Here is a 72089-nt window from a genome sequence, read left to right as displayed (position 1 = left end):
TCAGAACTCAAACTGAGGAAATGATAATCTTTTCAAAAGAAAATAACTTGAGTTTTTGAAAAGGATTCTTTTAAGAAAATAGGAGTGCAATGCGTGTAATCTTTGGTATCATCAAGGAGGGGATTTTGGAGCTCATGGAGTCAGGACTTTTCGAGCCGAGATTGCTGTAGGTTAGGCTGGCGTGCGAACTCCCTCATTCCAGGATTTCAAGGCGTGTGGAGCACCTGAGTTCTTTAGGGTTAAGGACCCCATATCTAGCCATCGATGGGTCGCTGACATGAATGCTCAGCATACGAATTTTTTCCTTGAGTGGGAAAAGGTGGGATTTACGTCCTTCTTACTGAGGGACAGAGCGCGAGACTGGTGAGAGGAGGTTACCCGAGCAGTAGGGTCGGCGGTAGTGGCTATGATGAAATGGGAGGATTTTGTTCAAAGATTTCAGAGGGATTTTTCACCAACTATTAAGGTGTACCAGTTGGCGAGGGAGTTCCAGTACCTTCGCCCGACTACAGAGACTCTGACATAGATTACCGCTAATTCAGGGAGATAACATTGTTGATCCCGCAGTATGCTGCGGACGCGGAGATGAGGAAGACGATATATCATGATATGCTGAGGGATGATATTAGGGAGTTTGTGAGCTTCTCGGGGTGCAAGACCCTAAATGAAATGATCAATAAGACCCCCGAGCGGGAGATTAAGTTGGAGCTCCAGAAGAAGCGGAAGCTGAAGCAGGTTCAGACAACTGTTAGTCAGGCTAAGAGACCTAAGACATTTGATACCCATTCCAAAGGCCAATAGGGCCAGGATTGTTGCGCCAAGTGCGGCAAGCCGCACAGTGGAGCTTGTTGATCAACAGGTTCATGATGTTTCAGTTGTGGGTAATCGGATCACGTGAGCAGGGATTGCCCTAAGATGGCTCTAATTTTCTTTCATTGCAATCAGACCGGCCATAAAAAGGCCGATTTTCCGAGATTGTTTGGGGGAGCGGTGGCGACGCCTGCACCAGCCACCTTGAGGATTACCGATGGCTGTCAGAGCAAGGAGGATGCTTCTATGATGAAGATCAAGGCTTTTCAGCTAACCACCGATGAGGCCCGTGCAACGCCAGATGTAGTTATTAGTATGTGTTCTAGAGCTATCTTTTATTGCTTTCCTTGTTTATGCTAATGTTTATTATGATCTTGTATATGGACCTTTTTGGTCAACGGTTTGTCTGCTCATGTACTGTTTGATTCGGGGGCTACCCGGTTATTTGTATATCTTGCACTCATCAAGAAGGTTCTAGACATTCTGGGTACTTTGGATTCCCCTCTAGATGTAGAGATTGTGGATGAATGTACTGTGAGTGCTTTGAGGGTTTTCTGTGGGACTGTCCTGAACATGTTCAGTAAGCGGTTCCCTATTGATTTGGTGCCGATTCCTTGAGAGGATCGAAGGTTGTCATCGGGATGATTTGGTTGGGCCCCAATAGGGGTGTCATTGATTATGAGCGGTAGTTGGTTAGAGTTTGAACCCCAAGTAGGGGAGAACTGGTTATTTATGGCGAGAGAGCTTCACATGGGGCAACTCTTTGTTCAGCTGCGAGGGCCACGAGATATCTGCAGCGGGGTTGTTCTGGGTTTCTAGCTTATGTTTCTGACAAACGTGTTAAGGCCACGAAGGATTTAAGTAGGGTACCTAATGTGCGGTATTTTCATAATGTTTTTCCCGAGGAGTTGTCTGGAGTGCCTCCCAAGAGTTAGGTCGAGTTTTAGATTGATTCGGTACCTCGTGCGGCTCTGATAGCCAAGGCACCGTATCGCTTAGCATTGCCTGAGATGCAAGAGTGGCCTACATAGCTACAGGAGCTACTAGACAAGGGTTTTATTCGTCCGAGCAGTTCTCCATGGGGATCATCGTTCCTGTTTGTCAAGAAGAAGGATGGTTTGCACAGGATGAACATTGACTACAGGGAGTTGAATAAGCTAATGATGAAGAACCGTTACCCACTCCCGAGGATTGATGATTTTTTTGACCAACTTCAGGGTGCATCTTGGTTTTCCAAGATTGATTTGCGGTCAAGATACCACCAGATGAGAGTCAGGGATGAGAATGTGCAGAAGACAGCCTTTAGAACTCATTATGGTCATTATGAGTTTTTGGTGATGCCTTTCGGGCTCACCAAAGCACCTGCAGTGTTCATGGATCTCATAAACCGAGTCTGCAGGCTGATGCTGGATCGGTCTGTGATTGTTTTCATTGATCATATCCTGGTCTACTCCAAGACCAAGGAGCAGCACGGGCACTATTTTCGAGAGGTGTTGGAGACCCTGAGGATGGAGAGGCTTTATGCAAAATTATCCAAATGTGAGTTTTTGTTGTGCGAGGTGCAGTTTCTGAGACACATCACCAACCAGGAAGGAATCTTGGTCGGGTCGACCCGACCAAGATTAAGGCTGTGATGAGTTGGGAGGTCCTGAGGACCACATAAGAGATTTGGAATTTATTAGGTCTTGTGGGGTACTATCCGAGATTTATCTAGGACTTCTCCATGATTGCGGTGTCATTGACCCGTTTGACAAAGAAGAATGTGACCTTTCGGTGGGGGCCAGATCAGTAATTGTCTTTTAAGACTCTGATGTAGAGATTGTGTGAGCCCCCAATTCTTGCGCTCCATAAGGGTTTTGATGAGTTTGTGGTTTATTGCGATGCTTCTATCTTGGGTTTGGGAGTTGTTTATGCAGAGGGGGCATGTGATTGCATACGCTTCGAGGCAACTGATGCCTCATGAGGCGAACAACCCCACACATGATTTGGAGTTGGGGGCCATGGTTTTCACCCTCAAGATCTGGAGGCACTATTTGTATGGGTTTCAGTGTACTATTTACACCAACCACAAGAGTTTGAGATATTTGATGGACTAGCCGAATCTGAATATGAGGCAGCAGATATGGTTGGATGTGGTAAAGGATTACGATTGCGAGATCCTGTACCACCCTGGGAAGGCCAAATATGGTGAACGATGCATTGAGCCACAAGACGAAAAGTACTCCTATCAAGGATGTTTGCTTGAGGATGGTCGTCACCTCGCCTCTATTAGATTCGATCAAAGAAGTTCAAGTGGAGGCTTTGAAAAGGGAGAATTGGAAGGTCGAGAGGATAAGTGGCAAATTCCCTTGTTTTTCAGGGATAACCATGGATTGCTGACTCGGTGTGGTAGGGTTTGGGTCCCGACATCAGGTGGGGTGAGACAGACGGTACTGGAGGAGGCTTATAATTCAAAGTTTTCTATCCATCTAGGGGCCACGAAGATGTACATGGATTTGAGGTTGAAATATTGGTGTCCCTGTATGAAGAGGGAAATAACTTGGTTTGTTAAGCGATGCCTAACTTCCAGGAAAGTCAAGATCGAGCATCAGATACCCTACGACAAGGTATAACCGTTACCTATTCCCATGTGGAAGTGGGAAGAGATCACTATGGACTTCATCACAAAATTTCCTAAGACGGCGCGTGGTGTTGATTCTATCTGGGTCATTATGGACAGATTAACCAAGAGTGTTCATTTTATCCCGTTTGCCAAGAGCATATATGTATAAAAGCTTGCTGAGATTTATGTACGGGAGGTGGTAGTTCGGCACAGGGTGAAAGTTTCAGTGGTTTCGAATTGGGACGTTCGCTTCACCCCCAGGTTTTGGAGGAAGTTTCATGAGGAGTTGAGAACTCTGTTTCATTTCAGTACAACATACCACCCTTAAACCGATGGCCAGAGTGATCAGACGATCCAGACACTCGAGGATATGCTTCGGGCTTGTATGTTGGATTTTAGAGGGAGTTAGGATACTTACCTTCCACTAGCCGAGTTATCCTACAACAACAGTTACCATGCTAGTTTTAACCAACCGCCATTTGAGATGTTGTATGGGAGGAGATGCATGACCCCGATTTGTTGGGGTGAGGTTGGTCATTGGGTCATGGGAAGCACTGAAGTGATGCTTAAGACCATAGAGTTGATTCAACAGGTGCGTGACAGGTTGCGGGTCGTGTAGAGTCGACAAAAGAGTTACGTTGATCGACGTCGTTCATACCTTGAGTTTCATGTGGGGGGACTTGGTGTTGTTGAAGGTGTCACCTTGGAAAGGTGTCATCCGGTTTCGGAAGAGGGGCAAGCTAGCCCCCAATTTATTAGTCCCTTCAGGATTACTGTCTGAGTGGTCTGGGTTGCATACCAACAAGATCTTCCTGATGAGCTCAGTCATATCCATAACACTTTCCACTTGTCTCAGTTGCGAAAGTGTGTAGCCAATGATTCAATAGTGATTTCGTTGGATGACATTTAGGTGGATGAGATCCTGAATTACTTTGAGATGCCGATTGCGATTCTTGATAGGAAAACTAAGAATCTACGTAATAAGGTGGTGAATCTAGTGAAGGTGCAATGGCAACATTGAAATGGCTCTGAGTGGACGTAGGAGCCGGAGGGCGAGATGAAGGATCACTACCCAGATTTATTTGCATCAGCGGACTTCGAGGACGAAGTCTAATTCAAGTATGGGAGATTTGTAACATCCGATTCCAGGTATGTTCTTATTTTGTTCTTTAATTTTTAATTTTTTGCAAAAATCGTCCCCTATTACGTTGGGTATACGTTTGGTACGCTTAGCGTACATGCACGCATGGAATCAACGAAATTAACAACGTATGCTGGGCGTACGATAGCCAAGACCAAACCCTAATTTTTAGGGCATGATCCATATTTAAAAAAAATTATGGCCTTTGGACACTCACCGCCATCAACCTCCACTGTTCTTTATGTCCCATTTAACCCTAGTTCGTCCTTTCAAGTGTTCTTGAGCTTTGAAGTGACTTTTATGGCATTTTTATGTGTTTTCAAGAAGAAGGAACTTAGAGACCAAGCATTTGTTGAGGTTGAGCTTCTAGATCCATACTCTTCATCAACTTTAGGAGCTTTTGAAGGTAAAAAGTTCTTACCTTGATGATCCATTTGATAGTTAGAGTTTAGGGCTTGAAAATGAGCTTTCTTTGGTCCCATGGTTCTCTTGGTGAGTTTGGGAAACTCTAGGAGTTAGAGGTGTCATATCACTCTCCCTTTGTTATTATAGATGCATAAAAATGTCATCTTGATGGTTGATATAAGCCCATGCATGAATTTGAGTCCTTAATATGATCCTTGATGGATAAAAATGGATGTTGGGCTTCATTAAGGCATGCTAAGGGATAAAGTTTCCAACTTTATGTATTAGAACCCTAAAATGGACAAGATCTAGAAGTTGGATCTTATGGCTGAGTGGATTAAGCACTTTTTGGCTTATGGTGTCAACTAGCTCAGTATGTCGGGCGTACCAAGTTGTACGCTGCACGTACTGATGAGTGGTCGAGTATGCCAAGCGTACAACGCGTACGTCGAGCAGAGGCTTTCCTTAAGCTTTTGGCTTTTGGTTGGGCTTTGGACTTTTAGGCCTTAGATGGGTTTTGGGCCTTGGACTGTTTGATGCATGAGTGGGCCCTAGGATTTTGTTAGTGGGCCTTAAGTTGCTTTAGTTGTGCCTTTTTGGGCATTGGAGTCCATTAGTGTGTTATTGGGCCAAGTTTTGTTAGGCCCATTATGGGAAAGGTAAATGGGCTTTTACTATAGGGGTCTGGATTTGGGATTTATGCCCACGGTTATGGTTTATAACCTATTTCTGATTATGATGAGTTTTTGTGTTCAGTGTGGGATCTTCCGGTTAGGTAGCCGAGCATTTAGTTACGTATCAGCTGACTGAGGTGAGTTTTCTCACTGTATCAATGGGTCGAAGGCACCAAGGCCTACCCATTATTTGTGATATAGGGTGTTAGCTATATTTGAGATATGTATATGAAAGACCAGGATTTGGCCCCTAGAAACTGTATGAAAGACTAGGATATGGCCCCTGACATTTGTATGAAAGACCAGGATCTACCCTGGGCACCTGTATGGAAGATCGGGATTTGGCCCTAGGCAGGAATTTGCTTGTAAGACTATGGTTTGAACCATAATACTTACTTATTTATGTTTGGTGTGTAGTACTTTGGAGAAAGTCACTAAGCTTTTGCTTACAGTTTATATTTGTGGTTTCAAGTACTTCCGGTACTAAGGGGAAGGGCCCGACTTGATGGCACACTTTTGATATTGTACTCTGATGTTTGACATTATTAATCATGTGATGGTTTTGAAAAAATGTGATGGTTTTAACTTTTCTTTTTAAAATGAAAAATTGTATCTTGGTTTTTGGGACGTTACACCAGGCAGGGTCTAATGAATGTGATGAGGCGGGGCCCATCTCATGTTATTGACATATCTGTTCCGAGAAGGGCTCGATGTCGGGCGGGGCCTGACGGTTGTTGGGCATGGTCATTTGTATGTTGATATGTATGGTATGAAGTATTTTGGGGAACTCACTAAGATTTGTGCTTACGGTTTTCATCTTATGTTTCAGGTACTTCTGGAACAAAGGTGAAGGGCTCGGGATGATTGCATCGAACACACCACATTGTTCCACGTTTTGTTGATTTGATGTACTTTGATGATTATTGACATACTCTTATTTCCTTTTAAGGTTATATAAACACGTTTTAGATGATGGTTTTATTATTATTAAAATGAAATTTTTGGTCTTAAATTTTCGGGACGTTACAAAAGCCTTGATTAAATTAGGCATATCCCTAATACCTATAATCGTTAGTCTTGCGAGAGCTAGGAAGTTATGTATAGATCTATACAGGGCCATGACAACCCCACCTGTGATTGCTAGCTACAATCCCGCCAAAATACCTTCCATATAAGTTACTATTCGACGTCCGATGAAGCATCATGATTTGGAGTACATTTACGGTCAAAGCATCGATTATAGGGGCTCACAATAATACATTAAAAACTACATTAGAGTTTAGATCACCATTAGGGATGCTTGGAATGGTAATTAAAATACGTTAGGATCATTAGATATCCTAAAAAGATAGTAAATTAGGATTAATAAACAATATCCTAATTAAAATAAGTTATGATCGTTAGATATTTTAAAAGAGATAGTAAATTAGGATTAATAAAAGATATCCTAATTAAAATACGTTAGGATCATTAGATATCCTAAAAATATAGTAAATTAGGATTAATAAAAGATATCCTAATTAAAATATGTTAGGATCATTAGATACCCTAAAAAGATAGTAAATTAGGATTAATAAAAGATATCCTAATTAAAATATTGTTTGGGATTTCCAAACAGTATACTATGTATACCAAACGGACCCTACCTCCAATATAATCCTACCTAGTTATTCCTTGTTCAAATCTTGAAGTAGAATTTGGGGTTATTGAGGAATCTAAACCCTTATGATAATAGACTAATACTTGGTGTTATGTACATCTAGGTCTTTTGGAAAAGGTGTAAGGTGAAGCTTTGTCCGATTCACCAATCACCAATGATTTTGTCATGTGAGTGCATAGTTACTTTCAAACTTACACATAGATACAAGTGTTCTAATTGCTTAAATTCTATGCATGCTATTTTTGTTGTGTTTAATATATTTGTACAATATGATATGATTGATACTTGATCTAATCATATACTTAATAATATAATTTGGCAATAAAGGGTTGTGCGTAATAATAAATGAGAGGCTGCGTTAGGATCGTATAAATTAGTGGTTGTGATAGGTTAAGTGAGAGGTATGTGAATTAGTAAGTCGTGACATGTCATGCCTATCCAAGTACTTTTGTACTATCGTGCTTATCCAAGTACTATTGTATTGTCGTTTCTGTCGTGTCTATCCCAAGTACTTTTGTACTGTCATGCTAAACCAAAGTACTATTATATTGTTGTGTATGTCGTGACTATCCAAAGTGCTAATGTACTGCCGTGTTGTTGTGTTCACCCAAGGCATTATTATACTGTTGTGCCTAATTATCTATGAATTGTATTTTTCTGCCGATAAAGGTCCTTTAATAAAAACCTGTAACAGCCCAAAATTTGAGGCCAAAAATTTTGTTTTTAAATTAAGTAAATCATAATTTATGTTACCAAAACATTGTCACCAGTTCATCATTCATAAAATCATAAAATCATGTCTCGAAAACCATATCATCAGGAATAATGAAAATCAGAGTATAATCCCAGAAAATCCGATGCAAAAACCATGTGTGTGATGCGCTGCTACGCCGCTGGCTCTTTCCCCTTGGACAAAGAGGTACATGAAACCAAAAACTAAAACTGTAAGCACAAAGCTTAGTGAGTTCCCCCATCATACCACATACCACATAACACCGTCGGTATCTTTCAACCGGTAACTGCCATCGGTATCTTTCAACCGGTAACCGTCATCGGTATCTTTCAACCGGTACACACCATCGGTATCTTTCAACCGGTAACTGGGGATTATTTCACCCCCTAGCACTAGCATACAGTAACAAGACGTAATCATACAGTCAGGCATAACTTGGTAGGAACAACTAATCCCTTCTACACACATAGTATATCACACAGGCATATCTCATGACCATAACACATTATCATATCAAGATAATTATCACAAAGACAATCATCTCAAACATAACTACCTACTGGTGGGCCGGCATTGGTGCCTTACACCCACCCTTACTGGAAGGTAACTCACCTCGTAATAGTAGCTGCTGATCTGCGCGGGAACTCTCTGTCTGCTGTTGCTGCTCCGGAAATCCTCTGGCTATGATTCCCACAAAACACTCAATCAGAGTCTGATAACTACTCTTATGGTAGAATGAATATTTTACCCTTGACCTAGTCAAAGTCAAGCCAAAGTCAACTTCCAGTTGACCTGACTCGCTGAGTTGGGCCGCCAACTCGTCGAGTCCTTATTTATCTAATTGTCCTCATTCTCGTCCCTACTCATCGAGTTAGGCAATGACTCGACGAGTTCTCCTCCTATTTGAACATCGAATGATCCTTCATCCGACTCGTCGAGTTGTATGAACAGCTCGTCGAGTTCATCTTCATCTGAAGAACAAGTCCTGTCCTTGACTCGTCGAGTTGTATGAACAACTCGTCGAGTTCATCTTCAACTATTAGGAGATTGCCTTGGACTCGCCGAGTCTGTTCTAGCACTCGTTGAGTCCCATGAACTCCAGGTCTAAGGCTAAGTCCAATACGTTAGGTCACTCCTTTGGACCCTCAAACATCCTTCTAACACTCAACTGCGTTCATTCGAACCCAAACAGAAAAGGGGAGTCAAACCTTGGACTCGCCGAGTCGAGGTTGTCCAAGTCTCATTTCTCGATTTCTGATGCACAACACCTGTCCAGAAGATAGATCTAGGCTCCTACAATCAATCTAGCACATAAAGTTACAAACTTTACGTGCATGCATGGGACTTTGAGCTCCAAAAAGGTTCCAAAGAAGCTCTTAGGTTGCATGGAGCCTTCCATGGATGCAAAAGCAACCCCTTCCTGCCTTGTGACCCTTCAAAGGTCCTAGATCCGAAGTTTGACCCCCAATCATGGTTGGTTTCCACATGTGGCTTATAAAGCCCTAAATCTCCCTAAAAAGGATCTAACAAATGAACAAGCAAGGTATAGACTTTATACCTTATGGAAGCTGCAAAGGAAGCACCAACTCGAACTCCTCTGGTCCTCCTTCGATCCTCTAAGCTTTTCCCTTCTTCCTTGACAACACAAAACACCAAGATCACTCAAAAGCTCTTAAATCTCTCCACACACATTTAGGGTTCGCTATGAAGGGTTTCTGGAAGCAATAGGGACGAATGGGGACGGAATGAGATGATTAAATAGGGTGCAAGTCCTTAAATTAGGGTTTTGTCCAGTCAGACTCTACTCATCGAGTATAGACGCCGACTCGACGAGTCCAATACTTAAGTCACGCGTCCCATCCCGATCCTACTCGACGAGTTGGGCCTTCAACTCGCCGAGTATCAGGACAAAATGCAAAATACTTAAATCAAAAAAATACATACCAGGAACTAGGTGCTACAAGACCCCTCGAGATCATCATATTAGGATTAGTAAGTGAGAATAACAGGAATGAGAGTAATTGGTTTATTTGAATGTTGAAGAATATATCATTAAAGATTATAATATTGTGGATTGAAAACCCTATGTGCTTACTAGGTTTCCCAACCTGACCCACTCAGTTTATTTGAATCACAGGTTATTAAATAAAAATACTCGGATAATGATATATGAGAGATTCAAGAAGACGTAGACCGTTAGTATATTGAGACATTGTAAGTCTCCGTTTATGCTTATGTTGTCGTATTGACAGCAACATCCCGAGTTTTATAAATAAAACACATTTCTTCGAAAATGTTTTAATAATATTATTATCATGTTTTTGGAAAAAAAATACGCTCAATAAATCTTTTTAAAATAATACTCTGATTTAATAAGCATAAACAAATCAGTCTTTTTTTGCCGTAAAAATTGGGGATGTCACAATGTGTTTTATGGGGTTTGTTCTAAAATGGATACAATGGATTAAAGCCTACTTGGTGTCTTCCCGTAGTTCAACTCTAGTCAGTGGATGCCCTACAAAAGAGTTCTCGCCTCAATTAGGTCTTCAACAAGGTGACCCGCTATCTCCATTCCTTTTTATTTCGATTATTGAAGGGTTAAATGTGGCGTTAGAAGAAGCTGTTTCGCATGGTCTCTTTCGTGGTGCAATGGTTGATGATGGAGGTCTTGTGTTGTCCCATCTTTTTTATGCGGATAACGCTTTATTTCTGGGAGAGTGGGATGAACAAAATATAGAAACTTTGGTGGCCGCTCTTAACTACTTTTATTTGGTTTCGAGTCTTAAATTAAATCTTCACAAATCGAACTTGTATGGGATTGATCTTCCTTTTCAGCGTGTGGAGGAAATGGCTGGTATTACAGGGTGTGATCTTGCTTGTATCCCTTTCTCTTATCTTGGGTTACCGGTTGAGGCTAATATGAACCATATCGTCAATTGGAATCCGATAATTCAAAGGCTTCAAAAAAGATTGGCTAATCGGAAGATGAATTTGCTTTCGGTGGGAGGATGACTCATGCTTATAAAGTCGATCTTAAATAGCATTGGTATCTACTATATGTCTGTCTTTAAAATGTCAGAATATGTGAATAATATTCTTGAGTCTTTTCGGTCTAGATTTTTTTAGGGAGGTAGTGAGATCGAAAGAAAAATCCCTTAGGTGAAATGGCAGTTGGTTCTAAACTCTAAGGGAAAAGGCGGTTTGGGAATTGGAAGTTTAAAGGCTTTCAACTTAGCTTTCCTGATTAAATGGCGCTGACACTTTTATAACAAGGTGGATGCGTTGTGGGCCAAGGTGACAAAAAATGTACATGATATGCATGGCGGTATAGTGTCTTCTTCCCTTAAACCGAAAGGTGGGGGTGTGGTCAAGTCTTATGAAAGTCTTTGACAAATTGAACGTTCTCCAAGTTATTATCCTTTTTTTTTTGTTAGACGTATTAGAAATGGAAAAATACTCGATTCTGGAATGATGTTTGGATTTGAAATGAAAAACTCTCTTCTAAGTATCCTAGACTTTTTGCGTCGGAATAGGTAAAAGACTGTTGAGCAGCAGATAGGTGAACCGATATAGGTTGGGTCTGGAGCTGGAGTCGCCAACTTCGTGATGTTGGTGTCACTTCTTCACAACTTACAACCTTGACTGAGGATCTCTCTCATGTTTTGTGTGTCGATAGGTTAGATAGTTGGGAGTGGAGCATTGATCCAGGGAAGGATTTACTGTTAATAGTACTAGGAAATTTATTGATTCTAAAATCCTTGTGAAGGGGGTTCTTGAGACAAAATGATGCAAGTTGGTTCCAATCAAATTGAATATTCACCTTTGGAGATACATTTTGGATAGATTACCTACTCGAAATAATCTGGTGGTTAGGGGTATTGATCTCAACTTCGTGTTATGCCCTCTTTGCACTCTTACGGTTGAAGATTGTGGGCATGTGTCCACTGGGTGTTATGTGTAAAGATATTCGTAAAAAGGTGTGTAAGTGGTTTGACCTTTCTTTTCCTTTGTTCACAAATATAGCAAGTATTATGGAATGGATGAATGGTATGACTCGTTCAAGGGTGAAAAAAGTAAGCTTGAAGTAATTGTCATCACAACTTTTTGGGTTATTTGGTCGTACAGAAATACTAAAGTTTTCAAGACCTATAGCATAAGGAGGAGTCATATTTTTTAGAATATAGTTATTCTCTTTTAGTTGGTATTCAAGTAGGAATATTAGTTTTTTTCTAGCTTCCTGCTAGTGTTCTTAATAATATGATTGTTAAAAAAATGTCTAATTATTCTTTTTTAGAAAATGATTTGGTGAAAAAAAATTATATATTATATGTTTTCTCACTTCGAAATATTTATTTAGGATATGATGATTATTTTGATAAATAAATAAAAATTAAATTATTTATTATTGTGTCGTATTAATTTATCTGATAATTTGATATTTTTATAATTGCCCAACGATGAACAAGAAAATAACCCCACGCCTTTTGTCAGAAGCACTTGCGATGAACAGACGGTTTAGATTAAAGATTTTTAAAATTGCAAAATTGCATGAATCAAAATTCCAGAAACCTATAAAGAGAGAAATAATATTATGTACGTCTTCTTCTTATTATTAATAAAAACTCTTTATAAAATATTTTAACAACAAATAAAGGTACTTGTTTGGTTGTTTATCTGACTGAGTCACCGAGTTGTGTTATCTTTGAGACTGTATCAAATATTTTACAAAACTAATTGAAGACCTTCCGCCTTTGTATATTCAATGTAAAATTGGGGAACATTTTCATATTAAGGCTAGCTGTTAAATAAAAAGCTAGCTAATAGCTGAAAGGCTAGCTGATAAAAATAACGTTTGGTAAAAATAGTTGAAAAGCTAGCTGAAATATATAAAATTACATAAAAGGACATGTAAGAATATATGTTTCTATAATTAATTAAGGGGTGTATTTGAAAAAATTTTAAAAAGCTCCTAAAAAGCTAGTCTAAGTAGCTTTTCAAAAAGCTAGCTTATAAGCTACTTTTTGGCTTACCAAACACGACAACATAAAAAAACTCGAAAAATAAGATAGCTTATCAGCTAGCTGTGGCGCACCAGACACAGCCTAAGATTGTCAGATATATTAATTCATTATATGTCTAATCAATTTATAAGTCATACGAAAAAACAACTTAATACATATTTATGTAATGACATTTTATATTTTTATTAATTTATGTAAAAATAACAATAATTTACTATGATGATAACTAAAATAAATTTTCTATACGAGTTGTTAAGTTTTAATTTGTAACTACTAACTACACATCTACCTTTAACAATATAAAAATATTTATAAAATAACATTATAAGTAAAAACAATTTAAGAAGTCCTAGAATAAATATTTTAAGTAGTTTTTATCTTTTATTTTAAAACAATATCAACTTTTTTAAAAATTTATAATTCTTTAAAAAACAAAAAAACATTGTTGTTTTTTCTTTGTTCTTTTGTTCTTTTTTCTTTGTGTATCCACAAAACAATCACCATGTCCTTGAAAGACGTAAAAGTCTATGAACTATCATGACCTATAACTTCATATGCATCATTTCATATTATAAACATCCCATGTGCAACTAACCATTTCCCTTTTAAATTTACCAACTTAAATATCCGTGAATTTTCATATTTCCTATATGTTATGATTATAAAGCATATATGACCGAACAAATGTACATGAACACATCCACATACATGTGTCATGTGTGTTAACATACTCACACGATGCATGGAAGAAAACTGAATTTCCTCCTATATAACTTGGATTTGTTGCCTAAGGGTATTATCGGGATTTCAATAAACTTTTCTACTTTCTCAAAACCAAAACACTTTCTATTAAAAGGGATCAACATCCATATATTTGATACCATCTTATTTTCTTCCAAGAACGATCTTCTACTAGTTTATTGGATTTATCTTGCAATTGAAGTAGTACACATGTTTTCCTTTGTCATCTTATGTTTTTTCATGTCCTATAACGTTTTATAGGCTTATAGATTACTACAAACGGTGCTTTGTAGATCTGTATGAGACAATTTTCTAAAGGAGAAATTAATGGACCCACTGAAAAAAGAAAAGAACAATAAAGCAAAATGTTGAATTTTTTCTTGTCTACAATCATAATTCAACTTCCCTTTCTATTTACTTATCTCTACTTTTAGTTCCTTTTCTAAGACTCCAAACACAAGAAATTTTCACTGATTTTAACACAAAGGGGTTTCACTCAACCCAAAGTTTAAGTGGTGTAACAATAAAAATGTAAGAATATATCAAATTCAGGATCTATTATCGTTTTTCTTACTTTAAGAACATTTTGATCAAATTCTTTGTGTCTAAGAGTGGCATTTATCCCTTTTTCCCCTAAAATGTTCTAGGCTAAAATATTATATTTTCTTTCCATTCTATATCATGTGTAACATAAAGAAAGAATACCTTAGAAATGCAAAAGATCTTAAGTTGTGCACACATATCAGGAATGTCAATGACTATGCACTATAGTCACCTTTTTCTGTGCAATAGTGCACTCTTTGAGCATCATTTAAAACAAGTGAGAGATATGCTGCGTTAGAAAATAGGGTAAAATCATAATAGGATAATCAATGGATTCTTCAAGGATCATGCTAATTTATTTTCCGAATCAATATTTCTTTCCTATGTATGGAGTAGAAGAAATTCAACCTAGGAAAATCCTCAAAGAGACAATCGATTTTCTAGGCACAAAAGATCAATCAAGAACTAGAGAGAATATTGTGTGTAAATTTCTTATGTTTCAAAACGTAAGAGAGTCCCGATTTCTCCCATAATTCGCTCTTAATTGCCTTTAGATAAGACAATTTAGAGTTGAAAACCGTACAAAATTACATTTGAACCCCCAAAAAATCTATAATTTCTATTATGGTACCTCTAGTAATTTTGCATTTTTTCATACCCGCTGACTGGCCGCCAAGGGGAGCTGTCCCTTGGAACCATGTCAGGGGGCGCGACCCCCTTGACCCCCGTTTTTTGTCGTATTGGGATCAATCTAGAATAATACAAATATCCACTATATACCTCCAACCTTGTATTAAAACAAACATATAATCCCGGTTGAAACATGTATAAATCTCATTGCTTAAAATAAACAGGTGACACTAAAATCACCAACATGTGGCTTATATGCACACAATATATTTTAATGTTGTGTATATGGAAGCTATCATTCTAAAGAATGGTATCATGTCATACATGTTTGGAGTAGGGATTCAATCGAGAAGAATGTGTGGTCCTCCCATGGTCACATATGGGCATAGTGTAGTTAACACATGATTACAGAATAGTTTATGTTTAAGGAGACCATTAAGGAAGATGGAAATAGACATGAAAACATGCTTTAGCTTAAAGGGTTGTCCCTAAGAGTGGTCCTTTAAACACCACTTCTGAATTCTAGTTTTCTTCCAATATTTTATGTTTTGCAAGTTATAAACCAACCAAAGAGTAGGTAACCTAAATGTATTATAAATTTATAATTTATAATATTAATTTGAAAATACGAAATTATATTACAAAAAAAACACTCGATGTGGAAGAATCTAAGTTAGAAATACATTATCACTTTAAAAAGATGGTCCTATATATCTACCAAAATTTAATAAAGTGTGCATGTCACATATGGATAAATTACTAAGAGATGATTGATAGAATATTAAATTAATTATTATGTATTAACATAATGCGGAAGGGACTTCTCACATCGGTTGGCCTTTTAATTGTGCTACATAAATTGGTACGAGACTTGTTCGGTACAGAGCGTTTACGGGCGTTTAAGAACTTCTAACTTTAGTATTTGACAAAATGTTTCGTTTTGCATAGAAAATATTGTTTGGCACTACAAACTTCTAGCGTTTAGCTTAAACAAAACGTTTCAAATCTAAAAGTTACCTCACGTAACGTTTAACAAAACGCTACCAGCTAATCGCTAACCGTTACCAGGTAGTTTTGTAGAACACGCCAATAATTATCTTTATAGTACTAATATTTTTTATAAGTGGTTACTATCAACAAAACATTGTATATTTCATTAAGTATATTAAGTATTTGTAATTAATAATTAAATAAAACAACAAAAATAATTTATATGGTATGTTGTTTGTTTTAAAAAAATACAAAAAAGTTTTTAACTCGCAACACGTTTTTTTAATATTTGATGTAGATTAAGTCAATTTCAAACTTAAAATGAGTATTTTACCATTAAATTATTGTCATGTAAAAAAAGTAAAAATAAAAAACAAAAAAAAAGTTATTATTAAAACAATTTGGGCCCACATCCCCAAGCCAACCCAAACTCACATCTTTACCATCGCACCTCCCTAACATATCGTCTTAGGCTATCCGGAATAGTAGTGCAAGAGACGTGTGATTTCCGACGTGACAACCCAAAGAACGCGTGAACACCGCCCTATAGACCGATGACTTGGCTGTGGAGTGGATGCGAGGATGGATAAAGACGACGAATAAGAAAGCAGCAGCAGCAACGGTCACATATTTGACATTTTTTCTTTTTTTCTTTGAATCCATCGAAATAAAAAAAATGACCCGTTTTTACCGATGAAGAAGTAAATAGGGTGGAAAAATGACGATTCATATTTCTTTTAACTGAAGTTACAACTTTGGTCTTTGATGTCTTTTAATCTTATTATACCCCCTTATTATTCTTTGAACCAAACTCATACCCACAACTTCCGCCGCTTCCACAACTTCGACGGGACCACCACTGTTCGAGTCCCCTCAACCTCACGATAAATCCCCCGAGAAGATCCAGGCCGACTTGTCGCTGGAGCCGCCTAAAAATAAACTCTCTTTCGTTGGAGCACCACCAAATCGACGTCGCCACAGCCTCCTAAAATCAAACCCTCCATCTCTAAATCGATTGCAGGTATTTCAATTTCTTTTCTTGTCCTTGCTTCGATCATAACCCCTTCTTCTCCCTTCTTATTTTTTATTTCTTTTTTTGGATTCATAAGGATGAATTCATTGATGTTGTTGATTTGTGGTGGTATGTAGAGGTGTTTGATGGACAAGAATGAGGAAGATGGTGCTTGTTGATGGCATTACACATAACATTGAATGCAAATTGGAGAATCGACAATTGATATGGCCTGTTAGTGGTTTGATGGTAGCAGAACTATGGTTCGTGAGAAGATGATTTGCAAACTAACGATATAAGGAAGATAAAACATTGAGGCAATAAAGATCAAGTCTCTGATGTAAACCCTCTTTCGCCGGAACACCACCGAATCGACGTCGCCACAACCTACTAAAATCAAACCCTCCATCTGTCTAAATCGATTGCAGGTATTTCAATTTCTTTTCTTATCCTTGCTTTGATCATAACCCCTTCTTCTCCCTTCTTATTTTTTATTTCTTTTTTTTGGATTCATAAGGATGAATTCATTGATGTTGTTGATCTATGGTGGTATGTAGAGGTGTTTTATGGACAAGAATGAGGAAGATGGTGCTTGTTGATGGAATTACACATAACATTGAATGCAAAATGGAGACCCGACAATTGATATGGCCTGTTAGTGGTCTGATGGTAGCAGAGCTAGGGTTCGTGAGAAGATTCCGTGTTGGTGTAGTGACAAAGGCAGAAGTATCTCTCTCTCTTTAAAACCTTGCACATGATTCCACCCTACTTGACTTCTTATTTGTATCTGATCAAGGGTGGAGATGATTGATGGTTATGATGGGTGGTAATGGTAGGTTCTAGTTGTGTCAGTTACAGGTAAAATTTTTGATTCACTACCCAAATGATCAGTTTGACAAAGGCAAAAGTGTCTCTTTAATTTTGTTAATGATATTTGTTGCTTCTGCTTATTTTAGGGCTTGATTCACTACCCAACTGATCAGTTTGATTTTCCAATGGGGTTGTACAAGACTATAAGTTCCAATTCTATTAGAATCACAAATTCCAATTTTGTTGGAATCACAAATTTTTCCGCATGATCTGCTGGAATCACAAATTCCAAATAGTGATCAATTCGGTTGGAATGGAATCATGAATTCCAATTCTGTTGGAATCACAGAAGTTGATGCTTGAAGAACAGACCGCAAAATTGAAAGTGATTATAAGCAACATTATTCTTTTAGAAAGTTTTTTTAGTATTATTCTTTAACAATAAGTGTAATTCTTAATAATTGTTACCCGTATTGTATAAGAAATAATGTATATTTTGTTTTTATCCTTCAATTGATTGTTCAAGAATTTGTTACTCTACAAGAATTTTTAAAGTCACGATCAAGAAATAGGTTCAAGAATATTTTTTATTATTTATAGTTCAAGAATATTTTTATTTTTGAATATACCCATCAATATATTCTGTTAGAATGCCCGAATTAAAATAATTATAATTCGTAAAATCGGATTTTTAAAATTAATAGAATCTATGATTCCTTAAAAAATATAATTTTCCTTTATTAAATCTATATTAATTGACTAAAATACCTTTGCAATTAATTAAAATGATATTTTTCAATTATATTTAATTCAATAATACATATTAATCAGTTTCTTAAAATAAGTGAATTTGATTGGCATATATATATATATATATATATATATATATATATATATATATATATATATATATATATATATGAAAACCTTTTTAATGTCGTGCCTCCAAAACGAATTTCACCCTACTTATTTGATGCCACATCATCTGCCAGGAAACCGACGCCATGAGTATTAACACTGAATCATATCTAGTCTGCCCTATCGACAATCCGTTATGTTGTATCTGCTTTATCTTCCAGAATTCTTGATTCACACACACTTCTCCCTCCATTCATCCACCTTAATCGCTCCCATTACAACAACTTTGACTTCCTCTTCAAGAATACCTCCTACCACATCGTTCACAAAAAAAAACCATACTTCGTTTTCATCTTCGTCTCTTGGGGATCGATTAAAATTCTCGGACTCCTTTACAAAATAAAGTCGATGATGTAAACAGTTCTTGGTCGTCGTAAGTTCCAGCAATAAATTGATTTATTGTTTCAATATTATTTTGGGTTTTTGTTCTTAACCGTTTCAATGTATAAACCTTAAATCAATTGATTTCAAAAATTGTAGGGGTTGATTTGCTTTAAGAAATAGTGGTGATTTACTGATTTCAATCCATGCTAGACAGTATTTCACTCCTTTCTCCTTTAAAATATGGTTTCAATTGTATATGTTTTCCTTTATTTTTTTTATTGCATATTACGTCCCTTATATAAAACCCTATTTAGATTTAGGACCACAACGCCTAATTTTATATATAAAACTATAATTCTATTATTAACTGTTAGATTCAAGTTGTAACGTTTTTGTTGATCCAAGAAATTTACTTGGTTTTTGTGGTGAATGATATGATTCAAATGAATAAAAATCAAGAAAATCAAAATCCCCACTCTTATCAGTTTCTTAATTTTGTATATATGAAGAATGGATTCTGCGAACACAAGAATTTTCTTACCTTAATATTGAAACATTGCCATTTTTCATACATAAATTCAAATTGTGCATTTGGATTAGTTGCTAACTTTCTACATCATTCCACAAACCAGAATACCTCTGGATTAACGATGAGAACCACTTGAATTCATTAAACATACATGATTTGTGGTTCAACATTTTTGCTTTCTGCAGGTCCAACAAAATTGTATTAGTTGTGAGTTATGCATGGGGAATTACTTTTGTCAAAATGAAAATTATGCCACAATAATGTAAGCTTCAATATCATGTTCAATTATTCATAAACCATGAGTTATTTAGTATATTATTTTTCTAGTTTGTGGCTCTAAAATTTCATGAGAACAAAGTTTCCAATTTTTGTGGCATCCAAAAATGTGGGGCAGTGACTTAGCGGTTAATCTTTTGTTTATAGAAAAGACATGTGATATCCTGTCAAGCGTAAGAAAATATAAAGCTAACGATTGTTGTCGTTAACATATTTTGTTGTTTTTTTTATTTAGGTATAAGCATTGACGTCAAACAAGCTTGGATTTTGAGGTGTTTATGCATTTTGCCAAATCGAACCTAGAGTAGGTATCATCAAACTATGAGGAGGTCTTTGATTGTTAGTTCTGTTTTGGCTTATAAACTTAATTTTGGTTACATTGTTGTCTGATTGTGGTTCGGTTGTGGAGACCATTCGATAACATCCCCCTTTGGCACGTATGACAATATTGTCCGCTTTGGGCTCCCGACACGAAAACTTCCCAAGGGGTCACCCATCCCTGGATTACTCTCGCCCGAGCACGCTTAACTGCAGAGTTCTTATGGGATCTGCAACCCTCATGGCTTTAAAACATGTTATGTTAGGGAAGGTATCCACAAACGTTATAAGGAATGATTTGTTCTCCTTCCCAACCGATGTGGGAACAGGTGCAACCCACCTTCACCCCCCATTATAGGGCTCGATGTCCCTATCGAACACATCGACCTGTGCCCTAGCTCTGATACCAATGTGTCAATTTCAAAATAATATATTTGTCACCCTAGACTGGCCTAGTCTAGCTGTAGCGAATAGCTAAGGTGTGGGGTGTCAAACCCTTATAGATCTATACACAAACTCCCACTCTCCCTCCAGGAGACTCTCATTATAACTAACAAGACTTACCACGTATGCTAGGTAGGTACGACTAAAAGCGTCTCATAAGAGCCTTAACAGATTTACATGAGCTATGACTCCTTTTCTTGTAAAAACAGGATAGTTATACCCTTAAATAATTAGAAGTATCTTTGAAAACGTAGTTCGTGACTTCCAAACTATACCGATTATAGTTTATCTTATTGGTTTGAAATTATTTATATACTCTATTATATAAATATAAGGGTGTGTTCAGCATGAAAAATATGAAATCAAAACATAGTACTTAGGTATTAAACCCACTAGATTAGCAAATGACTATACTGTACCATAGCTTACTAGTAAAACTATCTTTTAGATAAAGGTTCCCAAAAACCATGTAGTTTACGGATCTTAGCTTTTCTTATGATTTTATAACATTGATCATGTTAGTTTTGCTGATAGATATATACATATCACCATATTTATCTCAAAACTAGAGAATACCATAACTTGTACAAATAATAATTTATCCTTAACATAACGATGAAAAATTTGTAGTTATTTGTGGAATAAACATAGTTTGACTTGTATCCCCCCCCCCCTAAAACATAGAAAAGCTTGAAAATGTGGGGGTATGAAGCTCACCTTGGTTTGGTGGATGATTTGAAGAGATGTTGAGAAGTTTTCAAGTCCTAACACTTGAAGAGTTTAGTAAACTCTTTGAACCTTAGAATATCCTAAGAATATTAACACATAATTTTATGTGTAAATATGATGAAATAAACAAAATAATATGGAGAATCAATAGCCATATATAAGATACTTACAAGAATCTATCGGATGCTTTGAAGAAATAAGACTTGGAGCTTGAATACGTTTGAGAGCAATTTAGGAGTTCACAGAAGGTGAATATGATAAATGAGGAGTAGTTTTCGTTCATAAAGGAAGAATATGAGTGATAAGGAAGGTTTTACGTTCATTATATAGGAAAAGAGGGTGATTTGATGTTTGCTTGAATTACTGGTGGGTAATACGTAGAGATCTGTGAATGCTTGGGAAAATGTCAAAGGACATCACATCTTAAAGTCAAATGCTTGCTTTTCTCTATTTCAATCTGTAAACGTGTGTGAACACATGTGTTTACGCCCCACATGCTTCCTAGGATGGTGTTTACGCCAAAGATTCCTTCCCAGAAAGGTGTTTATGCCAAAGATGCTCCCTAGGAAGGTGTTTACACCCAAGCATTTGTTTCCTAAGGAGTTTACCCCTCAAACGTTGGTTCTTTAAAGTGTTTACGCCCACTAGGTGGTCCACCATGGAGTTTACGCCCAAAGCTTGCCTCCTTAAGGAGTTTATGCCAGAGGTTGATTCCTTAAAGGTGTTCATGGTCAAGTAAGGTCCACTAAGGGTTGTTCACGCCCAAACTAAGGCCTCTTTGATGTGTCCACGACCATTTATGGCCCAATGGGAAGGGTTTACGACCAAGGGTGGCCCAAGTGAATGTGTTCACAGTTCTTGGGTTATTTCCTTAAGTGTTCTTACGTTTTTAGCTAGTATGCACTCAAGGTTGATGGCCTTAGTGGGATATTGTGCTAAAACTTCCAAAACAAAGTGTCTAATGCGTGCTTCCTATTAACTAGCCAGGAGTGCATTCAATTTGATGGGTTTTAGCCATATGTACATTCCTATGTGCACATGCGAACCCTAATACTTGGATCTAGGTTTCTCTAATTGAACATGAATTGAATCCAAGACTTCTAATGACTAATAGAGTATAATAACAATAAGAAATCAGAATTAGAAGTTTACCTTGAATCACTTGCTTGATCTTCTTGTCCTTGGAGCTTTAGAGTCACAATTGCCACTCCTCTAATGGCTTACAAACAACAACTAGCAAGAGGATGATTTGAGAGAGAGGAGAGGGGATCAAAATCGGCCAGGGTTTCTTATTAGAGCATAGGTGTCGATTCCCTTAACCCTTAGGGTCTATTTATACTTGTAAGGCTCCTAGGGTTTCACCCTTAAACCCTAATTGGATAACTTAGGCCCTAAGCAATCCAATACCCTAACTGATAAGCCTTTGGACAATTTCAAGGCCTATCCATAGTCCTTAAAACCATCCCCCTTTATCCATAAGGGATTTATAGCCCAAAGTACAACTATCATACAATTGACAGTTTATGCCCCTTTATTCAATTAATCTCTTTAAGTCACCAAATTAATTCCTAATTAATTTATGACTTATATTAATCAAATAACAATATTATTATTCCTTATATTACTCTCATAATATATTAATAATATTCCTTCTCTCATAATAAATCATCCTGTCAAGTTGCTATGGTGAAGGCAACCCAAAAGGACCATGCACAACCGGGTCAAATACTTGCCTAATATAGTTGCAGCCTTAGACACTATTCCAACAGTCTCCCACTTGGATAAGTCTAGTAACTATATACACAAGTATAATCCGATTAGCAATCATAACTCTCAAAGACGCTGTTAAACTCTGATCTAATCAATCTTGTCCTTCAGATAAGGGATCGTACAGCCCTCTGTTTAGATATCATGCAGACATTTCTTATGGAATCAATTGTCTAGCATTTGGTTTCTCGATCTCAGATTTATTTGACATAGAACTTAATCGAACACATCAATTTAGTTCTGACCGGGCCCGGCACATAAGTCAAATTCATCGAGCGGCCGAGATATCGCTTTTACCCTCCTAGGATAAAAGTAACATATAAACTTCGACTTATATGCATTTACTTATTCATTAATCAACTATACACAACCATACGTTTTATAACATCAGTTACTGATGCGGTTTCGCATTATCAATGTATAACCAATTAACAAATAACAAACCATATATATCTAGGTTTTAAGATCATATGATATTATCGTCTCGCGATCACCCTTTTATCACATTCCATAAGGTGATTCCAGCAAGCGCGGGTTTGTTCCAATGCTCAAAACCAGTTCATAAGCACTCATGAACGTTGCAGCAAACTTTTGCTATGTCTAATACCATTTAGACAATCTACACACCAATTCATGACAATCTTCATTCATACCTACTTCCAACATATGAACGATTGTGGACAATTTGAATAATTCGATTATTCTTAATAAACTCAATTATTTTGGAAGTCAAAACATGCAAAGTGAAACAATAGTTAAACAATTAACATAAGACAGTAACATTACTCATAAATAATACTCTTTTATTTAATCATCAAATGTTAATTACATTTATCTATTTTACGTTTCTAATACTATCTAATCTATAATAATATCATCCTTCAGCCCAATACTCCTAGCATGTTGCAAGTGCCTAACCCTACTCAGTCCCTTCGTAAGCGGATCTGTTGGGTTATCTTCTGATGATATCCTCTTCACCACAAGTTGTCCTTCTTCTACACGATGTCTAATAAAGTGATATTTTCTGTCGATATGTCAAGATCTACCATGATCCCTTGGTTCCTTGGTCAAGGCAACCGCTCCTTCATTATCACAGAAAATCTCCATAGGCTCCTTTATGGCAGGTACAACTCCAAGATCACCGATGAAGTTCTTCAACCATATTGCCTCCTTCGACGCTTTGCTCGCTGCAGTGTACTCTGATTCACACGTTGAATCAGCTACAGTTTCTTGCTTGGAATTTTTCCAAGTTATTTCTCCTCCATTCAGGGTAAAGACCCAACCCGACTGCGAACGGTAGTTGTCCCTGTCGGTCTGAAAGCTGGCGTCACTATACCCTCGCACCTTCAAGTCATCACTCCCTCCAAGGACTAAGAACCATTCCTTCGTCCTTCGAAGGTACTTAAGGATATTCTTGACCGCAATCCAATGGGCTCTACCAGGGTTCCCTTGATATCTACTAACCATGCTCAAAGCAAAGGCTACATCAGGGCGAGTACAAGTCATAGAATACATGATTGAGCCAACTGCGGAAACGTATGGAACTCAGCTCATTTATGCTATTTCAGCTTCGGTACTCGGACTTTGAGTCTTACTCAACTTGGCATTACTTTGTATCGGTAATTCTCCCTTCTTCGAGTTTTCCATACTAAAACGTTTTAGCACCTTTTCTAAGTAAGTGTTCTGACTAAGTCCTATTAGTCTCTTACTCCGTTCTCTCATTATCCTTATTCCCAAAATATAGGAAGCCTCTCCGAGGTCCTTCATAGCGAAGCACTTCCCGAGCCAGGACTTAACCTCCTGCAGAGTCGGGACGTCGTTTCCTATGAGTAGTATGTCGTCGACATACAGAACGAGGAAGCTTACTATACTCCCACTGGCTTTGACATATACACATGATTCATCTTCGCTTCGTACAAATCCAAACTCTTTGACTTTCTCATCGAAGCAAAGATTACATCTACGAGACGCTTGCTTAAGTCCATAAATGGACTTCTCAAGCTTACACACTCTATTTGGATGCTTCGGATTGACAAAACCCTCTGGCTGAGCCATGTAAACATCCTCAGTCAACTTCCCATTAAGGAAAGCGGTTTTGACATCCATTTGCCAAATCTCATAATCATGAAATGCGGCAATTGCTAGCATCACTCTAATAGATTTTATCTTCGCAACTGGTGAGAATGTCTCATCATAGTCAACTCCGGGAGTTTGAGTAAAGCCCTTCGCACCCAATCGTGCCTTATATGTATGTACGTTTCCATCCACGTCGGTCTTCTTCTTGAAGATCCATTTGCACCTAACGGTCTTACGTCCGGGCACATTATCAACCAAATTCCAAACTTGGTTGTCATACATGGACTGGATCTCGCTGTCCATTGCCTCTTTCTATTTTGCAGACTCCGGGCCTGCCATGGCTTCCTTATAGCTATTAGGTTAATCTAGATTTATTAGTGTACCATCACTAATATACGTATCCCCTTCGGTAGTAATATGAAAACCATAAAACTGGGGTTGAACTCTAACTCTTTCAGAACGTCTAAGAGGTAATGACTCGTCAATCGGTTCAACCGGAGTTTCCTCCTCAGGTTGAGTGCCAGCGGTTGAGGTTCCTTCATCTATCGACTCTTGAATCTATTCGAGCTCGATTTGCCTCCCACTGTCTCCTTGGCTTATGATTTCTCGCTCTCGGAAAACTCCTCTCCTCGCAACAAAGACAACATTGTCCTTCGGTCTATAGAAGAGATATCCAAAGGATTTCGGCGGGTAGCCGATGAAAATACATCGCTCACTACGAGGTTCGAGCTTGTCGTGAGTATCTCGTCTTAGGAAAGCCTCTCAACCCCAAACCTTGATATGTGCTAATGAGGGAGCTTTCCCTGTCCACATCTCGCGAGGTGTTTTGGCAACCTTCTTAGTAGGGACTCGGTTAAGGATATGGGCGGCAGTCTCTAAGGCATACCCCCAGAATGAGATAGGTAGTGAAGCACGACTCATCATAGAGCGAACCATGTCTAACAAGGTTCGATTATGCCTTTCTGCCACACCATTCAACTGTGGTGTCCTAGGTGGCGTCAATTGTGAAACTATTCCACACGCCTTGAGATAGTCGTGGAATTCAAGACTTAGATATTCTCCTCCTCGATCGGATCGAAGCATCTTGATTTTCCTGCCCAATTGATTCTCCACTTCATTCTTGAACTCTTTGAACTTTTCAAACGTTTCTGACTTTTGCTTGATTAAGTAGATATACCCATATCTACTATAGTCATCGGTAAAAGTCACATAGAAGCGGTTCCCATCCTTTGTGGTTGATCTAAACGGTCCACATACATCGATATGTATGAGGTCCAATAGACCATCACTCCTTTCACATGTACTAGTGAAGGGTGACTTGGTCATCTTTCCAAGTAAACAAGACTCACATGCGTCATCTTCCCTAAGGTCGAATGACTCCAACACTCCATCCTTTTGGAGTTGGGCTATGCACTTCTTGTTGACATGTCCAAGACGACAATGCCACAAGGATGCTCTATCCATACCATTGGAAGAATCCATGCATAAAACATCATTTCCTAAGTTATCTACAATCATAACAGTTTCATAAATTCCATTACATGGTATTGCTTCAAAATATAAGACACCATTTAGATAAGCACAAATAGAACCATTCTCATTATTAAAAGAAAATCTAAATCCTTGTCTAAACAAACCATGAAATGAAATGATGTTTCTTGCCATTTCTAGCGAATAGCAACAATTGTTCAAATCTAAACATAAACCATTCCTAAGCACTAACGAATACACTCCAATCTTGGTCACAGGCGACGATCTTCTGTTCCCCATGATTAGATTTATTCTTCCATGCTCCACATCCCTATTTCTTCTTAGTCCCTGCAATTCAGAACAAATGTGGTAACCACAACCGGTATCAAGGACCCAAGAAACAACATGAGATGAATCATTAGATTTAATTATGTATATACCTGCGAAAGACGGCTTGATCTTTCCTTCCCTGATGGCTTGCAGGTAGTCTGGGCAGCTTCTCTTCCAATGCCCTATTTTGTGGCAGTGGTGGCACTCTGCCTCCTTTGGGTTAGGGTTAGGCTTAGCGGGATCAACTTTGGTCCCACTAGAAGAGGAACCATCTCAGGACTTTCCCTTGCGGTGGCTCTTAGACGGAGCCTTCCTCTTCTTGCCTCTTCCTTGCCCAATGGCCAAAACAGGAGCAGCGGGTGGATTGGGAGTGAGTGCAACAGACTTGTCCTTGAGGTTGCTTTCAGCAACCCTAAGGAGACCTTGGATCTTACTTAGGATGACTTCTTCTTTTTTCATGTGGTAGGTCATCCTAAATTGATTGTAACACGGAGGCAAAGAGTGAAGCACCATGTCGATCGCCAAGTCTTCCCCAAAGTCAACATTCAACTTGCGAAGACGATCGACATACCTTTGCATATTTTGCAGGTGCACGGTTAGAGATTCTCTATGATCCATTTTGGCGGAGATCATGTTAGTGAAAATCTAGTAACGCTCCTGCCTCGCATTTTGGTGGTATCTCTCCAACAAGTCTTGGTGCATTTCGTACGGATACATGTCCTCATAGGACTTTTGGAATTCGGCGTTCATTGTGGCTATCATGATGCAATGGATCTTCATTGCATCACGCTCATGAGTTTCAAAAGCAGTCATTTCTGCCGGAGTAGCGATTTCTGGGTTGATCTTTTCGAGCTTCTCATCGAGGACATACTCCTTGTCCTTGTAGCGAGCAATTATGCGAATGTATCTTATCCATTCGCTAAAGTTCGTTCCATCGAAAGTCACCTTTTAGCAAAGGCTCATCAATGTGAACAAGCTAGCAGCAGCGTTGTTCGCGTTCGACATTTACAAATAGAAAGGACAAAGATAGATTAGAATTCGAATCCCTAATTATCACCCAATAAGAAAAATTAGGGCTAGGATCCAACAACAATATTTACATATTAGAAAAGGAATGCCGTAATCTAACATGCAAACAATTTGAAGGTAAGTGAATGACGATTCACTAATTCTCCACCATGAAAACATAACTTTAAGTTCTAAATGTATTGAGAATTCCTAGGTTTGGATGAGATTCATTGAAACTTTTCAATGGCATGTTTAAATCTCGATATGCCCCTCTCGTTTGTGACTGGGATACCGAGGATTACAAAGTGGGTGTGAATTACCATGCAAATTCACATGGTGCCTTCATTGTAACAATCACCTATTCGATGTGCCGATAAACCACACACGCTCCATCGAACTATGATAAACAATGAATCACCCTTTGCCACCTTTGCTTAGAACCAATTAGTGTGCCGGTAAACCACACACGCTCCACTAACTTCTTAGCAAGGGTGCAAAGTGTAATTTCATGGGATTGCATCAATTCACTTTTCCTAAAGTAACTAAGATTGGGATTTTTTTTGAAAAACATGTAGTTACTTTGTATTTCATATTATACTTTTAATGAGAAGATGAGGCTGCCCTATCCTACCTGTTCGGCTAACGACCCTCCACCGATCAAGCAAGCGGTGGGTGTGAGTGTACACCCACTAAGCGCCATTTTATAGGCAACAACCTTATACCCACCTTATAGACCGGCTTCGTGAATGAGGCCTACTAACGGTAAGACTAGCATTTTAATTATACATACATACATACATATATATATATATATATATATATATATATATATATATATATATATATATATTAATCTTGTAATATCATATTAGTATAGGGTTGAATTTTAAACTTGTAAAATTCTAGGGTTTGAAATTTAAATTGTCTAATTAAACTTTTAATCACAAAACATAAATTTCAAAGTACATTCCTAGGCTCTGATACCACTAGGCTCTGATACCACTGATGGGTTTTAGCCATATGTACATTCCTATGTGCACATGCGAACCCTAATACTTGGATCTAGGTTTCTCTAATTGAACATGCATTGAATCCAAGACTTCTAATGACTAATAGAGTATAATAACAATAAGAAATCAGAATTAGAAGTTTACCTTGAATCACTTGCTTGATCTTCTTGTCCTTGGAGCTTTAGAGTCACAATTGCCACTCCTCTAATGGCTTACAAACAACAACTAGCAAGAGGATGATTTGAGAGAGAGGAGAGGGGATCAAAATCGGCCAGGGTTTCTTATTAGAGCATAGGTGTCGATTCCCTTAACCCTTAGGGTCTATTTATACTTGTAAGGCTCCTAGGGTTTCACCCTTAAACCCTAATTGGATAACTTAGGCCCTAAGCAATCCAATACCCTAACTGATAAGCCTTTGGACAATTTCAAGGCCTATCCATAGTCCTTAAAACCGTCCCCCTTTATCCATAAGGGATTTATAGCCCAAAGTACAACTATCATACAATTGACAGTTTATGCCCCTTTATTCAATTAATCTCTTTAAGTCACCAAATTAATTCCTAATTAATTTATGACTTATATTAATCAAATAACAATATTATTATTCCTTATATTACTCTCATAATATATTAATAATATTCCTTCTCTCATAATAAATCATCCTGTCAAGTTGCTATGGTGAAGGCAACCCAAAAGGACCATGCACAACCGGGTCAAATACTTGCCTAATATAGTTGCAGCCTTAGACACTATTCCAACAGTCTCCCACTTGGATAAGTCTAGTAACTATATACACAAGTATAATCCGATTAGCAATCATAACTCTCAAAGACGCTGTCAAACTCTGATCTAATCAATCTTGTCCTTCAGATAAGGGATCGTACAGCCCTCTGTTTAGATATCATGCAGACATTTCTTATGGAATCAATTGTCTAGCATTTGGTTTCTCGATCTCAGATTTATTTGACATAGAACTTAATCGAACACATCAATTTAGTTCTGACCGGGCCCGGCACATAAGTCAAATTCATCGAGCGGCCGAGATATCGCTTTTACCCTCCTAGGATAAAAGTAACATATAAACTTCGACTTATATGCATTTACTTATTCATTAATCAACTATACACAACCATACGTTTTATAACATCAGTTACTGATGCGGTTTCGCATTATCAATGTATAACCAATTAACAAATAACAAACCATATATATCTAGGTTTTAAGATCATATGATATTATCGTCTCGCGATCACCCTTTTATCACATTCCATAAGGTGATTCCAGCAAGCGCGGGTTTGTTCCAATGCTCAAAACCAGTTCATAAGCACTCATGAACGTTGCAGCAAACTTTTGCTATGTCTAATACCATTTAGACAATCTACACACCAATTCATGACAATCTTCATTCATACCTACTTCCAACATATGAACGATTGTGGACAATTTGAATAATTCGATTATTCTTAATAAACTCAATTATTTTGGAAGTCAAAACATGCAAAGTGAAACAATAGTTAAACAATTAACATAAGACAGTAACATTACTCATAAATAATACTCTTTTATTTAATCATCAAATGTTAATTACATTTATCTATTTTACGTTTCTAATACTATCTAATCTATAATAATATCATCCTTCAGCCCAATACTCCTAGCATGTTGCAAGTGCCTAACCCTACTCAGTCCCTTCGTAAGCGGATCTGTTGGGTTATCTTCTGATGATATCCTCTTCACCACAAGTTGTCCTTCTTCTACACGATGTCTAATAAAGTGATATTTTCTGTCGATATGTCAAGATCTACCATGATCCCTTGGTTCCTTGGTCAAGGCAACCGCTCCTTCATTATCACAGAAAATCTCCATAGGCTCCTTTATGGCAGGTACAACTCCAAGATCACCGATGAAGTTCTTCAACCATATTGCCTCCTTCGACGCTTTGCTCGCTGCAGTGTACTCTGATTCACACGTTGAATCAGCTACAGTTTCTTGCTTGGAATTTTTCCAAGTTATTTCTCCTCCATTCAGGGTAAAGACCCAACCCGACTGCGAACGGTAGTTGTCCCTGTCGGTCTGAAAGCTGGCGTCACTATACCCTCGCACCTTCAAGTCATCACTCCCTCCAAGGACTAAGAACCATTCCTTCGTCCTTCGAAGGTACTTAAGGATATTCTTGACCGCAATCCAATGGGCTCTACCAGGGTTCCCTTGATATCTACTAACCATGCTCAAAGCAAAGGCTACATCAGGGCGAGTACAAGTCATAGAATACATGATTGAGCCAACTGCGGAAACGTATGGAACTCAGCTCATTTATGCTATTTCAGCTTCGGTACTCGGACTTTGAGTCTTACTCAACTTGGCATTACTTTGTATCGGTAATTCTCCCTTCTTCGAGTTTTCCATACTAAAACGTTTTAGCACCTTTTCTAAGTAAGTGTTCTGACTAAGTCCTATTAGTCTCTTACTCCGTTCTCTCATTATCCTTATTCCCAAAATATAGGAAGCCTCTCCGAGGTCCTTCATAGCGAAGCACTTCCCGAGCCAGGACTTAACCTCCTGCAGAGTCGGGACGTCGTTTCCTATGAGTAGTATGTCGTCGACATACAGAACGAGGAAGCTTACTATACTCCCACTGGCTTTGACATATACACATGATTCATCTTCTCTTCGTACAAATCCAAACTCTTTGACTTTCTCATCGAAGCAAAGATTACATCTACGAGACGCTTGCTTAAGTCCATAAATGGACTTCTCAAGCTTACACACTCTATTTGGATGCTTCGGATTGACAAAACCCTCTGGCTGAGCCATGTAAACATCCTCAGCCAACTTCCCATTAAGGAAAGCGGTTTTGACATCCATTTGCCAAATCTCATAATCATGAAATGCGGCAATTGCTAGCATCACTCTAATAGATTTTATCTTCGCAACTGGTGAGAATGTCTCATCATAGTCAACTCCGGGAGTTTGTGTAAAGCCCTTTGCACCCAATCGTGCCTTATATGTATGTACGTTTCCATCCACGTAAATCAAAAATAATGAAGTATAGGTTTCTCGTAAATCAAAAATCTTTTTGTTATTCCCTTTGTGAGTCATTATAACCATACTAATATGACTGATATGCCTGGTTTGTCGTTTTACAGACATCAGTTTAAAAATAAGATATATGTCACCCTAGACTGGCCTAGTCTAGCTGTAGCGAACAGCTAAGGTGTGGGGTGTGAACCCCGTATAAATATATACACAAACTTCCGCTCTCCCTCCAGGAGACTCTAATTATAACTAACAGGACTTACCATGTACGCTAGGAAGGTACGAATAAAAGCGTCTCACAAGAGCCTTAACAGATTTACTTGAAGCCTATACTTCATTAGTTTTATTAAAAGAAATGAAATTAAAAACTACTTTCTATATGATATTCACCTCCATTCTGGTCTTGGGATTTTAAGACCTGGTTTACGGAAAACTTATACTTCATTAGCTTTATTAAAAGAAATGAGGTTATAAACTATTTTCCGTATTATACATTCTTCCATCTCGGTCTTAGGGTTTAAGACCACAGTTCACCTTTAACAAAATATTGGATTTTTCTGAAACTATATATTTGTACTTTACAAGTGAAGGATATACACCCCATTAGTTTTCTAAAATACAAAACTATGTTTCGTATATTATGTAAACTAATTTTCACAACTTCAGTCTTAGGGTTTTAAGACCACAACCCTCTTTTTATACAGAGAATATAGGATTTTCTGGGAATACCTTATTTCTGATACAAACAAGGATTTTATAACGAGACTCACAAACTACTTTTTATAGAAAATATCGAATTTTATGGAGTTTTACAACGTATTATGAACAAAGATATTACAACGTTTTACCAAAAAATATGCTTATGAACTCACCAACTTTATAGTTGACGCTTTTCAAAACGACTTGTATTCTCAGGGATCTAGTAGACAGGTATTCACCACGTTCGAGGCCCGGTGTCGCTACATTATGTTTTCTACTTTTGTTATTCGTGTTGAACTTTTGAACAGAACAAGTGTTGTAAACAATGTAAACTAAATATTAATGTATGAATGTTTGTGTTGCTATGTTTCATTTATATCCAATTGTTATGATATTGCACATGAAATGATCCGCCCCCGAACATTTCCGCCCTTCCGGTTTGGGGGTGTGACACCCTCCGGTCCCATAACTCGGATTCAGACCCTCCGATCCTAATTAAATAAAGCTCAGAATAATATATCGCATAATCAGAAAGACATAATGCATAGTATCACAAAACTCAGTATAAGCATTCAAGACCCTCAGGTCACACAATGTCACAACTCAAGTAAGTATAGTGAGAAGACACACCTCGTAAGTAAATCGGGTATGTCTCGTACTCAAATCACCGGTCTAGCCTCCGCCTAACATATACTGTAAGTACTCTAATTAATAAACGACCCGCATAGATGTTAGGCTAAACCCACTACTAATTCTCAGAAGGATAAAAGACCATTTTACCCTTCTATGGCCTCTAAAGTCCACAGTTTGACCAAACCCTAAAATTCAACAAAGGTCAACATCAAGCGCGTACGTTGGGCGTACAACCCTTTACGTTGGGCGTACTAATTCTCCATGCATGCATAGGGAATCTTTGACACTACGCTGCACGTATCTGGTAGTACGCTCAACGTACATCCCAAACTTACTTTTCCCACTCTCCTAGTCTTAATCCGTTAAGACCATAGCCATAATCTCAAATATGGACTCACTAAGGGCTAATACTCCATAAAGTTCGTGACTTTAAACATGTGCATGGCTGAGAAAGTCTAAAACCCATAAACTTTCAGTCCTTACTCACAAAAGTGCTCATATATCATGCATGGGGAGATCTTGACGTCCAAGATTACATTTTTATGAGTCCACTCCGCTAGAGACACTTAAAGGGACAAGTATTAGGCTATGGAGTTCAACAAAGTCATAAAGCTTCAAGCTTTGGGACATAAACCCTAAAATGAACCGTAATATGCACAAATCAAAACAATGAGAAAACTTTGAGCTTTATACCTTCAATTGATGCACCAACCACAGGGAAACTCAGATCAAAAGCTTGAACTCCAACTCTATTCTTTTTCAAAGCTCCTTCTTCACTCAAAGAATCCCACAAGAACACTTAAAAACTTAAAATGGCCACTCAAGCTAAGACAATGGAAATTAGGGTTTTGAGGGGAATTGATGACTGGAAATGGTGGCCAGAAATGAGGCCATCATGTTCCTTAAATAGGGACACAGCCCACAATTAGGATTTTCACTATGAGCCTAGTACGCCCAGTGTATGTCACACCCCCAAACCGGAACGGCGGAAACGTTCAGAGGTGGTTGACGTCATGCGTAGTATCACAACAGTTGTATCATAGCAAGCATAGTAAACACAACCAAACATTGAATACATATATGAATAAGGTTTACATTGTCTTAGTACATAGTTTTGTTCATGACAAAAGTAAAATCGAAAGACATGACTCTAACGCGCTGACTTCTCCAAAAGGCTGGAAGTACCTGTTTACTAATTCCCTGAGAATACAAACTGTTTTGAAAGAATATCAGCATAAAGCTGGTGAGTTCATAAGCATTTATTTTTGATGGAAAATGTTTCCTTGAATCCTTTTGAAAAGTGTTCCTCAAGAAAATCCTATATTTTCTTATGAAAATCGTGTTTGAAAAACCCTTCCTTCTATGACATCCAGATTCATACAAGGTATGTACAATCCAAGGAGTCGTGGAATAAATATGAATATCCGTTAGTTACATGTAAAAAACAATTCGTTTATGAATAGCCGAGTTATCCTGGGAAAATCCTATATTTTCCCTAAAAGTTGATGGTTGGTTATCCGTGTACAAGTATCTACCATACTTATATCGGTAAACGTAGTTTTCTTTTAAAAAAAAAAACCCTGGTTACTCCCAGTGAGGTATATTAGCCCTATTTTATAAATAAAACTAATAAAAGAAAATGTGTTGAACTAAATCCTGAAGGTACTATTAATACCCTCCAGTAATCAATTCGGTTATTACTTTGAGGTTAGTTTACTTGATTCATTATTACAAAAGTAAATCTATGCTATCTAGATTGTGAGTGTCATGACCATAACTGACTGGATATGGCCCGCAACGACCGATATCCTTTATGACTTTGTCACTCGTAGACCTGCCGGTCCGACTGTAGCTAGCAGCAAGGTGGGGGATTGTCGGTCCCGTATAGATCTATACACAACAGTCACGCTCTCCCTACAAGAGATTCTGGTCACAAGTGCTAGTCCTACACTTTGTTTCTTGTGGTGAGTGTTACCAAGGACGTGTCTCCAACTTAGAGTAACAAATTTACAAGTAATAATATATAAAATACTTTAGTGATTAACATGAATCCTTTATAAAATGATACATTTTGCTACATGATTCATAAGTTCATTACTCTAGTTTAGAAAACTATTTCTACGAGTTGATTTGTTAATCGTTTGGTAAAACTGTTTTCCATGTTAAAAGAATATTGAAAATATAATTATCTTAAACAAAATAATTTCTTTTGAGCACAAGTTTCCTTGTACTTTTGCTTGTATTCCCCCTGAAAACATGAAAACTCGGAAAAACGTAGGGGTGTGAACTCACCTCGGGCGATTTGAATGAAAGATCGATATGGAATGCAGGATGTTCAAGTGAAGCCTTGAACACGATTTGATCCTAAATAACATGCAATGACACATAAAGGAGTCAAATGAAGGTATTTCTCTACTAAATGTGATGAAGAACCACTCTAAGAACTTAGGACTACCTACATTAAGTGCTAGAAGCTTCAAGGATTGCATGAGGGAGGTGTATGACCACCTTAAAGGTGTGTACGGCCATGGATGTGTGGCCCAATGGGTGTGCGTCCGTACACTCATAAAGGAAGGTACTTTTGTGGTGTTTTCAAGGTCCATAATTGCATCCATGAAGTGTTCTAGGTCCATACTGAGTTGTAGTACAAGTTTAGGGTCTTAGAAATGAGTTTGTGGTCCTAGGGTGTGTGTGTGGTCACACATGGGAGTGTGCTACCACACAAGGGTGTGTGCGGCCGTACACAGATGTGTACGGTCGTACACCCTACATGATGATGTCCAAAAATGCTAATTCTAAGGTGTAGCAAAGCTAGGTTCATGTCCAACTCGAATATGGAAATCCAACTCTCACTTTGGAGGGTCTTTTAGGAGTGTGAGGCCACCTTATGTGGGTGTGCGGCCACACTCCTTCAAAGAGATGATGAACATGACGGGACTCAATGATTCAAGGCTTAGATTAAGTGGTTCTTCAAGCACAACAAGCTAAGGGATGGATTACTCATGTTTTTTAAGCCTTAGGAGGGTTGGTGGTTGAAGAAGCTTGAGAGAAATGGTGTTGTGTGCTGCCAAGATGTTAAAGGAATGAAAGGAAAGGGGTCTACCCTTTATATAGGGGTGGGTGTGTGGCTGGGAGGGGTGTGTATGGTCGTACACCCATGTGTGTGGCCGCACACTCCTCCAAAAGGTGTGTATGGCCCGATTTCGTCACTATATGACTTGCTGACTCGTTCCTAATCTCAACTTTGGGCATGCTCAAGCTTAGAACACTTAAATAAACCCTTAAATAGCACAAGAAGTCAACAAAACAAGTTTAACATTGATTGAATTTGACTAAGTGTATAGGATAGAGGTTTCGGGTTGTCACAGCGTACCCTCGGGTACGCCCAGCGTAGTAGGTGGCTTTTGCGTCCAAAACACGCACATAAGTACGCTAAGCGTACACATGCGTACGCCCTGCGTACTCAGCTACCACCTTTTCTCAATTAAAGGGCCAAACTTGAAAACTACAAAAAAAAAAAAAAAACAAGGGCTAATGAGATATACCTAGTCTCAGGATGTTACAATTCTCCCCCACTAGAATCAGACTTTGCCCTCGAAGTCATCTTTTGGAAATAACTCTGGGTACTGCTCACAAATCTTGGACTCCGGCTCCCAAGTCCACTCGGATCCCTTCCGATGCTACCACTGAACCTGAAACAAGTGCACCTCTTTATTCCTTAAGACCTTCACTTTCCTATCCAAGATCGCTATCGTCCTCTCAATGTAGTTTAGGCTTCCATCAACCTGAATGTCCTCTAAAGGTACCACTGCCGTCTCATCGGCTACACACTTCCTCAGCTGGGACACATGGAAGGCGTTATGAATCTGGCTCAACTCTGTAGGCAGCTCCAATCTATAAGCTACCTTACTCACTCATGCGATCACCCTAAAAGGATGTATCTAGGGCCCAGCTTGCCCTATTTCCTAAATCGGATCACCCCTTTCCATGGGGATACCTTTAGGAGGACAAAATCTCTGACCTGAAACTTTAGCTCTGAACGCCGCTGGTCAGCATTGATGGGTTTTGAGCATTCTAACACTTCCTAAGTGTACATGCAACCCTAATAACCCTGGATCTATGTTTGTCTAATTATCATGCAAAATTGATTTCCAAGGCTATGATCCTATCTAGCATACATGGGGAACAATTTTAACTTAAATAATAGATAGAACTACATACCTTGTTGTTGTAAATGTTCCTTGAAACCTTGTAAGCCTAGCACTCCAAGTGTGATGCCTCAAATGCTTCACACAACACCAGATGCTATGGAGTAAACTTGGAGAGAAAGTATAACACACTAAAATTGGCCAAGCCCTCTTGTTTCACTAGTAGTCCCGATTTTGGGAGAACACATGAGCTTTATATAGTGTTGACACATCTAGGGTTACACCATGTAAACCCTAATGTGTCATGACTCTTCATTTCCATGACCCATGGGTTTGTAACTCCCATGGAGCCTCCATGGAGCATCCAATGGTTTTAACCCAACTTGATTATCCATGGAGCCTCTTAGCCCACTATATAAGTTATGGATGATTTACATAATCAACCCATATATTTAATTAGTTATCTTTTGATCACTTAGTTAATTCTAAAATTAATTCTTGATCAAACTAATTAAATAATATTATTAATATATTAGAACTTATAATATATTAATAACCACAAGTGTTATTTCTCTCATTTAGTCTATCCAATTGCATGGTGCCATGCAACCCAAATGCACCATGCCGGGTCGGGTCAAGTACATACCAGAAATAGTTATGGACTTAGACACCTTATCCAACAGTCTCCCACTTGGATAAGTCTAATAACTATAACTGCAAGTATGATTTCAGGAACCGATCGGAAATCGTAGCTCTTTTCAAGGTTTTTCGGAACTGAGAAGATGATGATACGCCATTTCAGATAAGGGATCATATAATCCTCTGTTCTAGATATCAGCCGGACAAATACATGGAACATAGTCTTGCTTATTGCCTAGCAGTTTGTTTCCTGATTTCTGATTTGTTTGACAAAGAACTTAATTGAACACATCAACTTAGTTATGACCGGGCCCGGTACGTGGGTCAAAACAAAATCATCGAGGGGCCCAGATATCAGCTTCTAATCCAAGAAGGAACAGATAAACTTTGACTCATGCTTGTTCTACTACTTGTTAAATTACACACAAACGCACGTTTTATAACATCGAGTTACCAATGCGGTTTCGCACGTTCAATGTATAACTAACTCATAGTTAACAAGTCATATCTCTAGGTTTGAAGACTTATATGATATTACCGTCTCGCGATCACTCGATATAAATTCCATGAAGTGATACCAGCGAGCGTGGGTTGAATCCAATACTCAGAACTTATGAGCACTCATGAGTGTTGAGGCCATGTCCAACATCTTAGACCTCTACAACCAACTCATGACAGTCTTACTTCATATCTACTTCCAACATATGACTGACTGTGGATAATTTGAATAATATGTAAAACAACATAAATATTCTGGAAGTAAAAACATGCAAAAGAAATAATAGTAAACGATTGACAAAAGATAGTAACACTTTACTCATAAATAAACACAACTTTTATTCATCATCAAATGTCAATTACATTTTACAAATTTCAAAGTTATCTAACCACTAAGACTAATATCATCCTTCAGCCCTATGCTCCTAGCATGCTGGAGATGCTTAACCCTACCCAGTCCCTTCATGAGGGGATCTGCCAGGTTCTCATCCGATGATACCCTCTTTGCCACGAGAAGTCCTTCTTCTATACGATGTCTGATGAAATGATATTTTCTGTCAATGTGTCTGGATCTCCCGTGATCCCTTGGTTCCTTTGCTAAGGCAACTGCACTTTCACTATCATAGAAAATCTCTATAGGCTTCGATATAGCTGGTACAACTCCAAGGTCTCCAATGAAGTTCTTTAGCCACATAGCCTCTTTTGTCGCTTCGCTTGCCGCTATATACTCTGATTCGCAAGTTGAATCAGCCACTGTCTCCTGCTTGGAACTTTTCCAAGAGATTGCTCCTCCATTTAAGGTAAAGACCCAGCCCGACTGAGAGCGGAAATTATCCCTATCAGTCTGGAAGCTAGCATCACTATACCCTACAACTCTCAAGTCATCACTCCCACCGAGGGTAAGGACCCAGTCCTTAGTCCTCCGCAGGTACTTGAGAATGTTCTTTACCGCTGTCCAGTGAGCCTTACTAGGATTCCCCTGATACCTGCTAACCATGCTTAAAGCAAAGGCTACATTAGGACGAGTACAGGTCACAACATACATGATCGAGCCTACTGCCGAAGCATAAGGTATCCGACTCATTTCTGCTATCTCATCCTCAGTACTTGGGCTTTGAGTCTTACTCAGTCTAGTGTTACTCTGGATGGGTAACTCTCCTTTCTTGGAATCTTGCATGCTGAATCTCTTCAACACCTTGTCCAAGTAGGTACTTTGACTAAGTCCAATTAGTCTTTTACTCCGGTTTCTCAAAATCCTTATCCCTAGAATATAGGCAGCTTCTCCTAGGTCCTTCATAGCAAAACACTTCCCAAGCCAGGAGTTAACTTCCATCAGAGTTAGGATGTCATTTCCTATGAGTAGTATGTCATCCACATACAGTACCAAAAAGCTAACTATACTCCCACTAGCCTTAACATATACACAAGATTCATCTTCACTCCTAGAAAAGCCAAATTCCTTGACTTTCTCATCAAACCAAAGATTCCATCTGTGAGGTGCTTGCTTTAATCCATAGATGGATTTCTCAAGCTTACACACTCTATTAGGGTACTCAGTGCTGACAAAACCCTCTGGCTGATTCATGTAAACATCCTCAGCCAACTTTTCGTTAAGGAAAGCGGTTTTGACATCCATTTGCCATATTTCATAGTCATGAAATGCAGCTATGGCTAGCAATACCCTAATAGACTTAATCTTGGCTACTGGTGAAAAGGTCTCATCATAATCAACTCCTGCAGTTTGAGAAAAGCCCTTTGCAACCAGTTGTGCCTTATAAGTGTGTACATTACCATCCATGTCGGTCTTCTTCTTGAAGATCCATTTGCACCCTACAGTCTTACGACCTGGTACATTCTCAACCAAGTCCCAAACCTGATTGTCATACATGGATTGTATCTCGCTATCCATTGCCTCTTTCCATTTAGCAGACTCAGGGCCTGCCATGGCTTCCGCATAGTTGTTAGGTTCATCCAGACCTACTAGTGTCTCATCACTAATAAGTGTCTCACCTTCCGCAGTAATATGGAAACACAAGTAATGATCAGGTACATTCATAACCCTTGTGGAACGCCTCAGAGGTACAACTGGAGGTATAATTGGATCAACAGGAGGTTCCTCCTCAAGTTGACTGCTAGGGTTTGAGGTTCCTTCACCACTTGACTCTTGAAGTTCTTCAAGGTCAATTAGCCTCCCACTGTCTCCTTGGCTTATGAACTCTCTCTCTCGAAAGACAACCCTCCTTACTACAAAGACCACATTCTCATTATGTCTGTAGAAGAGGTAACCAAAGGATTTTTGTGGGTAGCCGATGAAAATACACTTCTCGCTTCGAGGTTCAAGCTTGTCATGAGTCTCACGTCTCACGAAAGCGTCGCAACCCCAAACTTTGATGTGGGCTAGACTAGGAACTTTTCCAGTCCACATCTCATGAGGTGTTTTGGCAACCTTCTTTGTAGGGACCAGATTAAGGATATGAGTGGCAGTCTCTAAGGCATATCCCCAAAATGAGATTGCTAGCGTAGCTCGACTCATCATGGAACGAACCATGTCCAACAAGGTTCGATTACGCCTCTCAGCTACACCATTCAACTGTGGTGTCCTGGGAGGTGTCAATTGTGAGACAATCCCACATTCCCTAAGATAGTCGAGGAACTCTGAACTAAGATACACACCACCTCGATCAGATCGGAGCATCTTAATGTTCCTGCCCAATTGATACTCGACTTCCTGTTTAAATTCCTTAAACTTTTTGAAAGTCTTTGACTTATGCTTGATTAAGTAGACATATCCATATCTACTATAATCATCCGTAAAAGTCACGTAATAACGATTAGCATCCCTTGTGGCATGTTTGAAGGGTCCACACACATCCGTGTGTACAAGATCCAACAAACCTTCACCCCTCTCACACGAACCAGTGAAGGGTGACTTTGTTATTTTTCCAAGCAAGCATGATTCGCAACTATCATTTGACTTTAGGTCAAATGACTCCAAGACTCCATCCTTTTGGAGTTGGCCTATGCGTTTCTTGCTTAGATGCCCAAGACGACAATGCCATAATGATGCTTTATCCAAGTTATTAGAAGAATCAATACACAATACATTATTTCCTAAGTTATCTACAACAGACACAGCTTCATACACACCATCACAAGGTAATTCTTTAAAATAAAACACATTATTAAAGAAAGCATTTATTCCACCAGTTTCATTATCAAAAGAAAAGGTAAAACCTTGTTTATACAAAGCATTAAGGGATATAACATTTCTTTCCATTTCTAGCGAGTAACAACATTTATTCAAATCTAAAGTAAATTCACTACTAAGCAACAAAGTATAAACTCCAATCTTGGTGACAAGTGAAACTTTCCTATTCCCCATGATTAAGTTTATCTTTCCATGCTCCACATTCTCACTTCTTCTTAGTCCCTGCATTTCAGAACAAATATGAATACCGCAACCGGTATCAAGGACCCAAGAGTTAGAATAGAGTGAACTATTAGATGAGATAGTGTAAATACCTGCATGGTTGGGTTTAACTTTCTCATCCTTCAAATCTTGATGGTACTTTGGGCAGTTACGCTTCCAGTGCGCCTTTTCATGGCAGTAGAAGCATTCAGCTTCTTTGGGATCAGAAGAAGGTGTAACGAAACCTTTCTTGGTTCCGCTAGAAGAGGAGCCATCAAGGGTCTTACCCTTGGTACCCTTCGAAGGGTTCTTTCTCTTCTTCCCTCTACCTTTCCCGATTGCCAGGACAGGTTCTGAGTTTGGAGTAGTAGCAGGAGTGGTCACAACCGAATTACCTTTAAGACCTGATTATGCGGTCTTTAGGAGTCCCTGAAGTTTGCTAAGTGTAACTTCCTCCTTATTCATGTGGTATGTCATGCGGAATTGATCATAACACGAAGGTATGGAGTGCAAAATAATATCTATTACTAACTCCTCAGGGAAGTTCACATTCAACTTCATCAATCGATCCACATACCTTTGCATTTCTGCATGTGGCTTGTGATGGGTTCGCCATCTTTCATTCGGGTTGTGATCATAGAGGAGATGATTTTATATCGCTCTTGACGAGCACTTTGATGGTAGCGATCCATCAAATCCTGGTGCATCTCAAAAGGATAGTAGTCCTCATAGGACTTTTGGAGTTCGGCTGTCATGGTGGCCATCATGATACATGCCACTTTGGTAGCATCTCTTTCATGTGCCTCATATTCAGCAAACTCCTCAGGAGTAGTAGTTGGCTCAGGCACCTTGAGCTCCTTGTCAAGAACATATTCCTTGTTCTCGTAACGAGTCACCATCCTGATGTTTCTAATCCAATCAGTAAAGTTAGATCCATCAAAGATGACTCTCCCACAAAGGTTCATGAGAGAGAAGGAGCCTGCAGGGTTTGAGCCAGGAGTAGCATTGTTGGAAGACATCTGAAAATAAGGAAAAGGTTTAGTTTAGATATTGAAATAGTCCTTAATAAAACACCCAAATGTAGAATTAAGGCTAAGATCCAATCACAATATATTATAACCTAGAAGAGGGATGCCGTAATCCAAGTTATAACATATTGGAAAGGTAGGTGAATGACGATTCACCAATTTTCACCATGAAAATGAAATATAAATTATTAGGTTTTTATTTGGCTTTTTAGAAATTCCTAGATTCTTTGAGATTCATTGAACTTTTCAATGGCAAGTTTCAATCTCGAGTGTGTCCTTCATGTTTTGTGACTGGGATACCGAGGATCACAAAACAAGGTGTGAAGTAACCATGCAAATTACTTGGTACCATTAATGTTTTTCACTTAATCGTAGTGCCGGTAAACCACACGCGCTCCTTCCGACCTCATGAAAAACTTAAGTCACCCTTTGCCTTTGTGACCCATTTACATGATTTTGGGCCCAAGGAATAGTAATAAATGTTATTGGGCCTCCTATGACCCAATTTCATATTTAAGGGACCCTCAATGGCTTTTAAGTGCTATTGGTCCTTAGTAGCCCATTAGTACTGCTAGTAAGGTCCAAGTAAACAAATACAGGTTAATAATCAATAGTAATCAAGTCAATTGGGATTTAGTGAGTAATAACGGGTGACACCAACGTGTGTCGGTCGTAGTCTGTAGTTATAATCAAAGTCTCCTGGAGGGAGAGCGAGAGTTTGTGTATAGATCTATACGGGGGTGACTCCCCCACACCTCAGCTGTTCGCTATAGTTAGACTCGGCCAGTCTAGGGTAACAAAATCTTAAGATCAATTCTGGCGTTCACCAGAGTGCCAAGACAGACGAACTAGTCATTATCATGCATGGTTATAACGACTCACATAAATAAATCCAATATAAATCAAGTAATCAAGGTAATTCAAAATCATTCATGAGATGGATAACCATTCAAACCGTTATATGATATTTTTATTTTGGAAAACATCGGGTTTTCCGGGGAAGTTCAACATTTTCACTTTTACGTATAATACAAAGTTTTTCAATTATACATGTTTTGAAATCATCATGCATATATTTACGGATCTTCGCACCTTTTTATAAACAATGGTCTTTTCAGAAAATATTGGATTTTCTGGGTTGTTTTCATTCAAACTACACAAAACATTTTCATATCAAACCTGCTTATGAACTCACCAACATTCCATATGTTGACCATTTTTCAAAATAACTTGTATTCTCAGGTAACAGGTAAGCTGAGGGATAAGTACCAAGTATGTTAGTGTGTTTTGCTTTTGAAAACTATCAAACAATTTATGTATGGATTGTAATGTTAAAACAATGTACTTGATGTAAACAATGTAAGTTGTAGTATATTGATGCATGGTGATGTTTATGTTATAATTCATGTATATTCATTGTGATGATGTTCAATTTAAGTCACACGAGCCCTCGGACGTTTCCGCCGTCTGGTTCGGGGGTGTGACACCTGATATAGATGCATCACAGTAAACTACGAAGTCCTCCACTCCCCCGGGGAGGGCCAACACTGGAGCTTCGCACAGTCTTTGGCGAAGAGTCTCGAATGAGGCCTGCTGCTCGGGCCCCCAAGCAAAAGTAACACCCTTCCTGGTCAATCTGGTAAGAGGAACGACAATCTTGGAGAAATCCCTGATAAATCTCTGGTAGTAGCCTGCCAGGCCAAGAAAACTCCTGATCTCGGATGGGGACCTCGTCACCTCCCATCACATAAATGCCTCATTCTTGGTCGGGTCGAAGAAAATCTCATTCTGATTAACGAGGTGTCCTAAGAACTAGATCTCACGTAACCAGAAATCACACTTGGAGAATTTGGCATAAAGCCTCTCCGTCCTCAATACTCCAAGAATCTCCCGAAGATGCTCCTCGTGCTGCTCTCTGGACCTCGAGTATAACAAAATGTTATAGATGAACACGATCACTGACCGGTCCAACATGGGCCTGCACACCCGGTTCATGAGATCCATGAACGTTGTCGGTGCATTGGTGAGTCCGAAAGGCATCACCAAAAACTCGTAGTGCCCATAACGGGTCGTAAAGGCCGTCTTCTGGATATCCTCCTCGCAGACTCTCATCTGATGATACCCATATCTCAAATCAATCTTGGAAAACCAAGACGCCCCCTACAATTGATCGGATAAATCGTCAATCATCGGTAGTGGATAACGGGTCTTGACCGTCAGCTTGTTCAACTCCTGGTAGTCGATACAGATCCTGTGTGAACCATCCTTCTTGTTGACAAAAAGGATTGGTGCTCCCCACGGTGAGCTACTCGGTCTTATAAAGCCCTTCTCCAGCAGCTCCTGGAGCTTCGAGGATAACTCCTGCATCTCGGGCTGCGTAAGGCGATAAGGTGCCTTGGCAATAGGCACCGCGCCCGAAACCAAATCTATCCGAAACTCCACCTGCCTATCGGGAGGCACACCCGGTAACTCTTCAGGGAAAACATCCTAGAACTCACACACAACCGGAACATCGGAGATAGAACTCGACATCTGAGTGGCAAACCTCATATCCATCACATATGCTAAAAAGCCCATACATCCCTGATGTAAACTTTGCCTCGCCCTGGCAGCAAAACAAAAAGTTGATCCAGATCTGGTCCCCTCGCCATACACAGTAAGCACTCCTCCACTAGGGTCTTGTATGGTCACCATCTGACGCTCACATTCAATCAAAGCTCCAAACCAGCTCAACCAGTCCATGCCCACTATGATACATACATCACCCATCGCTATCGGCACCAGATCTATCGGAAACTCAACATTGAAAATCTCCAATACACATCCACGGAATACATCGGTGGAAAAAATTGCATGCTCATCGGCAATAGAAACCCTCAGTGGTCGACTCAATCCCTCGCGTCTGACACTAATGTGACGACTAAAGGATAGAGACACAAAAGATCGACTCGCACCCGAGTCAAATAGCACTAAAGCAGGCATAGAACTCACAAGAAAAGTACCTATACACAATATAAACACAAACAAATCTCAAAATAACGTAAATAAGGAGATACGTACCAGCAACAACATCAAGCGCTGCACGGACCTCCTCCGCAGTAAACTGGAAAGCTCTCCCATGAGCCCTCAGTACCTCGCCCTTCACCGGCCGACTATCAGTAGCGCGTAAGGCAGTAGGAGTTGAAGTCTGAGCTGATCCTTGAATGAGCTGAGGGCACTCAGCCTTCCGATGGCCGGTCTAATTGCACTGAAAGCAAAACGCAAATCCATTAGTGCAGTCATTCGCCATGTGCCCCTCCTTGCCACATTTGTAGCAAATCCCTGATCGGCAAGATCCCTCACGAATCTTGCCGCACTTGCCACAAGTGTGGCCCTTCTGGCCCCTTGCTCTCATATCAGCGGGCTTTGCCCGCTTCATCGTCGGTTGCAACTGTACAGGTCTCTTGTCTCTACCCCAAGACTCCTCCTCCTCCTCTCTGGTCTGCAACTCTAGCTCAATATCCCTCCTCCTGGCATTGGTTTGAAGCTCAGCCAATGTACGGTATGACGAGTTCGCTAAAAACTCCCAAATATCCCTCCTCAAGATGCTCAAATACCGACTCACACATGCTTGCTCGGTAGACACGTGCTTAGGGAAAAACAGCGTCCTCTCATGAAACATCCTCGTAATCTCGGTCACGTTTTCTGTCTTCTGCTTGAGAGACAGAAACTCCCGGGCTAACCTTTCCCTTTCCACTTGGGGAACATACTAATCTAGAAAAAATTTGTAAACCTATCCCATGTCACTGCAGCATCATAGCATGGTCTGCAGGAGTAAAACTAGTAGTCACGAACTTCCACCAGTCCTTCGCTCCCATGCGAAGTTGGTTCAGTGCAAACTGAACTCTCAGGTGATCTGGGCATGAACACGTATATAAACATTCCTCAATGTCGGAGATCCATCTCATGGCAGTAATCAGATCTTGTGTCTCGTCAAACTCTAGTGGCTTCGTGTTGTTGAACTCCCAGAGCAACAACGAGTCACCTCCCTGTGGACTAGCAACAGCTACAGTTGTGGTAGCTACAGCAGCAATAGCCTTGTGACAGCAACATATCGCTCATCAAAGGTGTTAATCAAAGTGGTCTTAATAGACTCAAACATCTCTGGGATGGCCTCTCTGATAGCTGCAGCCACCTCCTCTGCAATGATCTTGCGGATCTCCTCATCACTGGTACCACTGCCCCCGGGGTTGTTTCGGGTAATCGCCATAGTGTCTCTGAAACGCAAACACAAAATCATCAGAGACTAGCTCAATACACACACACGATTACCCACCCTTACACGCTCCTTAGCATCCTAAGATTCTTACTTGGGTCGCATACAGATCAGGTGCTTTTAGTAGTACGGGCCCAATACTACCTTCCACACCAAACTGTAGTCGTCTCAAGTCCTCCTCCTAGGATTCTAATTCACAATACTCTATCCCTAATAGATCTCAACTACTCTCTCGGTAGATTCCTCAATGCTCCTCTAGGTATCTCTCCTAGCTTACTCAAAACTCTTTCTAAAGATTCATGCTATGTTTCTCCCTACTCAGTACACATACAGTGCAAATAGCAGATAAGATCAATCAATAACATACCCTAGGCTAAGGCATCATGAATCAAGCAACTCTAGCCCTAATTTTTGAAGTACATAGCATATCCTCTAGCATGCATCTCTAATATCTCATAAATATCTCATCATATAAACAAATAAGGGTATTTTGGGAAATCACCGTTCGGGCTCTGACTGATTGTACACACTGCTTCGTCTCGTTTTCTATTTAGAACTCTTACTCGTTTTAGAAAAATCATTTCTTTTTAGAAATTTTTTCTCAAATCCTCAATTTGAGTCTAGACATACCCGAGGGTACATCCGAATCCCTCAAACCAAGGCTCTGATAACAACTTGTAACACCGTAAATTTTCAACTAAATTTTTCATTTTCAAAATTACATAATTCCAATTATCATATTTCAAAAGAACACAATTGTTTAAAATTATCAAAACACAATTCAATAATTTTTAATAATCCAGGATCATCTAACAATATAAAATCCATATCGTGTGTACAATCAAGTTGGCGCCTTCCCGTGATCCTGAGAGGTACCTGAAACACATATCACATAACACGGTAAGCACAAAGCTTAGTGAGTTCCCCAAAATACCGCACACATATGGTTAGCCTCTCATGGGTATATCTCGGATAAGACCCTCCGGTCAATGTGTCTCAGTGGAGACCCTCCGGTCCCACAACTAGGATTCGGACCCTCCGGTCCTAATTCAATAAAGCTCAGAATAATATACCACATAATCACAAAGACATAATGCATAGTATCACAAAACTCAGTATAAGCATACAAGATCCTCCGGTCACACACTGTCACAACTCAAGTAAGTATAGTGAGAAGACTCACCTCGTAACTAAAGCGGGTATGTCTCGTACTCGAATCACCGGTCTAGCCTCCGCCTAACATATACCATAATTACTGTAATTAATAAACGACCCCCAAAGATGTTAGGCTAAACCCACTACTAATTCTCATAAGGATAAAATACCATTTTACCCTTCTATGGCCTCTAAACTCCACAGTTTGACCAAACCCTAAAAGTCAACAAAAGTCAACATCAAGCGTGTACGTTGGGCGTACTACTTCGCCATGCATGCATCGAGAATCTTTGACACTACGTTGCGCGTATCTGGGAGTATGCTCAGCGTACGTCCCAAACTTACTTGTCCCACTCTCATAGTCTTAATCAAGGTTTTAAAAGGCGTGAGGCGTGGCATGGCGGCAAGGCCAAGCCTCAAGCTTAATGAGTTATGGCGAACCATGGCGTTTTTCAAGGCATGATGTAAGGCGGAGATTTTGTATTAATTTATAATTATATTACCGCATAAATATAAATTTATATCAAATATACCTAGTTTTTAGAAGTGTTATATCAACAACTAATAACAGAAAGTTAATAAAAAAAACACAATACTTGTATGTCCGATTAGAAAAGGTATAAAAAAGAACAAAAAAACGTGTCTCAAACGAAAAAACACGCGTCATAACACGCCATAACGCGCCATGGCACGCCATATCACGCCTTGCCACGTGCCACGCCTAACAGCAACGTTATGAAGCTTTTCGTAACGGCGACGCCGCGCCTCACACCATGGCGCGCCTTGGCGCCCGCCATGGCGCGCCTTTTAGAACACTGGTCTTAATCCATTAAGATCATAGCCATAATCTCATATCTAGACTCACTAAGGGCTAATATTCCATAAAGTTCGTGACTTTAAACCTTTGCATGGCTGAGAAAGTCTAAAACCCATAAATTCTCACTCCTTACTCACAAAAGTGCTCATATATCATGCATGGGGAGATCTTGACGTCCAAGATCACATTTTTATGAGTCCACTCCACTAGAGACACTTAAAGGGATAGGTATTAGGCTTTGGAGTTCAACAAACCCGTAAAGCTTCAAGCTTTAGAACATAAACCCTAAAATGAACCATAATATGCACAAATCAAAACACTGAGAAAGCTTTGAGCTTTATACCTTCAAATGATGCACCAACCACAGGGAAAATCAGATCCAAAGCTTGAACTCCAACTCTATTCTCTTCAAAGCTCCTTCTTCACTCAAAGAATCCCACAAGAACACTTAGAAGCTTAAAATGGCCACTCAAGCTAAGAGAACGGAAATTAGGGTTTTGATGGGAGTTGATGACTAGAAATGGTGGCCAGAAATGAGGCCATCATGTTCCTTAAATAAGGACACACCCCACAATTACGGTTTTCACTCTAAGCCTAGTACGCCCAATGTACCCTCTGGTACGCCCAACATACTAGGTGGCTTCCGCGTCCAAAACACGCACATGAGTACGCTGAGTGTACACATGCGTACGACCTGCGTACTCAACTACCACATTTTCTCAATTAAAGGGCCAAACTTGACAACTACAATAAAACAAGGGTTAATGAGATATACCTGGTCTCGGGATGTTACAATTTAGATGGTTGTAAATATTTTAACATTGTGATGTTATTCTTTTTTATTTTAGGGGAAAGTGAACCCTACACAGTGTGAGGCTAGGACTATGATTTCTGTATCTTTCTTGAGTTGTAGTTTATTTATTTAGTAAAAAGTATCAATATTATAAAATAGGGACATTAAGAGATCCCATTCCCATGTGATGCATGCAGGCATATGGAAACCATGTTGCTCTTACGGTTGGTGGTTTAAATGGTCATTTTGAGCTCAATGTTTTCAATCCAATAATTGTCAGTAATCTTTTACATATAAGTATGTTGGACTTTGTGTTTTTAAGCCAACAAAAGGTTATCCGGTACTAAAGCTAAAATTGCTTACTTAAGATGTAAATTGAATGACTCGGACATGTTTAAATTTAGAGTTTCATAAAATAGATTATGTACAGTCTACTAATCAAGATGTAAACCGAATGATTTAGATATGTTTAAATTTTGAGTTTCATAAAATAGATTATGTATAATCCAATGATTACTCGATTTTTCTTTGTTTTGTATGAGTTTAAAATTATTCAAATGATGTTTTATTGTCGGTGAATCAATAAAAATTACTTTTATGAAAGTGTTGACTAAGGTATTAAATGATGTGAGGTGTGACGACAATGTCAAACCACGACGTTTCACAAGGCATGACATTTTTATATGCATTAAAAAAATATGTCGTGCTTTCCGTGGTTTTCCCATGTTACAACTTATGTACCAATTCGGTCGATCTGGAATGGATTGGTTAAACATTCATTGTGTGTTAATCAATTGGTATTCTTTTTATTTTATTGTCATTCATGTGTTGTTTATTTGGATAAATGTGTGATTGTACAATGTATGGTAACAACTTACAAACTGATGAAATAGATGAAAGTAAAATCAATATTTTTTTATTACACCGGTCTACCGTCCACCGGACGGGTATAACACTAGTTGTAATAGTCATGGTTCGATATGAGGAACAAACCAAATCAAATCATCTCATAGACACCCCTATTTCGAACGACTTATATAAAGTTTCGAGAGAGTAAGGGATGGTTTTGAAACCCCAAAACAGGATGTTGAATCCAGATCTATAGGGTTTGTAGTCTATACTATATTTTTTTTACAGTTTCACAAACACTAAAGTCGACATAAAAATATTAATTGTCTTATCCGACAATTGATCACTTTAAATCACGGGCAAGCATACATTTAGGTTAGGTTGAAATTTAGATGGTCAAAGGTACCACAACACTATTCCATAAAACTGGTGCATTATGGACTTACGGTTGGAAATTAGTTAAATATTTTCATTCGAAACAAGTACAAAAAATAAATTAAAAAGAAAAAATAAATAACCCCATTAGTCATGTGCAGCTGAACAAATATTTGGGCAAATCGAGTGAAATCGATTCAGAATGCTGTTGTTTCGGTATTTTCGGTTTTGAGGTGCCACCAAATGAGTACGATTTTTTGTTTGGTTCCTGGATCTGGCCGAAACATAAGCCCACGATACTGGGCCAGCACATTAAATAGCCTAGCGTGCATTTAGCCCATTAATACCTAACTCGGCAGGTTGGTTTGACCTAATCTAATACGGCCAACATCCATCAATTTAGTCACTGCACCTGCAGTTTTATAAGTTCAACTTTTTAATTGTATTATATATTTTAAAATTTTACAATTTATGGATTTGTCCCCATTTAAGAAATTTTATGTTAACCATATTTTATAAGTATTTGATTTATGAAATTATTCATAACCCCAAAAATTTATGTCCATTATTTACCAAATATTTTATGATATTAGCATGTTTTAAGATCATGTTTAATGTTTTGTTTGATACATGTCTCTTATAATAGAGATCATAAAATTAATTAAAAATAATGTTTGAATGAGATATAAAATCCAAAAGTAGGAAAGATAATGAAACACTTATTGAAAGGTTTTTTCATCTACATGTTTTGCTTTTAAACATCAAAATAAGCACTTTGATTGTGGCAGTGACATAAAACACCATATACAATCAATTTATGCATTATTATCTGGTTAACATAAACTAAATCTCTCAAAGACTTTGACCTGATCCTTTAATCTTTGATGAAGTCTTTTTGAAACCCCGATATCCCGGAAAATATCTTTCAATTCTGGCAAGCTCTCCCCTTATATTAGGCGATCTTCTCCTTCTCTGATGTCATTTCCCGTTTCGCTTTCTATTATGATATGAAGCTTATTTTCTTCCTCTCTCATTTAGAAAACCCTAACCGTGACACTAGCTCTTTTATATACCAGCCTGATGACCAACATCACCGCACATCATCGTCTCCATCACTAACATTGAATTTATTGATTTCATCTCTTTCTAATTTATAATTTTACTTGATTTTCAAGACTCCGGGGATGTCGACGCTACCATCCCCACCCTCTGTTCCAATCATCACTCTCTAAGTAAGATTTTACATAAGCTTCCAATCACTTTCTTTCTCTCCATCTGTTCATATTCTCCGGTCACCATCGTGCACCACTTGAAGCTTGATGTGGTTGTGTTGCACTTTTTTGCACCATGCTTTCTTTGTTCTTATCCAGGAGTTATTGTTTTGGCCTGGCTCATCTCCCCAACCAACAACCTACCGAATATGCCGCCTTATCCTCAGCTCTATATTGACTATACCATCTGTTAATCTTTTTCGCCCATTTATATAAACCTTCCGGTACCTCCCATTTTCTCCATTTCAAAATTTGAACTCTCCTATGTCACCTATACCCTGTTTCCTCTCTACCAAACAGTCGACGCCCACAGTAATCGCGCCACCATCTCTGCCATGCTACATGTAGCTATTGCAGCCACCACCACCAGTCGCTACTTGCTTCTGCTAGGATCTAAGGATAATTTCTTTTTGTAGGATCGTCATTCATTATGTAACATTGTAAGTTCTTCAGATTAATTCATGTATTGTTTGTTTAATTTTACACTGGTATCAAAATAGATCCAAAACAGGGGAAACCTAAGGATATCAACATCGGTCTCCTCTTCCTGCTCCCCCCTCTCTCTTTCTCTCTCTCATTCTGATTATAAATCACGGATCCGTAGTTTGGGTTTTTTGCTCTAAACTTTGTTTTCATTCTCTTATGCAGGCCATATGAATAAAAAAGATGGGGTTGAATTGTGCTCACTGGACTGAACCAATCTCTTTCATTTTCTTCATCTCTCTCCCACACACAAAGGTTTCATTTTAGTTTTCTGGAGGATCACTCACCCACCACCACTCTAGGAGACCAAAGGCTTACCTCTTCCAATACTGCTATAAACAGCCACTGAGGTATCTCTCTTCAATTCCTCTATCTAACTATATGTGTGTGTATGTTGATTTCATGGACATGGAATGAAATCTAGACATCAATCGCTACCATTAAAGATATCAACAGCACTTAGCATCATCCTTTAAGGTTTTAGGTTTAATTTTCTGTTATCATATTTGCTCTGGTTGTTTTGAACAAGAACAATCAATGGTTTGTTCTTTCCAGTTCTTATATTTGGGAAGACATTTAATCTTTAATGTGGCTTTGTATGGACTGAATGGGTTTTTTGTATCTTTTTGTGTGCAAAAAGAGATTTTTGTAGATTACAATGTAGTCATATATTTGGAGGTTACTATTTTTGCTTGAGGAGGATTATAAATCAGTAATCTCATTCAGGTCGATTGGATATGACTGAGCAAATCAAGGTCACTCATGTTAATCGATAAGCTTTAAGTTTTTCTTGTGGTTGTTGTAACCGGAGGGTAAGCTTTTATGGATTCTCATTTTGTCTGTTCATATTCATCGTGATTTCTGTGCTTTTTGCACTCACATTTGTATTGGTTCTTTATTTTTTTTATGGATCAGTCTTTCCTTGAATATAACTGAGCATATCACAACAAGATTTTTCGTTCTTTGTTTTTTCCTTTGCAACTTTTGATCAAAGGGAATGTATGTCCTTGATCTTTTAGCTTGCAACCATGGTTAAACCTGTTAAAAACATAGGAGATCAAGGAAAGGCAGCTTTAGGGTACCCTTTTGGAGAAGAGATGAACATGTATAAGTCAAAAAGAAAAGGTCCTCGTGCAATTTTGGAAAAGATAAATACAAGGCCAGATTTGTCTTTTCCTTTTCATTTTGGATCTCGAAGTATTAGGCAAAAAAAAAACGAGTTGATTGTTATTGGACTAACTTTGTGAGAGCTAATCATACTTTTATTATTTATATATGCTGATGTAAACACCCTTCATAAGAATGCCTCCAATTTTTGTAATTCTAGCATTTTGCTATAGATTTTATTGAAAAATATACTTCTGCCAAAAAATAAACATTGGTTTATAAGCTTCGTTGTAATAACAGATATGAAGTTCAAGCTTGGGTTTTTTTGTGATGTATGAACTAAGGCTTGAAATTTCTTATTTGTAGGATGTAAGATGCTAACCTTTACATTATATTGTAGGAAAAAGGGTAGCCCGGAAGTTGAGATCTGTGGTTGGATTGCAGGATAACCATGAGGTCAACTTCTCTTTTTATCCAATAACAATGTACTTAAAAAAATTTTGTTTCTCATAGCATCATACTTTTATTTCTTTTATTACAACATATGATATTTTACCCTTATATACATCTGATATTTTCTTTTGCACTAATTAAATTTTTTCTACAATTAGAAAAAATAACTCATCTTGATGACATGGTAAGTTGTTGAGAGAATAACAGTGTTGCATGGTGAACAACATTTTCAAAACTGAAGTTTGAAATGGTCTGATGATGCTGGTGGCACTTATTGGGTTGATTTTTCATGTATGCCAATTATTGACGATTTTACCCCTGTTCTAAAAAAAGTGGATCCTGAGTGATCATCATTATCATTTGTGATTCATAGTAACCATGGAAGTACATTGTTATTCTTGTGATAAAGATGCAGCAAGTTTGAATGTGTTGTGTTCTCAATGGTATGGTACTGTGTAATTTTGGTGTGTTGTCCTTGGGTTGGTGGTTTTTGGAATCTCAAAATCTAAGTTGCTATTATTGTTGGCAATATTTTTTCTTAGTTGGCTAAATGACCTCCTTAGTTTAGGTTGTTTGTATTTTGTTTTTGTTACATTTGTACTGTCTTTTTTTGCATTGGTTTTTATTTAATATGCATGTCGCGGTTTTAAAAAAAAAGCTGTTGAATAATTAAATTAAGTAAAGTTTAAATGTTCAAAGTTATTATGAATTTAAAATATAACTGGTGTATTACTTTTTTTGGAAAGAGGATTCTACCCAAACGAGAGTGTTCGAGTCAGCTTTCGCATACCTCGACTAATCCCCCGTGCGAACATGAAGCAATGTCTCATGCCCTGGAGTCACTGCAGACAAACCTCTATCGCCACAAGGATGTAGGTGTCGGTGTTTGAATCTGGGTCCATGGATTACCTTTTATAACACTACAACAAGATATATAAGTAATAAACATAAAGAATAAAAAAATTCACGAAGAAAAAAGAGGTTGAAATTTCTTTTTTATATTTTGTTTAAGTGTCAACCAAAATAAGATCTCAAGAAGTAATCAAAGATAACAATAAAGTAAAGGCAAAATGCTTTAAAACTAAACTTTTAAACATTTTTTATTTGAGCTGAATGTTATGAATATGAGTTTTTATCTGCAACTTTGCAAGAGAAACTTTGTTGGTTTGAAGATAAACGACAATAAATTATTTTTAATTCGTAACTGAAATTTTGTTGATTTGACTCGAAGTAGAATCATTCATTTATTTTCAACTAAATACAACGTTTTTCTTTAATCCAAACATGTGCTTTTTTTTTAATGTTATATGTTTCCAAAAGAAAATTAATCCTCGTAAGTAAACCATTCATCGATATAAGTTTATTTACCGTCTGTCCAAAAAACAACCGTTCGAGATATAATCTATGTAGTTGGTATATATTTTCATCCATATTCGAATAAAGTCAATGATCCAAGTTGTTAGTGTAATGTTGTTTAAGTTCAAACATTAAATAAGAGAAAGGCTAACAGTCTTTTTAAATGACAGCACAATCTTATATTTAAATAAAAAGGAAAACATAAATTTATTTGTAACCTAAAACAACATAAATGTTATGAATTATTATTTAGTGAATGACTATTGGATTCTCCATTACTCTCCATAATTAGTGAACATTATAGCAAACATTATTATGTGTTTTATAAGTGTAGTTATGCACCACTATAATGAGCATTCATATCATACATCACCTTTCATCTTCTTTGTCTAGTATAAATAGTGAATATTATGTATTGTAAAGTTTGATGATTTCGTCGCAAGTATTGGAATAAAAGTTCTCTCTACTCTCATGTCTTTCTTTACTTTATAATTTATCTTGTTATTTGATCATAGTTTATAACACGTTATCAGCACGACTCTACCATAGAGCTCTAACTCTTTATCGCTCTTATTATTTTCAGGTATGTATTTTCTATAAGTTTACATGTACAATGCTTACAAATTATTTTATGAAATTTATTAACTAACAATTCTTGAACATACAAGTCTTTATTTTGATTAGTATTTTCACTATGAAAAACTATGTTATGCTAGAGAAAATTTTCTCTACTTTCCATGCCACCAACATGCTCCTGCAGCAGCAATATCGTGAGAAAGATTTAAAAAGAATGTATTCTTCTTGTGGCTGAATAAAATCTTGATGAAAAATCACCAATCAATCCCGACTGGTTCTAGTGCATTCCCTGAAGTGAATGCAATATCATATAATCATAATAGTCATGGGTATAATCGAGGCCGTGGAGGTTATTATCATAAAATGATAACAAGATTACAAGCAACCACCAGAAGTTGGAAAATAGCAAAAATCCACATCCTAATGATAAAATTGGTCAAGGAAAAAAGAAAGTTAAAAATGTTTGTCACGGATGTGGAATGACCGTTCATTGGTCTTGTACATGCCGCTTACCAAAGCATTTTGTTGATCTTTATCAAACTTATCATAAATCTACAGAAAAATAATATATCAAAACAAATTTTATTCAAAGTGATATTCATGAAGATCAATCAGAAATGACAAATTTAGATGTTGCCGATTTTCTTGTCTACCCAGAAGGGACAAGTGGTGATATGGATGGTGATTGATCAGAATAATGTATAGTTTTGTTTCATGACATTTATTATGTTTTTATGTCATATTCGTTTCATGAGAAATGATGTCGTCACAATCTTCCCAAATTAATAAAATATGAATTTATTTCTCTAAGTCGAATGTTACTTATGTTTTATTTATTTATTGAAAAGAAACATGGATATTCGCAAAAAAAATAATGAAGATATATTTATTGCAGACAATGCAATAACACATAGCATTTTTCATAATGAAAAGTATTTTGCTTACTTATCAATTAGAGAAGCAAATGTTAATATAATAACAGGTAATGCAAAAATGATTGAAGGCTCCAGAAGAGCGAATAAAATATTACAACAAGGGACACTAATTACAAATTAGTGATGCATTATTTTCATCTAAATCACCAAGATTGAATGCTCCGGAAGAGCGAATATAGTATTACCACAAGTGACAATAATTATAATTGGTGATGCATTATTTTCATTAAAATCATCAATAAATTTATTAAGTTTTAAGGATATTCGGTCTAACGGATATCCTATTGAAACAACTAATGATGGTAATAAAAATTATCTCAACATTACAAAAATGATATCGGATAAGAAAAGTTTTTTGGAAAAATTACCTGTATTGTCCTCCGGATTGTACTAGACAAATATTATAATGATTCATGCTATTGAAAATATTACAATGATTCATGTTATTGAAAATAAAAAAAGGTATGATATTACCTTCATAGTTTGGCATGACCGGTTGGGTCATCCCGGATCAATTATGGTATGTAGAATAAATGAAACTTCAAGTGGTCATTCCTTGAAAAACCAGAAGATTTTTCAAGATAATGAATTGTGTTGCATGCTCTCAAGAAAAATTAATTTCCAATCCATCATTGAACAAATTTGGGTATGAAAGTCTTAGTTTCTTACAAAGAATTCAAGAGGATATATATGGACTAATTAATCCAACACCATGTGCTTGTTGTCTAGTCATAATTTGGTTTTGCAAGATTACTTGCATAAATAATTTGCCTAAGGGCACATTATCCCGATTACCCAATTATGAAAATTTGACTTGACAATGTTGGAGAATTTACATCATAAGCTTTTAATGATTATTCCATGTCGATCAGGACAACTATTGAACATCATGTTGCATATGTTCATACACAAAATGGTTTAGCTGAGTCGTTAATCAAACACCTTTAATTAATTGCAAGACCATTACTAATGCATTATAAACTTCCTAATCAACATAAGGGCATGAAATTTTACATGCAACATCACTTATATGCATAATGCCAACTAGTTATCATGAGTTCTCCCCTATTCAACTGATTTGCGGTCAAGAACCAAATATTTACCATCCAAGGATGTTTTGATGTACAATTTATGTACCCATTACTCCACCTCACTTCACAAAAATGGGTCCTCAAGAAGAATGAGAATTTATGTTAGATATGAATCTCCATCTATAGTAAAATATTTAAAATCATCAACTGGAGATTTATTTACAACTATATTTGATGATTATTATTTTGATGAATCATATTTTCCAACAATAGGGGGAGAAATAAAGAAGCTGGAAAATAAAATCTCTTGAAATGAATTATCACTTTCATTTTTAGATACTTGTTCAAGTCAATGTGAACTTGAAATAAAAAAGATAATTCCTTTACAAAATGTAACAAATCAATTGCCAGAAGCATTTATTGACCCTAAGTGAGTAACAAAGTCTCATGTACCAGCTATACATACTCCAGTTAGAATTGATATCCCAGAAGAAAAAAAAATACAACTGCAAATGAATCTTAGGCACACCTGAAGCGTGGAAGATCAGCCGGTTCCAAAGATAAAAATCCTCGAAAATGAAATGAAGCAAATACAATTGATGGTCCAAAAGAGAAAACATAATCTCTTAAAAAGATTAATGAAGCTCTAGAAGAGCCCAATGACATAACAAAAGAAAATAAGGTACCTGGAAAAATGAAAATGATGAGATCTCAATAAATTATGTCATGACAGGAATAAGATGGAACCGAAATAAGATAGACGTCGACGATAATTTTTCTTATCATGTTCCACGTGTGATTATAAAGAAAATGAGGATCTTGAACCTAAATCTATTGAGAAATGTATGAATATAAAATATTGGCCAAAATGGAAAGATGAAATAAATAAAGAGCTTAATTGTCTTACCCAATGAAAAGTTTTTTGACCTGTAGTCTATACACCAAATAGAGTAAGAACAGTGGGACACGAATGGGTATTTGTACGCAAAAGAAACGAGAAAAAAAATGAAGTTGTGAGATATAAAGCAATACTTGTTGCACAATGTTTTACCCAAAGGCCCAAAATTGATTATGAAGAAACGTATTCTCCGGTAGTTGATGCAATTACATTCAATTATTTTATAAGTTTAACAACATATGTAAAACTAGAGATGTGTCTAATGGGTGTATTTACCACCTATTTATATGGTTCACTTGAAAATGATATTTATATGAAAATCCCAGAAGGGTTTAAGGTGCCAAAAGCACAAACTTCTAATTCTCGTGAAGTATATTTGGTAAAATTAAATAAATCTTTGTATAGATTGAAACAATTTGGTCGTATGTGCTTCAATTGTTTTATTACATTTCTGTTGAAAGAGTGCTATAAAAATGATCCATTAAGCCCATGTGTATTCATAAAAAGATCCATATAAGAATTTATTATAATTGATGTTATTGTAGATGATTTGACATAATTGGAACTCCTAGAGAATTGGAAAAGGTCACTTCTTGTTTGAAAGAAACTTTTGAAATGAATGATCTTGGTAAGATGAAATTATATTTGGGTCTTCAAATTAAGCACACAAACATGGAGTTTTTGTACATTAATATCTAGAAAATGTGCTAAAAGGTTTTATATGAATAACTCACATCCATGAGTAACCCGAAGGTGGTAAGGCACTTAGATGCCAAAAAGGACCAATTTCAGCATCATAAAAAACATGAAAACCTTCCTGTTCTTGAAGAACTATATCTTAGTGCTATTGGTGCATTAATATATCTTACTATTAATACATGACCTGATAAATCTTTTTTCGTAAACTTATTAGCAAGATATAGCTCTTGTCCAACAAGAAGATAATGGAATAGAGTCAAACACACTCTTTGATATCTTCGAGATGCTGGATATTTATCTGATCCACATAAAGCTCGATCCCAAACAGGTTATTTATTCACTTGTAGAGGTAACGTAATTTCTTGTCATTTTGTTAAACAAACTTTAGTTGCTACTTATTCTAACCATGCAGAGATTATAGCAATTTATAAGGCAAGTCATGAATGTATATGGTTAAAAAATTTAACTCAATACATTTGCAAGAATTGTGGTCTAACTTCTAACATGGATGTTCCAACCATACTATATGAAGATAATACAACTTGTATAGCTCCATTCAAGGAAGGATTTATCAAAGGAGACAGAACCAAGCATACATCACCAAAGTTTTTTTTACTCATGATCTTCAAAATGAGTGTGGCATCAACATCTAGAAAATTCAATCCAGTAACAACTTTCCTTATTGGTTTACTAAAGAACTTCCTACATCGAAATTGAAAAGATGGTACGCAACATTGTTATGCGGTACTAAAGAACTTCCTACATCGAAATTTTCCTTAGCTATGTTTTTCCCATTGGGTTTTCTTAGCAAGGTTTTTAACGAGGCAATTGTTTCCAATATCTATTATTAATCATGTACTCTTTTTCTAATAAAGGGTTTTTCCCATGAGGTTTTACCGATTAAAGTTTTAACGAGGCATGATACAATCGTCATTCAAGGGGAGTGTTATGAATTATTATTTAGTGAATGACTATTAGATTCTCCATATTCCCCCATGACTCTCCATAATTAGTGAACATTATAGCAAACATTATTATGTGTTTTATAAGTGTAGTTATGCACCACTATTGTAAAGTTTGATGATTTCATCACAAGTATTGGAATAAAAGTTCTCTCTACTCTCATGTCTTTCTTTACTTTATAATTTATCTTGTTATTTGATCATATTTTATAACAATAAATTTATTTATAATCCAAAACAACTTCTATTTTTACCCAAAAATTATATATTTATATTTATTTCAAAACAATAACATTCTTTCACTTTTAACCTGAAATTATCTACCAAAAAAAAACTAATCGTTTTCGGAAAGTATTACTGAATCTAATATATTGTTTGTCGAAAAATAATTCATTTACTTGTCGGAATAAATTGTGTCTTAATTTTAATATAGCATGTTTACTGAAAAAAAAACTAATCGTTGAATTGAAACTAATCATTGCTTGCTGAACTAATAGCCTCTAGAAATTAATTTCAAAAAAAACAATTCGCACCCGTCGCTTGGCGCGGGTAATGACTAGTATATATATATATATATATATATATATATATATATATATATATATATATATATATATATATATATATATATACATACTAGTCGTTTACCTGCGCTAAGCGACAGGTATGAACATGGCCGGCCTTACCTTTTGTATAACTAAGCTAGGGTTTAGGGCCCCTAATTCCAAAGGGCCCCATTTAACCCAAGATCTTTCAGCAAATCTCAATTATTCTCGTTCTTCTAAGCACCGACTATCAGCACGCTTGATAACTGAAGATGAAGAAAACGAGGCGTCTAAGGAGATGAACATACAGTTTTGGAAAAGATGATTCAATAAGAATTCTTGGTACCAATCTTAACAACAGTCATAGCTCTCTTCTCTCACTTCACTCCTCCTTATTTCATTCTTTCAAAAAATCTAGTTGTGAATATGTGATTTAATTTTTGAATCGTTCCATCTAATCGCTAGTTCTATTCTCCTGAAATTTAAAGGGCTTTGTCATATGCTGAAGTTTCATTGGGCGGTTGAATAAGTTGTCCATTAATACTCCTAAACGACCCCATATAAGTTTTTCCCATTGATTGAAATTTCTTGCATAACTGAATTTTCTTTGGGCGACATGATGTGGAAATTAGGGAGACGGAAACACATCACACCAATGGAAATTAAAAAACCATTTATATGTAATTTCTGAAATCGTTAAATACGAGTCGAGATTTTGGAAAGAAATCTAAAATCGGTAAATAAGGGGTGAATTTGAAAGCTTGTGTTTGGTATGTGTGCTTTTAGGGTTTCATAGTTCTTTTGCTCTTATTATTGATTTGGGTTGTGTCTTTTTTTGATTCTTTCTTAAGCATAATTAAAGGTTTTAGTTAGGGTGTGATTGCGAATGCTCTATTCTTTTGTACATATGTTTTTTATTTCATGTCGGATGTTAGATATTTAGATACGGAGATTTAATATTGTTTTCTTACTATTACATTGCAGGTAGTCCCAAAAGCATGATTAGAAGTTGAAGCTTTGTGATGTCACAAAGTATTTTCAATGGTTAAGTATGAATAATTTCTTTTAGAAATTAATTTCAAGAGACGATTAGGTTTTAAAAAAAAAGTGTCTTGGCTTTTGGTTTTCCATTTTTTCTAACCAAATTTATCAATTATTCTAACAAAATTTAGAACAAACATTATTTATTAAAAACTAATTATGATTTCATCATGTATTTCTAACAATAAAAAATAAGTTAATAATTTGTATTTGAAACTTTAACATAACCCATTAACACTAAGATGTTTATTTTATTCTTAGTATCGATCATAAGAAGCTTTGTTAATACTAAAGGTGTGCATGGCCATCTTCTTTATTGGAACCAAAACCAAACCAAACCAAAAAATTTGGTTTTGGATGTGAATTATTTATGATATTAGTTTTTTTTTCTCCGTTTTTAGTATTTCATTATCAAGTTTTTAGTATTTCATTATCAGGTATCAATTTTCAGATTTTCTGTTATATTATACTACTCAATTGTTTTCATCTTAATTTTTGCTTTTTCATTACATATGTACCTAAAACTAACAAAAAAAACATAATTTACTAAAATAAATTTTCTTATTAGATTTAATCATAAAGGATTAGTAAATAAATATATTGTTTAAATTTTAAATTTATAAAAATAAACAATCAGAGTTGATGCCCAAAAGATATAAAGAATACACACATGTCCTCTTCAATAAAGTCTAAGTATCTGTTAACAATTAAAAAAAAATTATTGAAATTCCTTAGCGATCAAGTCAGGATGAAATAAAGAACTTTTTGTCACATGTCACATTTTCATTGATTTGGCCACATGTCATTTTGTGGTTATTTTCAATTAATTTTTTTTCACATGACATTTTGTGGTTTTTTTTCATTTTATTGATTTCCACATAATATTTAAATGTAATAATTGCAATAAATGTAATAATAAACGCATATCAATTTCATTAATTGACTTTATTCTAATTTCAAATTTTTTAAATTAAAGTTTCAATAGTTTTCTTTATTTATTTATCTAAATTATTTGTTTAATTTAAAAGAAAAACAAACAATTTAATTTTAATAACTCTATATTTTTTTATTTTTTTCTTATAAATTCAAACTTTTCAAATGTTTAAAATTTCATTTTTTTTTCTTTAAAATGAACCCATGTAATGCATGGGTCTTACAAGTAGTGAATCATAAATAAACAATTTTGCTCACTTTCAAAGACATTGTGAGTTTGCTTAAGCTAATGCTACCAACAACCATAAACTTTTACGGTGCCCAATGAGATCCCAACTAATCTATATGCTTCAATCTCCAATAAAAATGAGTCAATAAGTAAAATGATTATTTTGTTTTGATAATAATGTTACATGAAACATTGTTGAGAAAATTATAAATTTAGCCAAATACACTAATTACTTTGTGGAAAATAGCCAAAAAAACCCCAAATTACACAATTAGCCCTCAAAATCGCAGATGGATTAAGCCCATCTGCGATTTCGCCTTTCCATCTGCGATTTCGTACAGTCCATCAGCGATTTCGTACTTTTGTAGCGATTTCGTACTTTTGTTGTATAAAAACGTTTTTTTTCTTCATTTTTCATTATCTTTTCTAAAGAAACTCTCTCTCTCTCTCTCTTTCTCGCTCTCTGCGTTTTCCTTAGAGCCATTATGGGCGATTTCTTCAACAATCCTGAAAATATGGTAAGATCTTAACTCATTTGTGTTTTAATCAACATTTATCAAGTGTAGGTTTTGTTTATTAATTTATGATTTATTCTATTAGTTTTTGAAAAAAAAACAAACTATATTGTGTGTTATTTGGTAATTGTGTTGTATTTGATAGATAGAGTAATATTTATTACTAGCCTTGAAGTTTTGATGCTATTTGGTTTGTGATTGTATGGATGTACAAGTATACAATGCGTAAAGTGTGCATTGGGTTGTTGTACATTTGGTAATTTTTGTTAATAAGTTTAGTGAAATGAGTTTTTTTAAGAAGATAATGATTCTTCTTGATTGATGTGGTATTAAATTTGCATTTTTTTTAGTCTACATGCGGTTTAGCTTTATAAATTAGTATTTGTTTACTTGTTACTATGAAAAAATTGTTATAATATATTGTTGTTTTTCAGCATGATTATAGAAATTTGAATGTTGGGTTACGCATTGTTATGGTTGTAATTTGAATGTTGGTTTATTTATTCCATTTTATATCCGGATATTTTTAAAGAAAATAGTTTTTTAGTTTTCTAATATGCTGTTTTTTAGCATGATTATAGTAATTTAAATGTTAAAACTATTGTTAACCTAAAAGGATCGAGGTGCACTATTTAGGAAGTATTGGAGGTGCTACATGGTGCACGACGCGACCGTTTTAGATATACCATGTTTGGTTACTTGTTAGACGTCCCTCAATTACAAGGGAACGAGTTGATGTTCCATAAAATGTTTCTTCATCAGTTACGGCTGGACGTCGTTTTATCCCCAGATGGCATAAAGCGGTTATATTTTAGATTGGGGGATACGAAAATGGTTTATGGCCTGGAAGAGTTTTGTTTGATAATCGGGTTTAATTTTGGTGTGTATCCCAAAATGATTGGGAAAAAAGTCTTAGAAAAAAAAATAGAAGTAAAAATAGATGTTTATTGCAAGAACGTCAATTTCCGAACCATACAAATAGTTCGGTGAAAATTTGTGAGTTGAAATGTTTTATTTTAAATCATCCCTTCTTAGAAGCTACCGACGATGATGCAGTTAAAATGTGTCTTATATAGGTTTTGCGTGAATGATTTCTGGGAAAAGAAATAAACGACTGGGTGTCGCAAAACTGATTTTTTTGGCCGAAAATTTAGATGTGTGGAACAGGTATTTTTTGCCTAATTTGAAAGTTTTATATTATTAATGTTAATGTATATTATAATTAATTTTTATTTTTTGGCAGTTTTGCTTGGGGTAGCTATCTGTGGGAGTTTGCCTATGATGACCTTGAGGATACGTGGAACAAGATGCATAGATATTTTTCACTGCCAGAACGTCGCCAAACTTTTAAATACTATGTCTTAGGATTTACGGTGCCATTTAGAGTATACAAAATTATTATTATTTGTAAGATGTTATTGCTATGTTAGTTATTTTAATTTCTATTACTATATCAGATGCTTCCAGTTGTTCATGCTGGTGGATTTGCATTACGAAAAAACAGAGACACACATCGGATCAAACGATGGAGTGGTACCAAAAAATTGAAATGGGTTGATGTGAGCAAGATTTTTGACATGACAAAGGTTTTTAAAATATTATTTTAATTTAAAAAAAAAACTCTTGATTGCACTTTTATATGAATTTTTAATATGTTAAATTGTTTTAGGAGGCACGGTGACCAAGACATAGCATGTCACCGAGTGATGATTAGATGGTGTCTTCTTATTATATGTCATGTCAAGAGTATGTATATGGTGAACGGAATTCAATTCCATCCCCAGTACGGGACCATTTTAGGAGACAAGACGAATCTTCGTCTAGTATATCTTCTAGTGGTCGCTCTCACGGTAGAGGTGGACGTAGTGGGAAACTAAGCTTAAAGGAGGTGTTGAAATGGCTACATGCATTCGATCAACATATGTTTATAAACTGATAATCTACTAAGGTCTTTGTAGAAGAAGTGGATAATGAAAGCATATGGAACAACATCACTTTTGAGGAAGCTGCATAATTCCAAACAAATTTTGGTGAAAAGGTTAGTGGCACACTACATTTATGATATAATTTGTCAACAAGTTTGTAAATTTTTGTTAATATTTTGTAAATTTTTGTTAGTATTTTTTGGTGATATTGAAGACGAAAAGGTTATTATATATATTACAAATATGATTTAAATTGTTAAACGTTAAGGCACCTTTCGTTAATAATTATAATGTTTTAATGTAGGAGTTGGACGAGAGGATACACAAAGCGGGTCGGAGTACGAATCAATTCAACAATGATGTGTTCGCTTTTGATGATAATGAAGCTGAACATGTTGCTATACTTACATTTATTTTATTGTTTGTTAATAAATTCATTCATTTTTTTATTAATGATTATATCTTATTAATTTAGGTGGTAGAAGAAGATGTAATAATTATAGGACCGTAATTCATTTTGATGATCATGTTTTTGATGACAACGATAGACCTAGGCTTCGAAATCTATCAAAGTATCGGTGTACTCCTTACACCGAGGTGTTCATTAAATTTAAAATCTTATATCCTAATTATACGTTTTTATGTGAATTATTCGAAACATAATGATTTAAAATTTCAATATTGTTTTAGTTGCACACAACACTAAATCAAAAGCGAAGACCAAAGAAGAAGGTTGATGCCAAATCAACAACCCCAATTCCTCCTCCAACATTCGTTGTTGTTCATGACTTCTTAGTTTTGCGCCTGCAGCCTTATGTAGCAGGCGGTGAGGTTGTCTTACAAAATAAGTTTTTCATGCATATAACGTGGAGCACCATTTGTATAATTCGGTATTAGATAGAGAGTTTTGGAGTGCGTTGTTTGGGCATACACACAACGGATGGTTGGATGAAACGGTAACTATCTTTTATTTTATTATTTTAAATGTTTTTTTATTTATTAATGAATAACAAAAGTATCATAACTACCGCAGCATATGACGATTTGGATTAGATTGTTAATGGAGAGACGATTTGATAGTGATCGGTATACAATAATGTCTCCAAATTTTTTTGTTTGCCATGTTCTCGAGGATGGTTTCGATTGGAGGGCGTTTATGTCTGGTATTGCTACATACTCCAACTTCATGGTTCCTTGGTGGAATGTATATACGATAAACTGCTATTTATTTTTTGAAATTAATTTCATTATTGTCATTTTATTTTTGTATCGTGTTATGTAAACAAAATTATTATTTTAAACATTGTATAGGTCTTAATGCCGATTCATTCGTTTCATAATCACTGGTTATTTGGAAAGCTACGATTGGAATCAATGGAAGTCCATATTTATGATAGTCTCGGTAGGAGTACTTACAAAAAATTTGAGTCTGATGGAACCTTGAGCAAATTTGCGGCTCGGGTGGCAGATCATTTAGACAAAATAAACTACTAGGCACAAAGGAACATCCCAAGGATTCCATTGGATATGAAATTCATTTTTGAAACAAATGTTCCCCAAAAAAGTAGTGAGTTGGGAGAGATCGCGTTGTTTTTGTTTGTATGTTTATGGAACAATTAGTTTCAAGCCAATCAATACGTGAACTTATTGACCCAAAAAATACAGTTTTAGGGTTTTGTCAAAGAATGTCAAAAATTTATTGGGGATCGTATGTTGATCCTATGTAGTTGGATTATATATATATATATATATATATATATATATATATATATATATAATTGAATGTTGGATTTGATTATCAATCGTTAAATAATAATTACTTCATTCATAATGTAGTAATAACTTCAATAGTTAAAACATAACAACGACTCCACCATTTTTTTAACGTAACAACTTTAAACTTTAAACATAACAACAAATACACCATGTTACTGACGTTACAACTTCAAACTTATCAAAAAATTAAAAAGCTTACAATTTGTAAACAATAATTGCCAAAAACAACACCCAACTACAAACCAATGTTATCTTAAACTTCTTAGTTTCTAATTGAAAGTGTTTATAAGACTTAGCTACCTTAGCTATTACCATAGAATATTGGTCATTCTCTTCATCAACCCAACTGATAAACCCGTATTTTCGTCCCTGTAAATTTAAAGATAGACAAGAAGAATAGTTGTCATATAAATATGCGTAAATATTAAGGAACTAAAGATCATGATACCATATATGGGCAAACATAAAATAATCTTCCTGGGTTTTTAGTTGTACTCGATATTCTAATGATACGTTCACCTCCACAATTGGAGTATGTCATTCACGTGATTTATTTGATCAAATATGACTGACTTTACAGATAATTTTCATGGAGTGAGTATTACCCATTTATACAAGAATTTTTATTGCAGACAAGTACACTGCCTTGTCTTGTCAATCAGTAAAGTTTGACTATGAAATCAACTAGTTTGACTATGAATCCAAAAGGTTGAACTATGAACTGCAGACAAGTACAATGTCATGTCTTGTCAATGAGTAAGTTTGACTATGAAATCATCTAGTTTGACTATGAATCATTCAAGTTGAACTATGTAGACAAGTACACTGCCTTGTCTTGTCAATCAGTAAAGTTTGATTATGAAATCATCGGGTTTGACTATGAATCCTTCATGTTGAATTATGAAGTGCAGACAAGTACGATGTCTTGTCTTGTCAATTAGTAAATTTTGACTATGAAATCATCTAGTTTGACTATCACTCCTTCAAGTTGAACTATGAAGTGCGGACAAGCACCAACTTGTGTATATTTATAATTGGATTCGTGTGATGATTGTAAAACACTTCCATTGCTTGTGAAAATAAGTATTTACACCGAAAGAAGCTTTTATCGCCTACCAATATTTTTGCATAATCTTGAAAGAACAAATCCTAATACCTTCAAATCCATCAAGAATACAAATACCAACCGCTTTCAATTTTGTTTCGTGGCTTTAGGTTGCGTGGTATGAGATATTTATTTTATTGAGTTAATTAATAGTTGTAGGTAACGTACCTCGTTTAGATTTTGTTTGTCACTAATATAAATATGTTTTTTATGAAGATTTGTACCTTCCCTAGGTGCATGATACCGTTAATATATGTGGGTTATTTACCCCTACTTGGCAACTATCTAATAACAATGTACTTTGCGGTGGATTTGGACGGAAACCGTGAACCCATACTCTTAGTAGTTGGTTTGGGAACCTTAGGTGTGAGGAATCCCAGGGATGGTTCATGATGAAGGTAAAAGGATGTTCAGGTGACGATACAGATGTTGGTTTCATAAGCAACCTATTATATAAAATAGACTTTGTCGTTTAGAGAGTCTACCTAGATTCATACATGGGTATTGTCCTAAAGATACAGCTCGAAAAATACGAGATTCTGTCGGATAATATGATACGGAAGTCGAAACGTTGTTTTGGAAGTCATGCAATGCATATAGTGTTCATGAATTTTACTTTTTTTTGGAAATCTTGCAATGTGCATGTAGGAATCCACCTTTCTGCACCTTCCTTAGGAGTCCACTTTTCTGGCTTGACAATATAGCAATTTCAAAATGGACACGGGCATTTTTCCCTAAAGTGCGTTGCAATGTTAAATCAATTGACATTCCTCAAATTGTGAAAAACATACCCACTTCCACACATGAGTTACCTATAACAACGATAATTAAGTTAATCAATCAGTCGATATAATTGGCGTATGTTGAACGGGATGAAATAGTAGGTAAGTTTATAGTTATAGTTTGTTTTTTTCTTGTGTTATTATTTATAAATTAACAAATATTGCAGGGAGGATTTTTGTTGGTGTGACCCCTTACACTGAGAATAAGGTTCGAAAGCGTGTGAACAAGTCTTATAATTGGGAGGCAAGACATATTTATGGGGATACATTTGAATTCGATGACAATTTCGACATCAACAAAGCACAACTTGAACGTAGGGTATGTAGTTATGGGAAATGGAAAAAAAGCGGTATACCTTGTGGGGACGCTATAGCATCTCTAAGAACCCATATGTCTGAAGTCATTCATGAAATGGTTGATTATAAGTTGATTGTTGCCGTGTATCAAGCTGCATTCGGATCTGAGACAGTGAATTCTATACCACCAAATGTGCAATGGGAAATACCAAATGAAAGGGTGGTCCTGTTACCTCCCAAATAGAAGTAGTTATTCATGTACCCATTTGCATTTTATGTCCTATTACGTAGTAGTTATTCATTTACGTCGTTGCATTTTATGTCCAATTATGTACTAGTTATGGGTTAATGTTTTTAACGAAATGAAAATGTATGTGTTTTCTTAATACATGTTTAATCGTCACTACCGAAACAACATACATTAAAAGAGTAACAAAACACACGTACAAAACAAACAACATAACTAACGAACATTCTACATATAATCTTATTTAACTAACATGCATATTAAAAGTGAGGGACATTCTTTAAAAGATTCCACGCCTCCCTATGCATAAACTCCCTACCATCAGATTTGAAACGGTAAACTCCATAGTCACGTGTATCAGAATGTCTTCATCTATATTCACATGTTCATTATCCAACTCGTTCTAAATACGTTGAAAATTCTTGACCCTTTTTTCAAATCTAGAAACTTGCCTTTGACATCTCTTCTTCTTCGATATTGAGTACGACCCATTTGATGATGAAACAAATAACAGAAACGGGACCAAAATGATCCAGCGTGAACTTCTGGCGGACCTGGTGGAAAATCCTCCTCTATAGTTACGATCCAAGCTTGAACCAAAGAGACCTCCTCTCCGTTGCTCCATCTAAGTGGTACAGGTGAGTCTATAGTTTCAAGGTAAAATTGTAATGTGATACAATTAAAATGGATATGAACAATTATTTCTAGTGGCCCCTTATTGTAACTGAAACTGTGTTGTCAAGTTAAACAATCTTATTTTCCCGGTGCAATGGCTTGTCAATTCAAACAGTCATCTCTTCTGTTGTCAACAGGTACACTGAGTTCTTCACTTAACTTGGACTATGAAATGCAGACCAATGAAAATTTTGACTACGATTTTGTGTAAAAACTACTATAAAATTACTTACAGTAAAAAAAATATTTACTTAACGATATATTAGTTCTTCATATATTAGATTTGGAAATTTACTCTCTTTATTTCACTAAAAATGACTTCAAAACCATGGACCCATGAAGAGTACTTGGTTCTTAGTCATGCATATATTCATGTGTACAAGACCAGTAAGTTGAACGATCCAATGTTTTTGACTCGTTTAACTAAATCTTCAACGCTGAAACTCGAACGACTGCAGCAAACCGTCGTGACAACCTAGATATCATAGCAAAATGGTATGAGATGAAAACTAAAATTCTATTATTCAACGAACTTTATACCAAAATTGACAACGTCCGTTTAAATGGTACTGATGAGGTCATCTTGGAAGCTGCTAAGGAAGAATACAAATCATTAAGTGACGGGTTAGAATTCCAATATGAAGCCCCTTGGAATATTTTGAAATATGTCCCATTTATTTAATATATATTTCTATGTATTAGGTTTGTACTAGGTTATTTAAATGTATTTTGTATGTATTAGATGTACCTCCTCTGTTTAATGTTATTTATGAAAACTCGTTGGGTTTTTTTTTAACAATTCGTTACAATAGATTACAAATAACAATTCCATGAAGCATTACAAATACATTACAAATATGAAATTTTCATAATAATAGAGTCGTCTACATGAAACATAACACTTAAAACATTACAAATAACAATTCTATGAAGCATTACACTT

General features: G+C 36.8%; 1 long non-coding RNA gene across 6 annotated transcripts; it reads left to right on the top strand.

Annotated features, from left to right (window-relative positions):
- Positions 1-18723: 18723 nt before the first annotated feature.
- Positions 18724-55257, top strand: LOC145053832 (uncharacterized). 6 transcript variants are annotated; one of them, XR_013684612.1, is made up of 5 exons: positions 18724-19063; positions 19729-19805; positions 20055-20123; positions 53225-53409; positions 54567-55257. It is a non-coding gene; the product is annotated as an uncharacterized LOC145053832 (long non-coding RNA). The 6 variants fall into 6 exon arrangements; XR_013684613.1 differs by lacking the exons at positions 53225-53409; positions 54567-55257 and adding an exon at positions 44304-44445; XR_013684614.1 differs by lacking the exons at positions 53225-53409; positions 54567-55257 and adding an exon at positions 44304-44445 and having other exon boundaries at positions 20055-20127.
- The last annotated feature ends 16832 nt before the right edge of the window (positions 55258-72089 follow it).

This window comes from Lactuca serriola, chromosome 5, assembly GCF_051521515.1.
Source record: "Lactuca serriola cultivar US96UC23 chromosome 5, Lser_US96UC23_V15, whole genome shotgun sequence".
Lineage (NCBI taxonomy): Eukaryota > Viridiplantae > Streptophyta > Magnoliopsida > Asterales > Asteraceae > Lactuca > Lactuca serriola.
Note: the sequence above shows the minus strand (reverse complement) of the source record. Positions and strands in the feature narration are given on the sequence as shown.